The sequence below is a fragment of the Onychomys torridus genome, chromosome 23, assembly GCF_903995425.1.
Source record: "Onychomys torridus chromosome 23, mOncTor1.1, whole genome shotgun sequence".
NCBI lineage: Eukaryota > Metazoa > Chordata > Mammalia > Rodentia > Cricetidae > Onychomys > Onychomys torridus.
The window spans coordinates 67,327,135-67,399,223 of NC_050465.1; the positions used below are offsets into that span (position 1 = coordinate 67,327,135).

The following is a 72,089-nucleotide window of genomic DNA, read 5'->3' on the forward strand; positions in this document are numbered from 1 at the left end:
TTTCCTGGTTTGTTTGCATCAGTATAGGATGTAGGGGCTCCAGAAATTGGTGTTCCCTGAACAATATGAGGGAGGATCTAGTTAGTAGTACTGATAAAGAGAAAATTTCAGCATTAAAAAATGGTACTACAATTTCTGATGGGTCCATTCCTGTCAATTGACAAAGTTTTAATTTTCTTTTTGAATCAACTCAAAACCCTTTTCCAAATATGTCTTTAACTTTTTACTTTGTGTGATTTAAAAACATCCATTCTAAGATACTATCTTCTTGCTGCATTAAAATACCTGTAGGGAAATGCATAGAGGGTAAAATAACCAGGATGCAATAAAGCTCCAGATCCAAAGGATCTATATGTGCATCCTGTAATTTCATTTCCACAAATACCAATTCTCTCTCAGCTTCAGCTGATAATTTTCTTGGAATATTTAAGTCTTTGTCATCTTATAAGGTTTCAAACAAATTACTCAGTTCTTGAGTTTTTACTCCAATAGTTAGCTGTAAAAAGGCAATGTCCCCATTTTTGAAAGTCATTAATAAGAGTTCTCAATTGATTTCTCCTGATTTGTACCTTTTTGGGTTGAATTTATTTGTAAACTTATTTTATATCCTATAATTAGTAGAATCTCTTCTTTGTATTTTTTCAGTAACAATGTTTGTAATCCCCAACAAGGCAACATTTTCTTTAGTTCTTCAAATATTTCTCTAAAGTATCTACATTTAAATCATCTATTAAGATGTTATCCATATAAAGCTAAACTATAGATTGAGGAAACTGTACATGAATTATTTCCAATGACTATTGAACAAAATATTGGCACAGGATAGGGCTGTTTAAAATCTCTTGTGGGAGAATGTTCCATTGATATCTCTTAACAGACTGGGAATCATTTTGAGTAGGCAAATTTTTCTCTGTCCTTTTTTTTGTAAATGTATAGTGAAGAAACAGTGTTTTAAATCAATAACTATAAAAAACCATTTTTTTTTTTTTTAGGTAACAGAGGAGTCAGGGGAATTCTAGGCTGTAAAGAGCCAATTGGCTGAATCACCTAATTAACAGCTCTTAGATCTATTACCATTCTCCATTTTCCAGATTTCTTTTCAATAATACAGAATTCCAAGGAATGTTCAATTCCTTAATATGTTGAGCATTTAGCTGTTCCAGTACCAGCTGTTCTAAGGCCTGTAATTTCTCTGATGTCAAAGGCCATTGTTCCACCCAAGCAGGTCTATCAACCAACTAAAAGTAGGGCTGTTGGTACATTTGAAAGATCAATGGCTGTTGTGCCCTGTTTTTGTACAACTTGGATGGTCAATGACTATTCTTTATAATACCTTCTAAAATTTTCCCCAGAAACCTATGTCAATTTATGATTTCCTTTCTGTCCTTGTGGCTCTATACATTTGAGTCACACTTTGTTTTACTGAAGATAAAGTTCCAATCCCTAAAAGCTGAATATTTACCTCCTGAAGAGGCGAATTTGGATGGCAAGATTCTGTGACAATTATTGCTACATCTGCCCCTATCCACACACGATCAACCACACTGTCATTTATTCATATTTTTAGCTTTGGGTTTTTTTGTTTGTTTTTGTTTTTTTGTTTGTTTGTTTTTTGAGACAGGATTTCTCTGTGTAGCTTTGCACCTTTCCTGGAACTCACTTGGTAGCCCAGGCTGGCCTCGAACTCACAGAGATCTGCCTGCCTCTGCCTCCCGAGTGCTGGGATTAAAGGCATGTGCCACCACCGCCTGGCTCATATTTTTAGCTTTGATCTTTGATCAATTATAGAAATCTGCCAAAAATACTTGCTTTATGGTTTCTCCTGAAATTTTTGTTTTATCTTCTAAAGTCGTTCTATAATCCAGGACAGTATGGACTTTTACAATAGGCATTACATCCTTTAATTGCTCTGGGGAGGAGTTTCCCCCATGGTGACCAGGAATGTGTGAAACAAATTTGACATGGGGACCTATGAGAGCCCCCCCCCCATCATTTTCTGACTGCAAAGGATTATCCTGTCTGTCCCCTAATGATCTGCATTTATTGGTCCAATGCCAGCCTTCGCCATACCTTCTGCATAATCCAGAAAGGAGGGGCCTTCTCTTTGTATTATTCCTAGAGAAAACACTGTTTCTAGGAATGCCCTGTCTACAATCCCTTATTAGGTGATCTTGTTTGCCACAGTTAACACATGACATTTTGATTTTTTTCAAGCTTCTGGAAATCACCTCTCCCATCCAAGCATCATCATGATTATGAGATATTGACTGTATCTCACATCCATTCCTCTATGGGTACTGATCTTGCCTTTAAAGACCTAATCACCCTTTTGTACTGTGAACTAGCATTTTCAAAACCCAAAGATTTCAGTTAGTATTTGTCTAGCTTCCTGATTTGGTATTATTCTATTTACAGCTGAGATCAAAAAAATCAGTGAAGGTTTCTTTAGGGCCCTGTATAACTTTAGCAAATGACTCCGTTCTCTAACTTCAATTCTGTCCCCAGCATTCAAAGCTGCTTCATGGCATAGAGATAGGGAGTGGTCATTATATATGTCTTTGTGTATCAACATAATTGCCCTCTCCACAAAGTTGGTGTTGGGAGATTTCAATACCTCTAGCCTTACTTCATGTTTAATGGTCCTAGCCTCATCTTTCCACCAGGTCCTCCACTGGAATTGAGGAGAAGGCTCCAATACTGCTGTAACCAGTCTTTCCAGTCATGTGGGACACTTCTGTGTTACTAGTGGACCATGAATTTAATGCCTGCTTTACAAAAGGGTAATTCATACCATGAGACTATTGCTTCCTTAAATCCAGTCAGCTCTTACACAGTATTGGGGATATATGTTATTTAGCAGTTGTTTCTGTAAGGTGACTGGATAAATTAAGGTTGATTGTTAACCTTGGGCTGATCCTCTCTAATTTTTTAATGTAATGGTGTGGTTAGATTCCCTTTAAATTCCTCTGACTGGGCCTGAATATATCTATGGTCTATTTTAATAAGCTTTTCTAATACCTATATCTTGGCATTCATTATCAACCAACTTTTTTAGGGATAAACCAAGAATTATCAAACTGATAATAAGAATTATCAAAATGATAATTAACATTATGTCTATCTCATTTGTTTATTATCCCTTCATTTAATTTTTTCATTTTTAAACCATCCATTGTGTAATCATACAGAGACCTAACTCTCTCCATTGTAACAGTGTTTCCCATTTTTTTAATGTGGGGAAAAATTTTTAAAAACTAATTTCCTCCTTTAAGAACTCCCAATTCTCTCACCAATTCTGCTGATGACAGTGAATATGATGGTGAAGTGTGAGGCTGACTGGTGCTGCATAGAACAGTAGAAGCCTGGCCAGGTGTCAAGGCAGCTACGTAGTGTGGCAGCAGCCTGAGGAGGGGACCCAAAGTAATGCCACAATCCACCAGGAGAGGGAGATGGCTGTCTGAAAAACACACACAGTGGATGGTGCAGTGGAAGCTGCCTGGAGCCAGAGCTGGCCAGTGGTAAGGGGCTAACTTCAGAGGGATTTGGAGCCCAAGCACCTATACAGTTCGCTGCAGACAGCCTGCAACAGAAAAATCCCAAACTTGCTCAGAGGGCTTGTGGGGGGAGGAAACCCTAGCCCATAAAGCAGTGACTCTGGTGGGAGCCCCCATGTGTCACTGTGGCTTGTGCCAGTGGCTACAAAGCCATGGGCAAGTGGCTTTTTCATGAATTCATGCCTCAAAAATTGGATGTCAGATAAAGTGATCCTAGTTAATCTTATCAATAAAAAACGGGAGTCAAATATTGGGGCAATAACCTGAAAGATCAGAGAAGCAAAGGAGCAGCCACTAGTGACTTCTTACCTATCCAGATCCTCAGACAGAATAGGGGCTGAGATCCTGTCTGTGCCCACCTTATACTCCTATCTCTACCTCCTGATTGCTGGGATTAAAGGTGTGAGCCTCGGGCTGGAGAGATGGCTCAGAGGTTAAGAGCACCGACTGCTCTTCCAGAGGTCCTGAGTTCAATTCCCAGCAACCACATGGTGGCTCACAAACATCTGTAATGAGATCTGGTGCCCTCTTCTGGTGTGCAGGAATATATGCAAGCAGAATACTGTAAACATAATAAATAAACAACATAATAATTTTTTTTAAAAAAAAGGTGTGAGCCTCCCAATTGCTAGGATTAAAGTGTGACACATCACAGACTGGCCTCTGTGGTTAACTTGTGGCTAGCTATGCCCTCTGATCTCCAGGCAAGCTTTGTTTGTTAGCACCAAAAAGAAGTCATACAACAATGCCCTGCTGAAGGAAAAATGTAACTGTGGGTATGCTTTCATAATTTACATCTGCATACTTTTTCCAGTTCCCACTCTCTGGTTCATGCTGCAGGTTGAGGATGTGAGATTTTAGTCTCCTGCTATAGATGACATGTCTGATACCTGTTGCCATGCCACTTTCATGGTGATCCTGTATCCTTCTGGAACCAAGAGTCAAACTCTTTCATAAGTTGAAGCAGGCATGTTTTTATCACAACAACAGAAAAGGCACAAATACACATTCATAAAGTTTTACTCCTGAATTATTTCATGTCACTGAAGAGATGTGTGAAATCTAAAAGGGTTACTTCATTATTTAAATGTGTAGGGCTTTGTCCATATGAGTTCACAGGTACAAACAAAATAGAGGCATTATAGTGCTTGGATAGATTGTTGCCATTGTCAGATTCTTTTCTCCAGAATACTCTTGTATAATGTAAATGTGTTGGCTAAAGACATCAAATCCTTTATAGCCAGATTTCCTTTGGTATAAGTTTTTCCACATCCTCAAAGACTCTTATGATATGTACAGGCTTTAACAGGATGATTGCATTTAAAGGAATGCTTTAGAGTAAAACTTTTTTACTCTTGTTTAAAGACTACCATGAACTTGCAAAACCCTACCACACTGACTTCATTCATAGGGTTTCTCTGCAGTTTGATTTTTTTCTCATGATTTCAAAGACTGCAGTGATATCCAAAGGCTTTAGCAGATTGATTACATTCACATGGTTCCCTCCAGTATAAGTTTTTTTGTGTATTTGGAGTCTACTGTTACATGTAAAGGCTTTCTGACATTGATTACAATCATAGGGTTTCTCTCCTGTATGTGTTCTTTTATGCCTTAGAAGATGACTGTGATGTGCAAAGGCTTTACCACATTGATTACATTCATAGGGTTTCTCTCCAGTATGTGTTCTTTTATGCATTAGAACTTGACTATAACGTGCAAAGGCTTTACCACACTGATTACACTCATAGGGTTTCTCTCCAGTATGTGTTCTTTTATGCATTAGGAGATGATTGTAACGTGCAAAGGCTTTACCACACTGATTACATTCATAGGGTTTCTCTCCAGTATGTGATCTTTTATGTACACGGAGACTACTGTCACATGCAAAGGCTTTACCACACTGATTACATTCATAGGGTTTCTCTCCAGTATGTGTTCTTTTATGCGTTAGAAGATGACCATGACATGCAAAGGCTTTACCACATTGATTACATTCATAGGGTTTCTCTCCAGTATGGGTTCTTTTGTGAATTTGGAGATGGCATTTTTGTGAAAAAGCTTTCCCACATTGATTACATTCATAGGGTTTCTCTCCAGTATGTGTGCTTTTATGTTTTTGCAGACTACTACTAAATGCAAAGGTTTTACCACATTGATTACATTCATAGGGTTTCTCTCCAGTATGTATTCTTTTATGGGTTAGAAGATTACTCTGTCGTGAAAAGGCTTTACCACATTGATTACATTCATAGGGTTTCTCTCCAGTATGTATTCTTTTATGTATTTGGAGATATCTGTGTTGTGAAAAGACTTTACCACATTGATTACATTCATGGGGTTTCTCTCCAGTATGTGTTCTTTTATGGGTTAGAAGATTACTCTGTCGTGAAAAGGCTTTACCACACTGGTTACATTCATAGGGCTTCTCTCCAGTATGTATTCTTGTATGTGTTAGAAGATGATTGTGACGTCCAAAACCTTTACCGCATTGATTACATTCATAGGGTTTCTCTCCAGTATGTGTTCTTTTATGTGTTTGGAGACTACTGTCCTGTAAAAAGACTTTACCATATTGATTACATGTACAGGGTTTCTCTCCGGTATGGATTCTTTCGTGTCTTTGAAGATAATTATGATCTGCATAGGCTTTAACACTTTGACTGTATTCAGAAGGATTCTTTCCAGTATGACTTCTTTCATGCCTGCAATGATAATTGGCACATGTAAAAGCTATATACCACATTCATTACTCTTTTGAATATACCTGTATGAATTAATTTTACAATTTGGTCTAACTGTAGAGGAATCACATCTTAAGATTTTATCACTTTGTTTACACTCATGTTTCCCTTCATTAAGAGTTGTTTTGCATCTCTTAATATACATGTGATGGTAAGATCCTTTATTACATGGTTCACATTTATAGCACTTTTTTCTATATGAGATTTTTCACATATTTGAAGAGAACTGGAAGACTCGGACCTTTACCACACATATTGCGTTCACAAATTTTCCTATAATGTGAGTCATATTACATTTGCAAATAGAACTATGACAAGCAGAAGTATTTACACATTCCTAGTACTCATAGGGCTTTTCTGCAGTGTGTGTTTGTTGATGTATTTCTAATGAAGCTGGAAAAGCAATTACTTGAAAACTTGAATCACATTCAACAAGTCTTTTCAAAGTGGGGTCTGCTACATACTCTTTAATTGTTCTGAGAGGGAGAGGAGTATGTGGCTTCTTTTGATATCCCTATGTTCTTATGGCTTGTATCCAGATTGACAAATGATATACTTATTTTTAAAGGGAGAATAACAAATAAAAGTTTTCTACATTGCATTCATACAGTTTGAATTTCTATTCCTCATAGACATATGGTATAGGGATTAAGGTTTCTCCAAAACAATCCCCCTTTGGCTCTTAACTCTAACTACCCCTCCTCTCATTAATTTAAGCAAAACTACAAAAATAAATGAGTAACACAAGCTTTACTATGGACTATTTGCTTACTAGAAGGTTTTGGACATATACTTATCACCTATTCAATGTGCAAATCCTTTGTAATATGAGTGGTATGAAACTAAAAGGAATGGCAATTCCACAGCATTGTTCTCATGAGATTATAATTCAAATGGTAATATCTGTTAAGGCATTGTTTCCTTGTCTTCTTAAAGTAAATCCTTGCAAACACAATTCACCTACTTTACATTGAGGTATATGATTTTGTGAAAAATTAATAATCATCAATGCACTTTAAGCTGTGTATATTTACATGGTTGCTTTCTTTAAAACTTTCAGATAAATTAAAATTTCTTCAGAGGCATATTTGTATTAGCTTGCACATGAAAATTACCTTCCATGTCTTCTAGAACTTTTACAATGTTCTTCAATATTATGATCTTCCCATTTGTACCCTAAAATATAGTACCAGAAAATGTATATTATTGGAAATTGTGCAAAATTTAACTTTTAATTTAATTTAATTTGCGCAAAAATTATCTTCTGTGAACCTTAGCACCATGCCTGATTTATTCACATCATCCTTCCTCAGCTTCAATCGTAATTACAGAAAAGCATCAATAACCAAGAAATAGTTGCCTATTTATTATAAAATGTGAAGGAAAATTCACAGTCTTACCTATAGCAGTGAGGTTCCAATATGTCTCCAGCATCACATCTTTGTAGAGACTCTTCTGGGAAAGATCCAGCAAAGCCCACTCTTCCTGACTGAAGTCAACATGCACATCATCATAGGTCACTGCATTCTATAATATCCCATACATGTGTACAAAAGAAAGTGATACTGACAACATTGTAAATGTATACTTATTTGAAAATACAGTCATATAATTCTCATGCTTCCCACACTATTCCATGACACAGAAGTTCTAATGTAATACCAAGTCACTTTAGAAGGAAACTCAATATGAGGGTCATCCCTGTTATTTCTGCACCTGAGAAATGCCTATTAACAGACATAGAGAGACAAGCAAACAGATCAACAGTACTGAGTACACATCAAAGAAATTCTATGAACAACTACTAACTCCAAAAAAAAAAAAAAAAAAAAAAAAAGATGGGCAAGCTAGGTGTACTTGCTAATGCCTCTAATCCCAGAACTCAGAAAGCAGAGGCAGGTATATCAGCCTCTGAGTTGAATGCTAGCCTCATTTATGCAATCAGTTCCACACAGCCAGAAATACATATTAAGAATCTGACTCCCCTGCAAAAATCAATCAAACAAAAAAAGATAGAAAGAACTCAGAAGATTTTTTTACTGAAATTCCTAACAAGAGTTATGCATTCACTTCAGTTCTATAATTCATCTTCCAGAAACCTGAAGTGCCTACCTAAAATGTAACATTAATAAGATCTTCCTAAAAGGTACTGCATGTTTAAACAGGTAAAAATGGACAGATGAAAACGTGAGTAAATACTGATCATAAATAATCAACAAAGGGCAGGAGAAATGGCTCAGTAGTAAAGAGCTCTTGCTGGTCTTGTATATAGGTGGTTTCAATTGCCAGTAATCACATTGAGGATTACAACTATCCATTATTCCAAGCTCAGGGATTCTGAGACCATCATTTGACTACTGTGAGATCAGGCACCCATGGGATACAAATCCATGCATACAGACAATGATGCATTTTCATTTTAAAAAATTCAAAACAAACATAATAGGCAAGAAGAAATGTCACACACCTGCAATCCAATGACTCAGAATGCTCAGGCAGTATTAGCATCATGAATACATGCCATCCTGGGAAAGAGAATGATATTCTCTACGAAATTTCAAAACTCACAATGTTGGTGAAGCTCAACACATCAGCACATACTCCACATATACAAGAACCTATATTTTAGGCTCATCACCCAATAATATAAGAACAAAACAAAACCCTGGAATGTTGGCTCACCTTTAATCCCAGCACTTGGGAACTAAAGTCAGGTGAAGTCTGAGTTTGAGGCCAGCCTGGTCTACACAGCTACTTTCAGTATAGCCAAGGCTACATAGACTAACAATGTCTTAAAAACAAACAAACAAAAATCCCAGCAGGCTAGCAAAATTATGCATTTGCTTCTACCATATCTTATGTGATTTAGGGATAGAGTCTATAATGGTGGTGAAGTTATGATAGCACAAGAAGGAAGCTGGCTGATCAGTTTCAACCACAACACAGTAAACACAAAGAACAGGAAATGGGTTGAAGCTGTAGCTACCCATCTCCCATCCCCAATGAGGAATTTCATCCAGAAAGGTTCCTCTTACAAAAGGTTCTACAATAACCCAAAAGAGACCCACCAAAGAGAGATACATGCTCAAATACATCATCTATTTGGGAGATTTTTCATTCAATCAAATAGATGTTGACCCAAGTCACTATAGGCTCATGGTCATCCATGAAAGAAATATGTTTAGTCACTTCAATGATCCTCAAAGTCTACAACAGCCCCTATGCTGTTCAAATATCCAAAGTCTCTTCTGACACTCAAGATAAGCTCTCGACTGACAGCTTGTAAAATCAGAAAACAAGTTATAGCTTTCCAATATACAATGGCACAAAATACCCATTCCCATTTCAAAAGAGAAGAATGGGTACATACTGAGGGATGATTGAGCTAAGGCAAGACTGAAATCCAGAAGGACAACCATCAAATCCTATAGCTCTGTCTCAGACACATGGGGATTCAGTTATAGAAGGCTTAGATAGCCCTATCCCTGCAACTTCTCACACATCTTTCTCTTTGTTTACTTCCACTCCATATACGCAGCTCTCTATGACAGATGTTTCATAGCATGTCTGTCTCAACAATTTTGGTCTCAAAATATAGCCCAGGCTCATCTTAACAGCATCATGAAATGAACTCTCACAATCTCCTCACTCTGCCAAACACAGATGCCTACAACAGTGCTGAACTGAAACAACAGACTAAGATCCATGACCTGAAATTTTGCATTTTTTTTTTTTTGTTTCCAGAATCAGTACAACACTGATGATTCCTCCAAATTTGGCTTCTAAGTTGTGATGGACCCTGTCATGCTTGGACCAGAGTTGCAGCAGGTTTTGTATGAAGTTGCTTCCTGGGACTAGGAAACACGTTGCCTAATCCTGCCATTAATTGCGGGCATAGAAGGATGGATTATTACACTTAAGCCACCTTGCTAGACTTCCAACATGGAGCAGGGTCATCTCTTTAATGGTGATAATCTCCCTGAAAATTCCAGCCTCTGTTTGAGCACTTGGCTGCCATCTGAAACTACCTAGTACTGTTTTTCCCTACAAGTTACAGATTTTAATTTATTTCTGCTTGTTGCTCCCCCCGCCTCTGTAGTCTTGAATGAGTCATCAGTAATAGCCATCTAAGAGATTCAATATTCCATATAAGAAATCAGCCCACTATTTTTTTTTCTTTTTGTTTTTCAAGACAGGGTTTTTCTGTGTAACAGCTCTGGCTGTCCTAGAACTTGCTTTGTAGACCAGGCTGGCCTCAAGCTCACAAAGATCCACCTGCTTTTGCCTCCTGAATGCTTGGATTAAAGTTGTACGCCACCCAGTTCAGTGCATTATTTTTTAATTCTGCCTTACTCAATTTCTCAGGCCATGGACATAAGAAAGGTTTGGGGCCAAAATATCACACAAATGACCTCTACCGTAATTTATCATGGAGTCTGTTTCCCACTGAAATTCTATGACCTGGAACTCCGCTGTCTGTCATTACTCTCAACACTCATCTTCCAGGTCCTACAAGAGCAGCTAATTAAGCTCTGCATATAGTATTATATGGTTTTTGCCATCCAATGCTTTGATATCTTCCACATTCCTCTAAAAGATAACATTCTCAGGTTCTTCCCAGCAACAAAATCAGTTTTTGTGCACTATTTTTGTTCAAACTTACTTCTCTGGTGCTATGATTAAATTCTCTAATCAAAAGCATATCAGATAATGAACGGGTTTATTTGGTTGACTCTGTCAGATCACAGCCCTTCATTGTGGGAGCTTAAGACAGAAACTCAAGCTAGCAACTAAAGGCAAAAAGAATAGGGAAACTTTGTTCCTGGATTTCTCTCTTACTTGGCCATTGTATCAAGCTGTGGTAGCCTTCTTATCCAGCCCAGGCCTACTTTCTTATGGATATTGCCACCCTCAGTGGAAGGGACTTCACATATCAATCATCAGTCAACACAACCTCTAAAAGACATAGCAATCAGCCATTCTGATGGGGGCACATCCTCAACTGATGGTCCATCAGATGACTACAGGGTATGACATGTTGACAGCTAGAGCTAACTAGGACACAGAGACAATAATATATAAGAAAGTTTTAAAAAACAAAACCTAATATACTAGCCATATCAATAATTTAAATAGCAAAAATATAAATATTGATGAAAGTAACAACTGGAAAATAAAGACACGCCAAGAAATGAAGAGAGTCAAGCCACTAAGATCAAGAAGAGAAAATTAAAATTGTTTCTCCCCAAACCAACAAAAACTGAAGGAACTGAAAACATAATACAGTAATTTTTCAGAATACAAAAATAGGTAAAGGCCTATCATTTTCCAGAGAAACAGCAATATAGCTAGATTACAACTAATAAAATTAGCAACACAGATGGCACCACTGATTAAAAAGTGACAAAAAGACAGACCTACAAATTTAACATGATCCCTTAAACAAGAACTACAAGATTCTAGCCAAATTCAAAATTAAAAAAAAAAAAAATCACTGACCACCAGTCAGTCACCCTGGGCACTCCAGTGCTCTCCTTTGCAATAGTAGAAAATGGGCTGGGTGAAGAGGGCTGTTCCACCAAAACTGGATAAATTCACTTGAAGCTTTCTGATGTTTCTACACTTAGAAAATAGTTTTGACTACTAAAAATATCTCATTCTCTTTTGATAAAGAAAAGAATGTCTGTTAGGATAACTTAGAAATCATTTTGTTTCCTATGACTGAAGATTGGGTATAAGTCTGCATCAGAGTGAGGAAATTAAAATGTTTTCAAACCAAATGCAAGGTAATAGATTTCTAAATAAACATTGTATGATTTGTATTATGCACCTAAAGCAACTTGGTTTTGCTCTAGTTGCTTTTTAAGTCACAAGCACTTTTGAAAACAAGTTTATCCCCATTTTATGTGTATGTTTGTGTGTGTGTGAAAGGATGTTTTCCACGTGTGTACAGGTGTCGTAACAAAGTCATATCCCCTGGATCTGGAATAACAGGTATTTAGGAGCCTCCCTACTTAGGTGTTGGTATATGAACTCAGGTCTACCCAAAGAAGTATACTAGCTGAGTGACATGCCCAGCCCACATAGTACTTTTTATCCAATAAACTATAAGTCTTTCACAGATTAACAACAAAAACTTAAATAAGTAAGTAGGTAAATAAATGTTCTCTGGGAATCTGATGAATCAGTGTTAAGATGTTGGGTAGGAGACCACGTCGGCTGCCCATGGACCTTTCCACTCTCTGTTATCCAAGACCCAATACTTTGGGTTGCCCCTAAGGCTGTAACAGAACACCAACTGCAGATCCCTCTCCCCCTGTCTATGTCTCCTATGGATTCTATAAACCATCCCCACATGCCCTTCCCTTGCCTCATCTCTGTATCCCAGCCCCCAACTCAGGCAGACAACCCCTGCTCAACTACTTACCACATCTGTGAGAAGACTAGGTAGGCTCTCCAGTCTACTACGTTATCTATTACCCCAAACATGATTTGCACAGTTGCCCTAGAGCTGGAATAGAGTATCAGAGTCAACTTACCTTTCCCCTCCCTCCTGTGGATCCCTAGAATAATCCCCCCTGGCCTCTCCTTCCCCTAGCCTCCAACACCAGTAAGCATTCTCCCTTGAGCACACCAGCCAAGGGGGCTGGTAAAAAAGGCAATACTTAGCCAACACACACTCTGAAACTCCAGACAGTAAACAGAAACACAGGAACAAAATTCCCATCCAACAAAGATGAAGCCAGAAATCAGCACCTAGACACCTAAATCAATCACCCAAACCCAGATGCCTAGACACCAGCAAATGAACATAATTCATAACAGACAAGGAAATATATCACAACCTGAGTCCAACTACACTATCACAGTAGTTACTGACTATGCCAACAGAGCTGAAACAGAAGAAAAAGACCTTAAAACCAACTACATGAAGATAACAGAGGTCCTTAAATAGAAAATGAATAAATCCCTTAAATTAATTCAGGAAAACATGAACAATTGGAGGAAATCAATGAATCCTTCAAAGAAAGCCAGGAAAACACAAACAGTTGGGGGACACCAATAAACTTCCAAATAAAGCCAAGAAAAAAAAAAAAAAACAGTTAAAGGAAACAAACTGCTCACAACCTGAAAATGGAAATAAAAGCAGTAAAGTAAACACGAACTGCAGGAACCCTGGAAATGAAACAAGCCTGGAAGGAGTTTCAGGACTGTCTTCCCAGCACTGGGCAGCAAGGTCAAGATTAGTTGTTCAAAGCAATTCTCAAATACATTCTCTGAGGCAAGCTTGAGGTACAGGAAACACTGCTCTAAGCTAGTCATTCTCAACCTTCCTAATGCTACAACCTTTTAATACAGTTTGTAATCCTGAGGTGACTAGCCACTATAAAATTATTTCTATTGCTATTTCATAACTGTAATTTCACCACTGTAATGAATTATAACATAAACATCCCTATTTTCTAATGGCCTTAGGCAACCTTTGTGTTGGGGTCTTTGACCCCAGGAGTTGTAAACCACAGGTTAACACTGCTCTAAACTGATATAGATAATAAAGAGAGAGAGAGAGAGAGAGAGAGAGAGAGAGAGAGAGAGAGAGAGAGAGAACAGCCACCATATTCTTTCATCGGCTTGAAACGGTACATATTCTTATCCTAATAGTGAAATGTTTCACTAAATCTTGCCCAGTGATTGGGCAAATCCAAAACTTATTATTATAAGCCACAGTCATTCTAGGGTCCCCTCTGCTAGGTAGCCTCCCGGGATGTGTGGGTTGCAGTCTGATTGTCCTTTGCTTTATATCTAGTATCCACTTATAAGTGAGTAAATACCATGTTTATCTTTCTGAGTCTGGATGATATTTTCTAGTTCCTTCCATTTATGAGTCAGGATGATATTTTCTAGTTCCATCCATTTGCTTGCAAATTTCACGAACTCATTGTTTTTCTCTGTTGACTCAGATTTTCTTAAAGCCTTGCTGTCTTACTGAGAACAGCTTGGTATAGCTTGATGGCCAAAGATGACAGGATTCTAAATTCTCACAGGTTGTAACAACTTTTGCCATGACATACGCAAATGATCCCAGATTCTCTTATCTCTAAGGGTTTACAACTTTCCACTCTTTTTATTTTATCTGTGTTTTAATTTTACACATCAGCCATAGGTTCCCCTGTCCTCCTGCCTCCTGCTCCCGCCCCCAAATTCCCCCCATGCCCTGCCTTCCATTCCCATCTCCTCCAGGGCCAATAATCCCATGGGGATTCAACTCAACCTGGTGGATTCAGTACAGGTAGGTCCAGTCCCCTCCTTCAAGGCTGAGCAAAGTGTCCGTGAATAAGCCCAAGGTTCCAAACAGCCAGCTCATGCACTAAAGACAGGTCCCAGTCCCATAACCTGGATGCCTCCCAAACAGTTCAAACTATTCAATTGTCTCACTTATCCAGAGGGCCTGTTCCAGCTGGAGGCTCCACAGCCTTTGGTTCATAATTCATGTGCTTCCATTCATTTGGCTATTTGTCCCTGTGCCTCTCCAATCTTGGTCTCAACAATTCATGCTCTTATAGTCCCTCCTTTTTCTTGACTATTGGACACCTGCATCCACTTCAATCAGTTACTAGATGAGAGTGCCAGCATGATTGTTAGGGTGTTTGGCCATCTGATCACCAGACTAGGTCAGATCAGGCTCTCTCTCGACCATTGCCAGCAGTCTACAGAGGATGTATCATTGTGGATTTCTGGGGACCTCTCCAGCAGTCTGCCTATTCCTGTTCTCATGTGGTCATCATTTATCATGGTCTGTTATTCCTTGTTCTGCCTTTCTTTTTATTATTATTATTATTATTATTATTATTATTATTATTATTATTATGTGTTTTAATTTTACACATCAGCCATGGGTTCCTGTGTCCTCCCCCCTCCCCCACCCAGCTTCATCTTCCCCCCAGCCCCTCCCATCCATTCCCATGTCCTCCAGGACCAAGACTCCCCTGGGGATTCATTTAAATCTAGTGGATTCAGTACAGGCAGGTCCTGTCACCTCCTTCCAGGCTGAGCAAAGTGTCCTTGTGTAAGCCCAAGGTTCCAAACAGCCAGCTCATGCACTAAGGACAGGTCCTGGTCCCACAGCCTGGATGCCTCCCAAACAGTTCAAGCTTTTCAATTGTCTCACTTATCCAGAGGGCCTGATCCAGCTGGGGGCTCCACAGCCGTTGGTTCATAATTCATGTGCTTCCATTCGATTGGCTATTTGTCCCTGGGCTTTTTGCAATCTTGGAGTCAACAATTCACACTCTTATAGTCCCTCCTCTTTCTCGCCAGTTGGACACCTGGAGCTCCACCTGGGGCCTGGCTGAGGATCTCTGCATCCACTTCCATCAGTTATTGGATGAGAGTTCCAGCACGACTGTTAGGGTGTTTGGCCATCTGATCACCAGACTAGGTCAGATCAGGCTTTCTCTTGACCATTGCCAGCAGTCTACAGAGGATGTATCATTGTGGATTTCTGGGGACCTCTCCAGCACTCTATTCCTGTTCTCATGTGGTCTTCCTTTATCATGGTCTGTTATTCCTTGTTCTCCTTTTCTGTTCTTGATCCAGCTGGGATATCCTGCTCCCCTAAGCTTTCTTTCCCTCAAACCTTGCCCTGCATTACTCCCACTGTCATCCAGGTTGTTCATGTAGATCTCATCCATTTCTCTGTCACTGGGTGATCCCTGGGCCTTTCCTTGGGTCCTGTTTTCTAGGTAGCCTCCCTGGAGTTGTGTAGGAGTCTAGTCATCTTTGTTTTACATCTAGTATCCTCCTATGAGTGAGTACATACCATGTTTGTCTTTCTGAGTCTGGGTTACCTCACTCAGGATGATATTTTTCTAGATCCATCCATTTGCCTGCAAACCTCATGATGTCATTGTTTTTCTCTGCTGAGTAGTACTCCATTGTGTATATGTACCATATTTTCTTTATCCATTCTTCAGCTGAAGGGCATCTAGGTTGTTTCCCGGTTCTGGCTATTACAAACAATGCCGGTATGAACATAGCTGAGCAAATGCCCTTGGGGTATGATTGAGCATTCCTTGGGTATATGCCCAAGAGTGCTACAGATGGGTCTTGGGGGAGATGGATTCCCAATATTCTAAGGAAGCGCCATAATGTTTTCCAAAGTGGCTGTACAAGCTTGCATTCCCACCAGCAGTGGAGGAGAGTTCCCCTTGCTCCACATCCTCTCCAGCATAAGCTGTCTTCTGTGTTTTTGATCTTAGCCATTCTGACAGGCGTAAGGTGGTATCTCAGAGTTGTTTTGATTTGCATTTCCAGGATAATTAGGGATGTTGAGCAATTCCTTAAATGTCTTTCAGCCATTTGAAATTCCTCTGTTGAGAATTCTCTGTTTAGTTCTATAGCCCATTTCTTAATTGGACTGTTGGGCATTTTGATGTCTAATTTCTTGAGTTCTTTATATATTCTGGATATCAGCCCTCTGCCAGATGTGGGGTTGGTGAAGACCTTTTCCCATTCTGAAGGCTGTCGCTTTGTCTTGTTGACTATGTCCTTCGCTCTACAAAAGCTCCTCAGTTTCAACAGGTCCCATTGATTGATTGTTTCTCTCAGTGTCTGTGCTACTGGTGTTATATTTAGAAAGCAATCTCCGGTGCCAATGTGTTCAAGAGTACTTCCTACTTTCTCTTCTATCAGGTTCAGAGTAAATGGATTTATGTTGAGGTCTTTGATCCACTTGGACTTAAGTTTTGTGCATGCTGACAGATATGGATCTGTTTGCAGCCTTCTACACATTGATGTCCACTTATGCCAGCACCATTTGTTGAAGATGCTTTCTTTTTTTCCATTGTACATTTTTGGCTTCTTTGTCAAAAATTATATGTTCATAGGTGTGCAGATTAATGCCAGGGTCTTCAATTCCATTCCATTAGTCCACATGTTGGTTTTTATGCCAGTACCAAGCTGTTTTTATTACAGTAGCTCTTTAGTAGAGCTTGAGGTTGGGGATCGTGATGCCTCCAGAGGTTGTTTTATAGTACAGGATTCTTTTGGGTATCCTGGGTTTTTTGTTTTTCCATATGAAGTTGAGTATTATTCTTTCCAGATCTGTGAAGAATTGTGTTGGTAATTTGATGGGACTGCGTTGAATCTGTACATTGCTTTTGGTAAGATCGCCATTTTTACTATGTTAATCCTGCCTATCCATGAGCACGGGAGATCTTTCCATTTTCTGACATCTTCTTCAATTTCTTTTTCAGGGACTTAAAGTTCTTGTTATATAGGTCCGTCACATGCTTAGTTAGAGTAACCCCAAGGTATTTTATATCATTTGTGGCTATTTAAAAGGGTGATGTATCTCTGATTTCCTTCTCAGCCTGTTTTTCTATTGTATATAGGAGGGCTACTGATTTTTTTAAGTTGATCTTGTATCCTGCTATGTTGCTGAAGGTTTTTATTAACTGTATCAGTTCCTTGGTTGAATTTTTGTGGTCACTCATGTATACTATCATGTCATCTGCAAATAGGGAAAGCTTGACTTCTTCCTTTCCAATTTCTATCCCCTTAATCTCCTTATGTTGTCTTATTGCTCTGGCTATAACTTCAAGTACAATATTGAATAAGTATGGGGAGAGGGGACAGCCTTGCCTTGTTCCTGATTTTAGTGGTATTGCTTTGAGTTTCTCTCCATTTAATTTGACGTTGGCTGTTGGCTTGCTGTAGATTGCCTTTATTATGTTTAGGTATGTTCCCTGTATTCCTGATTGCTCCAAGACCTTTATCATGAAGGGGTGTTGGGTTTTGTCAAATGCCTTTTCTGCATCTAGTGAGATGATCATGTGGTTTTTTTCCTTGAATTTGTTTATATGGTGTATTACATTGAAGGACTTTCATATGCTGTACCACCCTTGTATCCCTAGGATGAAGCCTACTTGATCGTGGTGGATAATTGTTTTGATGTGTTCTTGGAGTCTGTTTGCTAGAATTTTATTGAGTATTTTTGCATCAATGTTCATGAGGGTGATTGGTCTGTAGTTCTCTTTCTTTGTTGCATCTTTGGTTTAGGAATCAGGGTAATTGTAGCCTCATAGAAGGAGTTTGGTAATATACCTTCTGCTTCTATTGTGTGGAATAATTTAAAGAGTATTTGTATTAAGTCTTCTTTGAAGATCTGGTAGAATCCTGCAGTGAAGCCATCTGGTCCTGGGCTATATTTGGTTGGGAGACTTTTAATGACTGATTCTATTTCCTTAGGGGTTATTGGACTATTTAAATGGTTTATCTGGTCTTGATTTAACTTAGGTATGTGGTACCTATCCAGGAAATTATCCATTTCTTTTAGATTTTCCAGTTTTGTGGAGTAAAGGTTTTTGAAGTATGACCTGATGATTCTCTGGATTTCCTCATTGTCTGTTGTTATGTCCCCTTTTTCACTTCTGATTTTGTTAATTTGGATGCTCTCTCTCTCTGTCTTTTGTTTAGTTTGGATAAGGGCTTGTCTAGCTTGTTGATCTTCTCAAAGAACCAACTCTTTGTTTCATTAATCCTTTGTATTGTACTCTTTATTTCTATTTTATTGATTTCAGCTCTCAATTTGGTAATTTCCTGGTGTCTGTTCCTCCTGGGAGACTTTGCTTCTTCCTGATCAAGGGCTTTCAGGTGTGCTGTCAAGTCACTAGCATGAGATTTCTCCAGCTTCTTTATGTGAGCATTCAATGCTATGAACTTCCCTCTTAGCGCTGCTTTCATAGGGTCCCCTAAGTTTGGGTATGTGGTGTATTCATTTTCATTGATCTCTAGGAAGTCTTTAATTTCTTTCTTTATTTCTTCCTTAACCCATTGGTGATTCAGTTGAGTATTTTTCAGTTTCCATGAGATTGTAGGATTTCTGTAGTTTTCTTCTGTTGTTGAAATCTAACTTTAAACCATGGTGGTCCAATAGAACACAGGAGGTTATTCCAATTGTTTTGTATCTGTTGAGATTTGCTTTGTGGCTAAGTATGTGGTCGATTTTAGAGAAGATTCCATGGGGTGCTGAGAAGAAGGTATATTCTTTTTTGTTTGGGTGGAATGTTCTGTAGATATCGATTAAGTCCATTTGAGCCATAACATCAGTTAAGACCATTATGTCTCTGTTAAGTTTCAATTTGGCAGATCTGTCCAGAGGTGAAAGTGGGGTGTTGAAGTCTCCCACTATTAATGTGTGGGGTTTTCTATGTGATTTAAGTTTTAGTAATGTTTGTTTTACATATGTGGGTGCCCTTGTGTTTGGGGCATAAATGTTCAGAATTGAGACTTCATCTTAGTGGATCTTTCCTGTGATGAGTATGTAAAGTCTGTCCTTCATCATCTCTTTTGATTGATTTTAGTTTGAAGTCTATTTTGCTGGATATTAGTATGGCTACACCAGCTTGCTTCTTAAGACCATTTGATTGGAAAGTCTTTTCCCAGCCTTTTATTCTTAGGAAGTGTCTGTCTTTGAATTTGAGATGTGTTTCTTGTATGCAGAAGAAAGATGGGTCCTGTTTTCGTATCCATTCTGTTAGTCTGTGTCTTTTTATAGGTGTATTACTCCATTGATATTAAGGGATATTAATGACCAGTGATTGTTTGTTCTTATTATTTTTATTTTTTGGTGGTAGTGTGTGTGTACTTCTCTTCTTTGTGGTTTACTGCTATGGTGTTATCTATTGCCTGTGTTTTCATAGGTGTATCTGCCTTCCTTAGGTTGGAATTTTCCTTCTAGTGCTTTCTGTAGGGCTGGGTTTGTTGATAAGTATTGTTTAAATCTGGTTTTGTCTTGGAAGGTCTTGTTCACTCCATCTATGATGTTTGAAAGTTTTTGTGGGTAAATTAGTCTAGGCTGGCATCCATGGTCTCTTAGTGTCTGCATTATATCTGTCCAGGTCCTTCTGGCTTTCAAAGTCTCCATTGAGAAATCAGGTGTTATTCTGATGGGTTTGCCTTTATAAGTCACTTTGCCTTTTCCTTTGCTGCCCTTAATATTCTTTCTTTATTCTGTACGTTTAGTTGGTTAATTAATTATTTGGCGAGGGGACTTTTTTTTTGGGGGGGGGTGTCTAGTTTTTTGGTGTTCTATAGGCTTCTTGAATCTTCATAGGCATTTCATTCTTTAAGTTGGGAAAGTTTTCTACTATGATCTTGTTAAATGAATTTTCTGTGCCTTTGAGTTGGTATTCTTCTCCTTCCTTTATCCCTATTATTTGTAGGTTTGGTCTTTTTATGGTGTCCCAAATTTCTTGGATATTTTGGGTCATGACTTTGTTGGTTTTAGTGTTTTCTTTAACTGATGAATCTATTTCTTCTACCGTATCTTCAACACCAGAGATCCTCTCTTCCATCTCTTGCATTCTGTTGGTTATACTTGCCTCTGAAGTTCCTGTTTGTTTACTCAGATTTTCTATTTCCAGCATCCCTTCTGCTAGTGTCTTCTTCATTTTTTCTATTTCCCCCTTCAGGTGTTGGACTGTTTCCCTTGTCTGTTTCATTGGTTTTTGATGATTTTCTTTCAGGAACTTATTGTTTTCTTCTGCTTTAATTGTCCTTTCCTCTAGTTTTTATAGCGTTCTTCCCATTTTTTGCTTGTCTGTTCCTCCACTTTATTTTTGATTTCTTCTATATAAGGCTCTAGCCTCCTCTTCATGATGTTACTTATAAGGTTGTTTTCTTCTGCTTCTTCCATTCCATGATGTTCAGGTCTAGCTGTTGGAGAAGGACTAGGTTCTGGTGATGCTGTATTGCTCTTTATTTTGTTGTATGCACTTCTGCCTTGATGTCTGCCCATCTCCTCATGGATTCGTTCTTGGTCTTATCAGTGTACTTGGTCCAGATGTAAGCTCTGGGCCTGATGGGAGTCTGGTCCAGATGAGAGTGCTGGCCAGATAGGAGATGGGGGCTGGACTCTGAGTTTCAGGAAGTCCCTGGGGTCTCCTTATCTTGTCCAGATGGGAGCTCCTCTTGTCCAGATGGTAGTTCCGGGGCAGGATGGAGTGGTGGATGCTGGTCTGTAAGTCTCTGGAAATGGCTGTCGTCTCCGGCAGTTGGGTGTGGGGCCAAGGCGTTGAGGTTGTAGTGTCCATTAGAGTGTCTCTCTGGTCCAGATGGGAGTTCCGGGGTGGATGGGAGCTGGGGCCTGGTCTCTGCGTCTCAGGAAGTGGCTGGGGTATTGGGCAAATGGGTGTGGGGGCAGGGTGTGTATACTGCAGGGTCTGCCTACAGTCTTGGAAAAGGGGAGCCTTCCTGCAGGGCCCGCCGAATCAACTTTCCACTCTTAAGTCTTTTATCTCTATGATTTCTCTGTGCTCTGATCTCAAGAAATCTTTTTTTTTTTTCTTTTTTGGTGTTTTGAGACAGGATTTCTCTGTGTAGCTTTGGAACCTGTCCTGGAACTCACTCTGTAGTACTATCAGTTTTATTACCAACAATTCTACTCCTCTACAGCACAATTTAGCAGTAGAGTGCTACTATACATGGGAGATACTGTTTACAAGATGAACAAAATTAACTCCAGAGAGATTCTAAACCTAAATGTTAGATGTCAAAAGTGCAGAACTTCTGGAAAATACTAAAGAGACCAAGACTCTCCAAGTTTGGCAAGTCTGCCTTCCATAGCTACAATATAAGCACTACAGGTGCCTCAATTTCACAAGTGAGCTCAAGAACAAGGACTATTTCTAAGAACAGTCCCTCCCAATGCTCTGCACAGATGCAAACCCAGGAATGAAGTTCTTCAGAGGGTGCCATCCTGGCCCAGGAAGCTGAAGGGCATGCAGAACCATATAGAACTCTGCCTCTGGCTGCTGGCTCCCACCCAGCCCCAGGGAGGACCAACCAAACCAGCTCCAGTGGCTCAGCCAGCTGCTCCTCCCTGTCTGGGGACAGTGGCCCCTTGCTCATCAGGGTATCTGCTGAGCACTTGCATTCCCCCTCTCAAACATTATAAATATAGTCCATGGTATGCAAAGATTGCAAATATATCCATATCTGTCACCATGCACAAAACTCAAATCCAAGTGGATCAAAGACCTCAACATAAATCCAGTTACACTGAACCTGATAGAAAAGAAAATAGGAAGTAGTTTTGAATGCATTGGCACAGAAGACCACTTCCTAAATATAACACTAGTAGCACAGACACTGAGAGCAACAATCAATGGGACCTATTGAAATTGAGAAGCTTTTGTAGGGCAAAGGACACTGTAAATAAGACAAAAAAAACAGCCTACAGAATGGGAAAAAAATCTTCACCAACCCCACATCTGACAGAGGGTCGATACCCAGAATATATAAAGAATTTAAGAAACCTGACATCAGAATACCTAACAATCCAATTTTAAAAAATGGGCTACAGAGCTAAACAGAGAATTCAACAGATGAATCTATGAATCTCAAATGGCTAAAAGACATTTAAGGAATTGCTCATCATCCTCAGTCATTAAGGAAATGAAAAATCAAAACAACTCTGAGATACCATGTTATACCTGTCAGAATGGCTAAGATCAAAAACACTGAAGACAGTTTATATTGGAGAGGATGTGGAGCAAGGGGAACACTCCTACACTGTTGGTGGGAATGCAAACTTGTACAGCCACTTTGGAAGTCAATATGGCAGTTTCTCAGAAAACTGGGAATCAATCTTCCTCAAGACACAGCTATACCAATCTCGGGCACATACCCAAGGAATGCTCAATCATACCACAAGGACACATGCTCAACTATGTTCATAGAAGCATTATTCATAATAGCCAGAACCTGGAAACAACCTAGATGCCTCTCAACCAAAGAATTGATAAAGAAAATGTGGTACATGTACCTAATGGAGTACTACTCAGCAGAGAAAAACAATGACATCATGAAATTTGCAGGCAAATGGATGTAACTGGAAAATATCCTGAGTGAGGTAACCCAGACCCAGAAGGACAAACATAGTATGTATTCACTTATAAGTGGATACTAGATGTAAAGCAAAGGATAACCAGACTGCAACCCACAGCTCTAGGGAGGCTAGCTAGCAGGGAGGACACTAGGAAGAACAAATGGATCACCTAGTGAAGGAGAAATAGATGATATCTATATGAGCAAACTGGGGATGAGGGAGTGAAACAGAGGACAAGGGATGGGAGATGAGATCATAGGGAGTTGGGAGGTTCGAGCTGGAATGGGGATAGAGTGGGAGAGCAAGGAAAGAGATACCATGATAAATGACATCATGGGAACAGGGAGAAACCATGTGCTGGGAAAGTTCCCAGGAATCCACAAGGATTACCCCACCTTAGACTACTTGCAATAGTCAAGAGGGTGCCTGAACTAGCCTACTCTGGGGATCAGATGCCTGAATACTCTGTCATCATAGAGCCCTCATTCAGTGACTTATGGAAGCAGATGCAGAGATCCACGGCTGGGCATCAGGCCAAGCTCCAGGAGTCCAAGAGAGAGGAGGAAGTCTATGAACAAGGGATATCGAGATCATGATGGGAAAATATACAGAGACAGCCAGCTAAACTATTGGAAACACATGAACTATGGATCAATAACTGTGGAGCCCCCATGGTACTGGACTAGGCCCTCTAGATAGGTGAGACAGTTACTTAGATTGAACTGTCTGGGGGGCCCCTAGACAGTGGGATCAGAATCCATCCCTGATCATGAGCCGGCTTTCTGGAGCCCAGTGCCTACAGTGGGACAGCTTTCACAGCCTTGGTGCAGGGAGAAGGGGCTTGGACTTGCCTCAACTGAATGTACCAGGCTCTGCTGACTCCCCATAGGAGACCTTGCCTTGGAGGAGGTGGAAAGGGGAGGTGGGTTAGGAGGAAAGGCGGGGGACGGGCAGGAGGAGGATGGAGAGGGGGATATGGGGTTGGCATGCTCAGTTAACAAATAAAAAAAATTATGAAACAAAGCATTAAATTGGACTTACAGTTCTACAGGGTTAGAGTCCATGATATTCCAGTAAACCAATGGTAGAAGGAAAAGCTGAGAACTCACATTATAAACCTCAAGCAAGAGGTAAAGAATACACTTGGCATTGTCAGAGGCTTTTGAAGCTTCAAAGTCTACCCACATGATAAACCTCCTTTGTAAAGCCCATATCTCTACCCCTTCCCAAACAGTATTCAAACATAAGAATTAATGAGTGTCATTCTCATTTGATCACTTCAAGTTTCTGTGGTGATATTGTGTACCCCAATATATTGTGCACCCAAGTAATTAAAAGGGAGGTTTATTTTGTGGGATAACTCACAAGTGAAGGGATAGGTAACAGGGTCTGGGAAAGATGTAGCGAAGTCTGGCAGTGTTCTGTGGAGAACTCTGCTTGGTCTACCTCCAGCATTCAGGGATCAGGAACCAAGAGCACCCGCATCCGGATCTCTCAGGCCTTCAGCATCCTCTCTCGGCCCGCCTTGTAGGTGTGACAGTTACCGAAGCCTCAATGGGGGTTGGAACTTCCAGATCAAAGCTAGAATGGCTACCCACTACATCTCCCTCTTTTGTCTAAATAAGAAGGTTCTAACCTAATACAAGACTATATGGGCTGGAGATATGGCTCAGAGGTTAAGAGCACTGACTGCTCTTCCAGAGGTCCTGAGTTCAAGTCCCAGCAACCACATGGTGGCACACAACCATCTGTAATGAGATCTGGTGCCCTCTTCTAGCCTGCAGGCAGAACAATGCATACATAATAAATAAATAACATTATTTTTAAAAAAGACTATATACAAAGGAATGGTTACCAAATATTGTCAAGGAATAATGAGGGATAATGACCTAGATAAGATGGAACTACAACCAATGTGAATATTAAGAAGAAAACACATACTAAAATCCAGAGAAGTCTAAAGCATAGGTAAATGGCATGTTACTGTGACGGCCGGTTTCCCGAAACTCCGTCCACCATCACAAGATGGCGCTGACTTCCTCCCAGGGCGGAGCCCTGGGTTGTTTACCACGTCGGCTCTCCCGTTCAACTCCGCCCAGTAACAGCAATGCACCAATCCCAATCCGCCTAGTGTATCAGGCCAGCAGAGCACGCCCACATCCTGCATAAAAGCCCGTCAACTGCCGTGGTCGGGGCCCCTCACCTCCAGCTCTCCCTCAACCAAGCAGCGCTTCAATAAACCATGATTGGAGAAGAATCCCTGTGTTGTGGCTTTCTTCCCCACTGGCCGGGGCTCGCCGCATGTTACAAAGGTCATTCCAAAAGGTACCCTATTCTAAAGAACCTGAATCTAATACTTAATATGTTCTAAGGTATTATATATATATATATATATATATATATATATATATATATATAAAGTTGTAACTATAACTGCTAGTCTTTTTAACTATCTGAGCTTTCTTACAGTCCCCAACAGAGATACCATCACCCCCTAAGCAGCTGGAAGCAATTCTAAGAAAACGACGCCCCCTTCTTCCTAAGGTTTCATATATCTCAAGGTTATGGATGATGGTTATAGGGTTGGGGTGGAAAAAACTATTAAACTCAATATGCTCCTTAAGAAAAAAAAAGTGTCTCAAAAAGGGGGGGGGGAAGAAGAAATGAAATGGATAGGTATAAGATATTATGGTAGATTATTGTATATACTAGTAAACAATTTAGTAAAATAGCAGCCTTAGATAATTTGCACTATAATTTGCACTGTTATGAATTCTTATATGTTGATACAAATGTAAACTATTTTTATATTCCTGTTTAAGATAATTTGTATATTGATACAATACAGAACTATATTTGTTATAATGTACACATATTTTTAACTCTTATTTGAAATATTTGTATATTGATACAAAGGTAAATTTATATCTGTCATATTGTATGTATGTTCTACTTCTGTTTAAGATATTCTGTATACTGATATATATATTTAAAATTATTGCATATTGCACTATACATTCCTACCTCTGTTATAAACATCTTGTGTATTGTCACAATTTTGAAGTCATCATCCTTTACCGTACATTTGCTTATAGACTGTTTACCTTGTTTACATGAAGTCTTAGTCCTTAGGTTATTTAGGTAGAAAAGACTTATAGATTTATAGTCACCTATGCTTGTTATCTCTATAGTTATGTTAGTTAGGTTATCCAGATTTACAGAAACATATGTCAGATGGACAGGTAATCTTCAAACACTTCATAGACCTGGAGAATATGGCATTTTAAATGTTTTAAAAATTTAGACTTTCTGTACAGTGAGACATATCTGGTCCTGGCAGCACCAGATTTACTTCAGAGAGGAGGATGAACATCAAAGACACTCCATATAGAGTTTATCTTCACCTTGGAAAAAATAGCCATTTGGGCAAGAAACTGTTCTTGCCTGGACTACTTGATCGACTAGACATACAGGACCCATAGGAAAGTGACCACTGAACTTTGCTTGGCAAAATGGTCCTTCAGGTTCCTGCTTTGAAGAGGAAACTTCTACAGGACACAGAGAGAAGTGACTGAGAGACTCTAGACCTGTGGGCTGAAGACAGATGCCCCAACTTTACAGAGGATCTTTGGATGACTGTCCAGGCTGCCAGCTGTCTCTGTCTACTCCTGCAAGACTCCCAAAAGTTGCTTGCATCCTTCTCTCATTTCTCAGGTAATATTATATCCTTCTGAGGTCTTTGATGTAGTTGAAGACTAGATAGTCATAATTTCCTTAGTTATGATAAAAGATAAGTTAGATATGAAACCTTAGACTCACAAATTTAAGATAGATAGGATATCTTCTTTAATTTTGCCAAATACAAATAGACTAGATTACTATAAATAGACTAGATATTGTAACTGTAATTCTTGCTTGATAATTGTTTTGTTATCTGTAATTTTACTATGTGAAAGTTAAAACCTTTCTTTTTGGAAAAAAGAAAAGGGGAAGTGCTGTGGGATTTTCTGTATGTTAAGTATGTTGTTTTGCAATAAATAAAACACTGATTGGCCAGTTACCAGACAGGAAGTATAGGTGGGACAAGGAGAGAGGAGAATTCTGGGACGTGGAAGGCTGAGTCAGAGAGATGGTGCCAGCTGACGCCATGAAAAGCCAGATGTAAGATACTGGTAAGCCACGAGCCACATGGCAACTTATAGATTAATAGAAATAGGTTGATTTAAGATATAAAAACAGTTAGCAAGAAGCCTGTCATGGCCATATAGTTTATAAGTAATATAAGTCTCTGTGTGTTTACTTGATTGGGTTTGAGCAGCTGCAGGACTGGTGGGTGAGAAGGATCTGTTCTCACCATGGCCCAGGCAGGACTGGAGAAAACTCTAGAACTCTAGCTACAATTTTCTAGTTCTATCCCCTAACTGCTATGATTCAGTGTAACTCAGATGTTGTTGAGTAAGCTGTAGCAAGCTCTTGCAATCCTGACAAGCAGCCAAATTTGATTACCATTACTCCACTGTAGCCAGTTTCTCCAGTCCTACTGAGCCCCATGGTCCTGTAGCCACTTATAAAATAATCACTCAGAGGCTTATATTAATTATAAACTGTATGGCCAATGACTTAAGTTTCTTGCTAGCTAGCTCTGTCATCTTAAATTAAGCCATTTCTATTAATCTATGTTTTGCCACATGGCTGTGGCGTTACCAGTCTGCTGGCATGTTGCTTCTTGGGTGGCAGGCTGGCGTCTCTCCCACCTCTGACTTTCTTCTTCCTGTCTCTCTCTTGGATTTCCCACCTAGCTATAACCTGACTTGCCATAGGCCAGGGCAGCTTCTTTATTAACCAATCATAGCAACACATATTCACAGCATACAGAAAGACCATCCCACAACACTCAACACTTGTTGAGTTTTTGTTTTTAAATCCTTCATGTCAACCCCTTCCCCGCCCCCCCCCTGACAAATGTGTGAATGGCACAATAGATGTAAACAAATGCCCTCAGTCTCTGCGGTCTCTGTTATATAACACTCATTGGCTGAACCACTTTCCTTTCTAACTCTATAAGAAGCAGTAAACCCAGCTCTTTGGATCTGACACTTTCAACTATTCAGAGTACTCAGAAGCTGGAAAGAAAACTGCCATGAATCAATGGCCAGCCTGGGCTAGATAACAAAACAACAATAACAAAATTACATTCAGGATTGTAAGAGCAGGCCTAAGAATTTCAAGTCACTGAAAAATTCTTTAATCTCAGAATGGCATGAGCTGCACAACACTTTAAGTAGATCACTCTGGTTCCTGTATGGGAAATAACTATGTAGCAAAAGGAAAAAAAAAATTAACCAAGGGGCTCTCTTACAGAATCACTATAGGAGGTAGCCGTGAGGATGAAAACCATCTATTCTAGGTACTAAGTAAGCATTTGACCTGAAGTATAATCCAAGGGCAGAAATGAAGTTTTATGTACAGGGAAGATTCTAGTTTGATATTTTCAATAATAGTGAACTAAAGACTTTGAATGATTTTACCAGTAGACCAGGACAAGCAATAAAATGATTTCAAAGTTGGCTATATGAGCAGATAAGAGTGAAAAGGGACTTTGCAAATATCAGTTGTAACAGAAACCCTTAAAGGAGACTGGATGTATAAACTTGAAATACTAGGCCTGTAATGTTTGAGAATTAGTGTCACACCACTTGTGGTAGTTTCTCAAAGGTACCAGCTGAGTGTCATCCTCACTCTAGCATCAGTCAACTGATACTCTACCCAAAAATCACACTGCATACACACTCGAGAGGAGTTATGTTTTCAGCAAATACAACAATTATAACTTTGCTGTAACCTATAGAGCAGAAGCCGTTAAGTACATTACACTAATATTTTTTAATCTAGTTAAATAGAAATTAGCTTCAGACTGTCTTAAACAGTCAAAGTAGACCATCCAAATGTTTGTATTACAAAGTAGAAATTCAATAAAATTACACTCAATAGCAATTTCTCTAAAAATAAAGCAGAATTGTGAAAATAATGACTTGACAGAACCTATAAGAAAAATGACTTGTTATAATTGTTCAAATATCAAAACTGACAAGCACACATGTTTAGACCATGTGTGTGCCTATGCGTTTTCTAAAATTAAGAAAAAGTACCAGAGTTGAAACATTAAGGCACTAAGAATGCAGATTGTGGATATGGTTCCTATACTTCAAAGCAATAGGCAAGAGGATCAAGGACAGCATGGGCCACTGTTTCAAAAAGATGAAAAAATAAAAACATTACTGAGCAGTTGGGGAGAAAGCTCAGAAGGTAGAGGTGCTTGCTGCCAAGCCTGTCCTGAGTTTGATTCCCAGGCACCACATGACAGGAGGGAGAGATAACTTTTGACCTCTACACATGCCCCCTCCACATAAATATGAAACAGCAATTGTTAAAAAAGGAAAGAAGTAGGGACACTGAGGCAGGAGGATACTCAGTAAAGCTACTACAATAAAAATCTGTGTCAACAGAAACCAAAAAAAAAAAAAAATCAGACTACTTGGGGCTGGAGAGATGGTTCAGTGGTTAAGAGCACCTACTGCTCTTCCAAATGTCCTGAGTTCAAGTCCCAACAACCACATAGTGGCTCACAACCACCTGTAATGAGATCTGGTGCTCTCTTCTGGCCTGCAGGGATACATGCAGACAAAATACTGTATGTATAATAAATAAATCTTTTTTTAAAAAATCAGACTACTTATATTTCAGCCTCACTCTGTTGATAACAAAATATTTACTGTGATTTTTTTAACTCAAATGAGAAGATTTAATGAATGTAACTCTCTGTGTTGTTTTAAAGCATGATTTTTTTAAAGAAAGAAAAATATTTCCGTTTTCACTAGACCAAAAATACTTATTAGTCAATCAAATTATTGAAATACAATTATTAGTATATTAAATTCTGTACCAAATTTTCAACAACTTTTGTTAAAACGTAATAAAGAAGCTTTATCATAAGATGGGAAAGGGTTGAAACATCTCTTTAAATAGCAAACACTAGCATGTAACAACTTGGCCTAAAACTATGCATGTATACCATACTATAATGTCCACTGTCCTAAATTTGACATTACAAATTAGGTAAAAACTAACCACTGAGGAAAGTTTAATGAAGGTTTTATGAGGATCAAAGCCAAGTTTTAAACTAATTTATCCCATAGTAAACACTACCAAACAAGTTTTCAGTTTGTCTCACTTCTGAGTTTAGAACTTACAATAGTGAGAATTTTCAGACTCTCCTATCAATAGTTTTCCATTTTATTTCCTTCTTTGTAAAATTGTAACAATAAATATAGCACTTATGCTACTTTCCAATGTCAACATGAGGGTCAATTGTATCTCAGCAGTTTCTATTGTTAATCAAAACACTCTTTAAATGTACCTTAATGAGCATAATACCACACTGTATATCATCTATTAAAAAAGACTCAGACATTATTAAATTATATCTAGAAAACTTAAATTATTTCCAATGATCAGTAATGAATAATTGTCCAATATGCTATTGTATTACACAAAAGTTTTCAGTACCTTTTGATGTTTGGGGTGTCTCTTTAGACTTCACCAGCTAAGTTTGTATCATCCATAAGGCTTTTCAACATTTTGACAGGATTTCAGATTTTCTGATGAGGCATGCTCAACATACCCATTGAATATATTAGAATATGAGAAAACATTTCCAGAGTGGATGGGATAAAAAAAATCAGTATTTCTAGAAACTTGAAAATACTTATTTACACTTATTCCAGGAGGATGAGAATCAATATTCTAAGACTGAAGTTCTGTGAACAGATTCATGGGATTCCTACAAAGACACCACAGCTTTCTTTCTTATGCTATTTGTATCATTCTTAAGTTTCTTGTTTAAGTTTTCTAAAAGTGTAAGGATCCTCTCAAGACCTTCTTTTCTTTTTCTTTTTCTTTTTTTTTTTTTTGAACACAATGAAAATGAAAATGGATACAGAAACTGTGGATCATTCCTCTACTTCCATAACTCAGTAGACTGAGACAGTAGGGTAACCACCTAGTAAAGCTCTGTCCCAAAGACAAAGTAGACATTACATTTACATGTATAATGAACTTCAAAGATATACTGAGTTCTAGAATAAGGAGTGATTTTATGAGAAACAGATGGGTCTTTGTGGGTTTGGGCCAGCCTGGTCTACAATATCAAGATCCATTCCAGCCAGCTCTATACTAAGAACCAATTTCTGAATTTAAAAAAAAAAAAAAAAAAAGATTGTTTTATGGTATGTTTCACTCCTGTTGTAAAGAATTATGAAATAATGGAGTTTTGGTATCTGTTATATTCCAAGAGAAGACAGATACATGGTGGAAGTGAGGTGTAATTTAGCAAATGACTAAGTTTGAAAAATGACTAACAAACTGCTTGAAAACAGAAGTAATCAACAAGGGTACACATGAAAAGGAAACAAAAACCAACAAGCACTTATGAGTTCACTTAAGAAGAAAAATAAAAATTTTTAAAAATTACAAAAATATAAGCAACTAAACCACCACTGGCCCAAGTGTACTGCTCCTTTCTCAGGACGGGTAAACATGTCCAAGGTCTCCAGTCTAACCCTTGAACTGAGTGATTTTGACTCAGGTACTGTACATAATAATGAACTTGAAGATGACTTGCTATAAATGGCTAGGAAGCCATTAAGGACATTTCCACTGTTCTTTCTTTTAAGATGCCACAATTACAATCAACGGATTATGAGATTACTAGGGATATTGAGACCCTGGGAGGACATATAGAGAGAATTCAACATTCATCAGCTGTACTCAAAGCAGACACCATTGGCTATACCATAAAGTTACCAAGTTTAAAAAGTGTTCTTTATTTGATGTGACTTGTAGGATATTTAGATTTGACTATCCTTGCTTCCCCACATGGAATTTATTCCACTGGATAAGAGAGCACTTGGCTATTTGTAAACATCATGTTGGCCATTTTGGCATATAATTCCTCTTAGAAGGAACAATGACAACAGGCTCCAGAGACTATCACACCAGAAGGGACAAACCAACTATGCATGATTCCGGCAGACACATCCGTGCAAACTGACTGAAGAAACTTCTTCAGGAATTGTCTCATCTCCATGATGACACCTCAGGCCAGGAATACTGTATTCTAGATTCTTAGTTCAGCCCCATAACGTCATTGCCATTTCTGCCAAAACACAGGGTCTATATACAGTCATACATGAGAGATGGGTGGATCTAGAGACTCAACAGACTTCCTGATGCTTTATATTGATCACTTGTTTTTTTCAAAATGTTAACATACAAAAACCTGAGAAACAACATTGGAAGCTAATTATGAAGATTACTGGACTCTTAGTTGCTTTTTTCATCAATAAAAGAAGAAACACCTCTCCCACGGCCATGAAGCACATTCTTCTACTTGATACTGATCAGGTTAGGGTGATGCTATACAATGATTGGCTTAGCTCAAAGTCCAACAGCTCCAACCCTACAATGACCCCATTTACAACATTTTGTTTGAAAGTGATTGCATTTCCTTTTATTTCTGAATGTGTTTTCAACTTGGTGCATACCAAATCTGGAGAAAATATAAATTTGGGAAGATATGTATATGCCAGAGGGATCACAACAATTTCCTGTGATTTATACTGTTTCAACCATTTTGCTTAATAATTGTATATTCCAGTGCCTAAGGTTTATTTTCCTGCATTTATTTGTCTATGAATAATTTGAGTATATGATGTATATTTCTCCCTTTCCTTTTGTGGCCTGAATTTGAAAATTGCTGTGAAATTGTGTAATTCCTATATGTGGTCCCGAACACTGTGTATGCCTCAAAGGACTACGTGATGGAATGTAATAAGCAGTGGGGGAACCTTTTTGTTTTGCTTTTTATTTTATTAAAAGATTTTATTTATTTTACATACTGACCACAGTTTCCCCTCTCTCTTCTCCTCCTGTTCTCTCCTCCCACCTCCCATCTATCCTCCATCCACTCTTCCTCCATCTCCATTCACAAAGAGGCAGGCCTCCCATGGGAGTCAACAAAGTATGGTACATCAAGTTAAGGCAAGACCAAGCTCCTCCCCTGCATCAAGGCTCAACAAGGCAACCTAGAGTGGGGAATAGGTTCCAAAAAGCCCAGCTCAAGTGCCAGGGAAATGTACTGATCTCACTGCTGGGAGCCCTACAAATACACCAAGCTTTACAGCTATCACACAAGTGCAGAGAGAGTGCCTAGATCAGCCATATGCAGGCTCCCTAGCAGTAAGTCCAGCGTCTGTGAGCTCCTATGAGCCCAGGTCAGCTGTCTCTGTGGGTTCCCTTATTATGACCTTGATCCCCCTGGCTCCTCCTCCCTGTCTTCAACAATATTCCCAGAGCTCCACCCAGTGCTTGGCCATGGATCTCTGCATCTGGTTCCATCAGTTACTGGATGAATGCTCTATGATGACAATTAGGGTAGTCACTAATCTGATTATAGGAAAAGGCCAGTTTAGGCACCCTCTCCACTATTGCTAGGAGCCTTAGCTGGGGTGATCCTTGTGGATTCCTATGAGTTTTCCTGGCACCAGGTTCCTCCTTAGTCCCAAAATGGCCCTCACATCAAGAAATCTCTTTCTATCCACCCCCAACTTGCTCAACATGATCCCTCATTTTCCCACTCCCCCATTACCCTCAGCACCCCCAGTTTATGCAGGACATCTCTTCTACTATACCCAGCAAAACTTGCAATCACCATAGATGGAGAAAACAAGATATTTTATGACAAAACAAGATTTAAACAATACCTATCAACAAATCCAGCCCTACAGAAAGTATTAGAAAGAAAACTCCAACCCAAGAAAGTTAGTTGCACCCATGAAAACATGAGCAATAGATAATCTCAAACGAGAAAACTCAAAGAAAGGAAACACACACACACACACACACACACACACACACACACAACTACTACTACTACTACTACTACTACTACTGCTGCTACTATCATCAAAACCAAAAATCAACAAGAATTAACAATCACTGGGTATTGATATTTCTTAATATCAACAGACTCAATTTGCCAATAAAAAGACACAGATGAACAGAACAGATACGAAAACAGGATCCATCCTTTTGCTGCATGTAAGAAACACACCTCAACATCAAAGACAGACATTACCTCAGAGTAAAGAGTTGGGAAAAGATTTTCAATCAAATGGACCTAAGAAGCAAGCCAGTGTAGCTATCCTAATATCTAACAAAATAGATTTCAAACTAAAATTAATCAAAAGAGATATAGGAGGATATTTCATATTCATCAATGAAAAGGAAAAATCCATCTAGATGAAGTGTAAATTCTCAACATCTATGCCCAAATACAAGGGTACCCAACATTTCTAAAAGAAACATTACTAAAACTTAATCACATATCAAACCCCACACATTAACCATGGGAGACTTCAACACCCTACACTTGCAACAGGACAAATCTGCCAGACAGAAACTTTAACACAGAAACAAAGAACTAACAGATTTTATGACTCAAATGGACTTAATACACATCTACAGAACATTTCATTCAAACACCAAAGAATATACCTTCTTCTTAGCACCTCATGAAACCTTCTCTAAAATTGGCCACATACGCAGTCACAAAGCAAATCTCAACAGATACAAAAGAATTAGAATAAACCCCTGTATGTTATCAGATCATCGTGGGTAAAAGTTAAATTCAACAACAACACAAACTACAAAAAGCCTAAAAACTCATAGAAACTGAACAACTCTCAAATGAATTACCACAAGGTCAAGGAAAAAAAATAAAGACAGAAATTAAAGATTTCTAGAATTCAATGAAAATGAATCCATAACATCCAAACTTAAGAGACACTATGAAAGGAGTGCTAAGTTCAGAGCACTGCCTACATAAAGAATTTGGAGAAATCTCACACTTATGAATTAACAGAATACCTGAAAGGACTAGAACAAAAAGAAGAAAATTCATCCAGGAGGAGTAGATGACAGAAAATAATCAAACTCTGGGCTAAAATCAATAAAATAGAAACAAAAAGAACAATAGTAAGAATCAATGAAACAAAGAGTTGGTTCTTCGAAAAAATAAACTAGATAAACAAACCCTTATCCAAACTAACCAAGAGGCAGGGAGGAAATATCCAAATTAACAAAGTCAGAAATGAAAGGGGGGGCACATAACAACACACACTGAGGAAATCCAATCTTTGGGTCATACTTCAAAAACCTGCACTCCAGAAAATTGGAAAATCAAAAAGAAAAAGACAATTTTCTTGATAGGTACCACATACTAAAATTAAATCAAGACCAGATAAACAATTCAAATAGACCTATAACCCTTAAGGAAATAGAAAAAGTCATTAAAAGTTTCTCCCTCCCCCCAAAAAGTCCAGGGCCAGATGGTTTCAGTGCAGAATTCTACCAGAATTTCAAAGAAGAGCTCATACCAATAATCCTTAAATTATTCCACACAATAGAAACAGAAAGAACATTGCCAAATTCTTTTTATAAGGCTACAGTTACCCTAATACTCAAACCATACAAATGCAACAAAGATAAAAAATTACAGACCAATCTCCCTCATGAACATTGATGCAAAAATACTCAATAAAATACTGGCAAACCAAATCCAAGAACACATGAAAAATCAACCATCATGATCAAGTAGGCTTCATCCCAGAGATGCAGGGATGGTTCAACATATGAAAATCTGTCAATGTAATCCACCACTGAAACAAATTGAAAGAAAAAAAAAAACCCACATGATCATCTCATTAGATGCTCAAAAAAAAAAAAAAAAAAAAGCCTTTCAGACATGTAAAACATCTTAATCATGAACCACACTATACCCAATGCTGTACCTGAAAACCAGAATTCAGTGGTATCACTCACTCCAGATAACCAAACACAGTCCTAGAACCACATGATGCCCACCAGACAGTATATAAACAAAGACCAAGAGCAATGCTTTACTCTGCACAGGTGGAGAGCTATCACTTTGATCAGCCCTGGGGCTAGAGCATCTCCACCAGGATCCTGACCCTTGAATCAGAGATTTCAGTTAGATACTGGACCTTCCAGCTAAGATATAGGTGAGCAGCATTGATGAAATAGGCTAGGATCACAGTTGGGAATTCAGAATGTGAACCATGTACGATAACCATCAGCATAATAAAATATAAATTTGTTATACTACTATGCATATCTACCTCCTTGCTCACAAAAGTTAGGATCACTTTCCTATGCTTGATGATTAGATGTAAGTCTGCATCAGAGTGGGGAAAGGAAAATTATACCTAGAGCAACTTGTTTTGCTCTAATTCATTCATTCATTCTCTTTCCTCTCTCCCTCCCTCTCTCTCTCTCTCTCTCTCTCTCTCTCTCTCTCTCTCTCTCTCTCCCCCTTTCCCCCCCCTCTCTCGGGTTTTTTTGTTTGTTTGTTTTGGTGCCTGTCCAGGCTGGTCTTGAACTCACAGAGATCCACCTAGTTCTGCCTCCCTAGTGCCAGGATTAAAGGTATGCGACACCACCCAGCTCAAATTCTGGTCCAATGATGGTCCAATCACAATGATGGAGAATAATTTAATGTCTGCTTCCTGCCACATGGATTATGTCACAAGATGTGGCATCTGCCCTATTCACCTGCCTAACACCATTTAAACCTGAGATACCACTACAGCTCAGAAATTCCTTTTGTCCCCAGAACTGAATTTCATTGAATCACACCATGGTGGCTGGTGGTAGCAGAAAGTAGAAAACATTCTAATCATGTATTCTGAAGGATGATGCCCATCATCTCCTCTCCACCAGTTTCTAAACTATCTGTAACATTTGTAAGACAAACCAGAAAGTGGAATGTAACACTCAGAACTTCTAGAAACCAGTCCTTCAGTTTTCTTTCTTCCTACTTCACAACAGAAGAAATGCATGTGTGCACAGTGGACAGTGATATTACAAGCTCATAGTCTCCCATGCCAGGATGGCAGAACCTCCCCTTCTCCCAGGGAATCCATATTCAACAAAGCTCAGAGGTCAAGGGCCACTGCCCAGGTCACCACAGGGACCAACAGAACCTCAGTCTGGCTCATGGTCCATCCCAGTCCAAGCAACTGTGACAGCTCAGCCAACATGCTCTTCTTGGTCTGGGGGCAGTGGTCCCCACACCCACCATGGGCATGGCTTGTGGTCTTCCTTACAGCTCCCTACAGTAGAACAAGTGAAGACTCCTGGAGAGAACCTATAAGCTATCTCCCATTGATGCTCCTGATGGCTAAGCCTTCCCAAAGTCCTTCATTAGCTTGGACCACCCAGATGGGCTTCAGGACATTAGCAGTTACCCTATTAGGTAAGCAGGGATGAAATGACTCAAACCACACAAGCCCTCCCAGCTCTGCCCTTTCACTATGGTCAGATAGGGCTCTAATCTGGGAAATTTGTAGTTTAATAAAATCCTCCAATCTCCCAGAGCACTTCCTGTTCCTCTTCCAAGGAACAGGGTCCTATGTGTGCACATTGCATTACACACTCAATGTCGAGTGAAGCTAATCCTTTGCCTCACAGCTGGGAGGTACTACAACCAAACATAGGTCACATTCAAAGAGTAAATATTGTTGTTAAACAAAAAGAGGCCATGGATTAGAACACAATGAAGGGTCTATGGGAGGGCTTGGAGGCAAGAAAGTGTGAAAATTATGAAATTATAATCCCCAAAAATTATGTTAAAAAGTTGAAACAGGCTTTATGGCATGTCCTCCAGAGACTAGGGATTTGTATTAGAGCACACCAAGTATTGCCCATGCCATTCTCTCCCATCTTAAACCTGGAAAACACCGTCATATTAGGCAGGGAGACAACATGTTAGCAAGTTCTTCTATTTAGGTTGAACTGGTGTAACTACAGTAATTTGGTTTCGTGGCAAGTTCAGTTCTTTATCCAGATTCATGATTGCCTGGTCTGTGGACCCAAGCAATGGCCAGTGAGGATATTTATGGAACATCTAAAATGGATTCCCTCACTACTCATTGCTAATGTCAACCACTGTCAAAGCACAAAAGCTCCCACCCTCCTTCTTGCCCATCCCTTTCTATGCTGTGGCTACACCTGTTTTACAGTTGGTCAGTTACACAGGTCCCATTGCATTTGTAAATTCACAATAAAATCTAGAGAAGTTAGAGGATACTCATTCACTGGTCTATTTTTCCTTCCCACAGAACAGTCAAGGCCCAGCCTGGAAGGAGTTGCAGAACTGTCTTTCCATTACTGGGCAGCAGAGGCAGGATTAGGTGTTCAAAACAATTCTCAGTTACATAGTGTGAAACAAGCCTGAGCTACAGGACACATTGATCTAAACCAGTGGTTCTCATCCTTCCTAATGCTGTGACTCTTTAATACAGTTCCTCATGATGTGGTGATGCCCCCAACCATGAAATTATTTTCATTGCTATGTCACAACTATAATTTTGCTGTTATGAATTGTAATAGAAATATCTGTGGTTTCCTATGGTCTTAGGATAGTCCTGTGATAGGGTCATTTGATCCCCCAAAGGGAGCTGTGATGCCCAAGTTGAGAACCTCTGCTCTAAACTGATATAAATAAATAAATAGCACAAGAAAAAAATGGAATAAAATTCTTAAACTGGGAAACACTGGAAAGTAGAAACAAATAGAGACTAGGCCAGTAATGCATTTAAAGAAAATGAAATTTAAACAATGATACCAGTAACTGACTTTTTAAAATGATAAAAATAATTGGAAGAACATGTAGTTAGAGTTTTCCTGCCTGGCCCAGTCAGGACAAATCTCTATTACCCGCCAGTCCCACAGTCGCTCAGACCCAACCAAGAAAGCACACAGAAACTTACATTGTTTAGAAACTGTATGGCCGTGGCAGGCTTCTTGTTATCTACTTCTTCTATCTTAAATTAACCCATTTCTGTTAGTCTATACTTTGCCACATGGCTTGTGGCTTACCAGCGTCTTTACATGTTGCTTTTCATGGCGGCAGCTGGCGGTGTCTCTCCCATCCTTCTACTTCCCAGAATTCTCTTCTCTCTTATGCCGCCTATACTTCCTGCCTGGCCACTGGCCAATCAGAACTTTATTTACACAGAGCGATATCCACAGCAAGAACACTTAGCTATATTATATAGACTTTGAAACAGAGTGGCACTTCTTTGCTAGACAGAATGCCATTAATAAGAGACTGGATGATTTTGTCCCATGTAAAACATTAGCCACTAAGTGCTGTAAGCTAACATGTGGAGCAACGGCCTGTGTCTCAAACTTCTCTGCTGACTTAACTATGTCCACCAGGATTGCACATATCTGCATAGGAGAGTTTGCTAATTGGAAACTGAATACTTAGTAGTTCAAGCTATCCTCCCTATACTATATACCCACCACTTCTGTCTGTCTTCAATCACATGGAAGGAATTAATGCATGATGGAAAAGTACACAGAAAGTCACTCACAGTGCCCCCATCAGGTCCTCCTTTGTAATGGAGAATGCTGCAACTCATTGCCTTAAATTTCAGTTGGTGATCTAGCTATTGTCTAATCTGTTTCCCCTGCCGTGTACCCAGTACACTCTTCCTCCTCTTATGGTCTGAAAAGAGAAGCCATGCTCTACACACAAATCCTTTTCCTGTTACTTCAAAATACAGCCCACTATGTGATGCAAACTGGTACTTTTGGAACTCTGTAGTGCTACAGACCTGTAATCTAAGAATTTAGGATGGCTAGTCAGAAGAATAGCAAGGGCAACACCCTGTGGGGCTCCAGACAGTGTTGAAGTCCACCTCAATCAACATCAGAGATTTTGACTCAGAAGTATTTTGCAAAAAGGCTGGAGACGCAGCTGTTCTAGAACTAATATGCCTTCATGGCAGACTGCTGTTCAAATCTTAAATGGTCTTTTAATTTAAAAAAAAAAAAGAGCCAGATATCAGAGTGAAAGCTGAAAGATCAGAGAAGCAAAACACTCGTTCTTACCTCTACGAAATTCTCAGCCTAAAGAGAGTGAGGTTTTGTTTTCTCACTTATTTTATACCTTTTTTCTGCCCTGCCTTATTACTGGGATTAAAGGCATGTGTGCTTCCCAAGCAAAGGCATGAGATCTCAAGTGCTGGGATTAAAGGTGTGCGCCACCACACCTGACTCTGTTTCTCTCTGATACTGGATCAATCTCATGTAGCCCAGTGTAGCCTTGAACTCACAGAAATCCAGACAGATCTCTGCCTCCTGAGTGCTAGGATTAAAGGTGTGTGCCACCATTGCCTGGCCTCTTTGTCGCATCTAGTGGCTGGCTCTGTCCCCTGAGCCTCAGGCAAGTTTATTAGGGTACACATATATCACCACAGTAGGCTAGGACTTAATAATGGTTGTGACCCTGTAATTGCCCCTTGAGCAGCATGTTAGAGGCCTTTGATGAGGAGGTGGGCCTTTTGGCTGGTTGTAATCAAGGTTGTCTCATTTGTTATGGCTTAATAGCTTAATGGCTGATTAATCCTGGTGAACAAACATTTACATCTTATCATACCAATCTCTAACAGGCATGATTAGCATACTACTTATTTATCTTTGGAGTATTTGGGATGCAGCCCTCTGTGGTGGTATTGTGTGCCCCAAAACATATTGTGCACCCTAATAAACTTATCTGGGGTCAGAGTACAGAACAGCCACAATATTAAACAGAGGATAGGCAGTGGTAGCACACACTTTTAATCCTAGCATTCCAGAGGCAGAAATCCCTCTGGATCTCTGTGAGTTCAAGGCCACATTGGAAACAGTCAGGCATGGTGACACATGCCTTTAATCTCAAGAAGTGAGCCTTTAATCCCAGGAAGTGATGGCAGAAAGCAAAAAGGTATATAAGGCGTGAGGACCAGAAACTAGAAGAATTTGGCTGGTTAAACTTTTAGGCTTTGGAGCAGCACAGATCAGCTGAGATTCATTCTGGATGAGGACACAGAGGCTTCCAGTCTGAGGAAACAGAATCAGCTGAGGAACTGGCTTGTTCTGCTTCTCTGATCTTCCAGCATTCACCCCAATAACTGGCCTCAGGTTTGTTTTTATTAGTAAGACCTTTTAAGATTCCTGCTACAGCCCTCTCTTACCTAAATTCTACACTGTGTGACTTAATGTCTCATAAGAATTGGTAAATCCTTATAGCATCAATTCTACCCTTCTATATCACAGTTTAGCAGTGGAGTGCTACTTCACACAGGAAATACTGTTTACAACCTCCACAGAATTAACTCCAGATGGGTCCTAAACCTAAACGTTAAATGTTCAAAGTGCAGAACTTCTGGAAGATACTAGAGAGACCAGTACTCTCCAAGTTTGGCAAATTTGGTGATGTTTCTCCACATGTGACAGTTTAAGCACTAGACACCAGCATTTCACAGTGATGTCAACAACAAGGATATTTCTAAGCACAGTTCTGCTGCCAATGCTCTGCACAGACACAGTTCAGAGTTCAGTTCAGAGGCTGCCAGCCTGACCGAGGGAGTTGCAGGGATCACAGAGGACCATGCTGGACTGGGCAGGACTGGGCTGCAACGCTGAGCTCTGTCTGCCACTGGCTCCCACCCACACCTACCGGCTTTGGAGCCTCAGCCGGTCGCTCCACCTAGTCTGCGGATTGCGGCCCCTGGCTCAGCAAGACCAGTCACTCCTCCCCCAATGAGGACAGCAGCCCCTTGCTCACCATAGCTGGCCACTCCTCCCTGTCTGTGGAAAGCAACGCCTGGCTCACCATGGTGCAGCTGCTGAGCTGATCCGTGTTCTCCCCAGAACCCAAAGCACAGCACAGGCAACAACTTCCGACTTCCTTTGAATAGCTAAGACAGGAGCCTGGATCCCGGAAGAACCCTCCCATCTGACTGGCGGGTCTGCTGGAGGCTCTGATTGGCTAGTGAAGTCTGAATGACAGACGAGGTGAGCAGAAGGGACACAGCATAGTGGATCCCAACCCTGGCTTCCAATCTAAGGACAAACCTATCCCACTTTGGCTGGACGTTTGTGCCAAATTCAACAGCAAGTCTCTTGTTAATGTAAATGTAATGTTAATGTAAAGTAGTTAGAGATTAGAATGTTAGGATGTAAATGTTTATTCGCCTTTTATGTTTACTGGTATTGACCACATTCCTGTAGTAAAAAACAGCTAATGGGATGCTCATCCATGCAGAGGACAAAGAGACCTTCTGTGTAAAAATCTCATTATAGTAAGCTGAGGAATCATAGTTTTAAGAGAGATTTCTTAGTTGTGTTGTACTGGATACTGTAAACATCAATTTCATGATGTTTTGTTATGGACTTGCTGTTTTTGGTATTGACCACACACATTAAAATCCAAAAGTATGGTTAGAGTGGTGATGCTATGTATTTATTATATGAAGACTGTTTTGTGTTTAGTTTAACAGATTGTACCTAGGAAATATTAAATTATCACATTATCTTTTTTTTATGTGGAGCTGAGGATCAAACCCAGGGTCTTGCGCTCTACCACTGAGCTAAATCCCCAACCCCCATTTTTTTTTGAGCTGAGGATCGAACCCCCAGCCTTGTGCTTGCTAGGCAAGCGCTCTACCACTGAACTAAGTCCCCCAACCCCTTACATTATCTTATACACAGTTTTTATTCAACTTTCTTTTATTTAATGATTGTTGCTTAGCATGATCTTAAGGTAAACAATGGTACTGTCCTATGATCAGCTGTGCCTGCTTACAAAGGATATCACCACCATGTTTGCTGACTGTTGATATTCCATAATATAAGAAGGTATCTGTTGTTTGAATCTTTGATGATCTTTTAATTAAAAAAAAAACAAACCACAGAGCCAGATATCAGGGTGAAAGCTGAAAGATCAGGGATGCAGAACAGCCACAGCCAACCTCACCTCACCAACTCCACAAATCCTCTCACTGAAAGCCTCTGAGTCCTTACCTGAAAGGATCTCATCTGAACTGCTTTAGTTCCTGTTTCCTTGCACCTTGTATATCTTTATTCACTTAGCCATGTCACTACCTGGGATTAAAGGCCTGTGTGCTTCCCAGTACTGGGATTAGAGGTGTGTGCCACCACTGCCTGGCTCTGTTTCCAGTGTGACCCTGAACTCATAGAGATCCAAACAGGATCTCTGCCTCCCCAGTGATAGGATTAAGGGTGTGTCTGGCCTCTATTTGTCTAATCTAGTGTCTGGCTCTGTCTTCCAATCGCCAGGCAAGTTTATTAGCGTACACAATATATCACTACAGGTATCTCCTTCTAAGTATACAGCCTCTTTCCCAGGCAACTGTATGCAATTCAGCCCTAATGACATATGCCCTTGTGGTTTAGAGGAGGAATTAGAATACATAGCCTGAGAAAGACTTGGGATAGGGTGGATTCTGCCTATACACCTATGAAAAAGCCATCTTTTAATGTAGTAATTTACCTTAAGTGACATCAAGCTTACTTTCTATGTTCACTGAGAAATGTAATGTGATGGAGAGTATATGGACAGTGGAAGAGCAGAGAAAAGGTGAGCTCCACAAATGCAGCTATGGGAGAGCCATTGTACATAATAGGGAGAGACATTCTTGTGTGGCTGCTTTTGGGTATGTTAGAGTTTCTATTGCTGTGAAGAGACACCATGACTACCGCAACACTTACAAAGGAAAACATTTCATTGGAGCTGGCTTACAGTTCAGAGGTGTAATCCATTATCACCACAGTGGGAAGCATGGTGGCCTGAAGGCATACATGGTGCTGGAGAAGGAGCTGAGAGTTCACCAGGCAGCAGAAAGCAACTGTGATATACTTCTTTCAACAAGGCCACAGCTCCTTTAATGCGACTCCCTAGGGGATTTGGGGTGGGGAGCATTTTGATTCAAACCACACAGTATCAAAACCCTTGCAAGTATGTTTTCAACCATGCTCAGCAAGTAAGCTCAATAAACTCATTGATTCAACAGGGTAGACTTTGGTGAAATTGTACTTTGTAATGTCATTGGGACTTAATGGGGATAGAATACACATTCCTTCCTCTCCCTTCATCAGGGAGAAAATTCTCACAACAGATCATAAACGTATTTGTTAATGTTCCTGTGTCTCATGATATTAGAAAAAGGAAGCAATATGTAAAAGAACATGTTTCTAATATATTCTTCTAAGAATATAAAAGTGGAAATGAACTTAGAAAAGAAAGACTTAGATATATGAAAGTAATAATGACTAGATGGCTCCAGAATAAAGAAGACTGGAAAGGTTTTTCAAGTTATGAAAGTTTGAGTAAGTGGTTTAAGGTACATAAAGAATGAGATTTAGAGATCATATATTTATTAAAGTTGGCCCAGGTGGGTGGCCCTCCCCAATAAGGGACTCTGGGAAAGTTTAGTAATCAGGAATACTAGTGGGAAATAGCCTGCAGCTTCTTTCTGGGATTTTTCTCTGCTTCTGCTGTAGGGAGTTGTAAGGAAGACCACAAGCCATGCCATGGTGAGTGTGGGGTGTTCAGAGCAGATCTTCTGAGCTGCTATTTCTGCTGAGACTTGGAGGGACCATGAGCCAGATTGTGGTTATGTTGGTCCATGTGGTAACCTGGGAAGTGGTCTTGTGTAATTTCCTGGGGAGGAGGAAGTTCTTCAGCCCTAGCATGGGAGGACATGGTGCTTGCAATATTGTACAGTGTGTATACACAGGCTTTGCTCTTTCTGTGAAGTAGGAACACAGATCAGAAACTGTAGGTTTGGTTTCTAGAAGTTTGAACATTGCACTCTACTTTTAGATTTGTCTTATAAATGTAGCAAATAGTTTAGAAACTGGCAGAAAGGTAGTGATGTGGATCATCCTTCAGCAATACATGATTAGAATGCTTTTAACTTTCTTCCACTACAAGCCTCAATGGAGTGATTAAGTGGAGTTCAGTTCCAGGAGACAAAAAGTGTGGGAGCCCGTTTTCAGGTTCCTTGTGGCTTTACCCAACAGGTCCGAATAGAGAGGATGATTAGGACCACAGACCTGAGTGCAAGTGTCTGAGATAGACTGCACTTGGCTGTGCGGGGGGATGTCTTTTGCTCCACCCCTTGGCATCTCTATAAGTACCCTAAGGCAGAAACAGTCAGGGCTCGTTGGAATAGGTTCCTGGCCCTCTCGAGGCTATCTTTTATTTTCTGTTTATCTCCACAATCTAAATCCTTCATCAAATATTTCTTGCTGCTCACACTCAAGAAAACTCTGGGAAACTGTGGGGTTGGTGGGTAAAGGACCCCCACAAAAGGAGTTTCTGATCTGCAGAGGATTCTCAGGTGTTCAGGGTATTGGGCAGATAGATAGGGCATATTCCACATCTTATGCCAAAATCCATGTGGCAGGAAGCAGGTTTTAAATTATTCTTCTATGTTGTTTTGGGATTGGGCATCAACAGGACTGGGTTTACCAGAAACCACAAGGAGGCATGAGGGAGCCATAGCAGATCTCCTCCATTTGCAGAGCAAATTCTTGAGTATGGGGCTTCTCTTTGGCAGAAATATCAGTAGCTGAAGGGTCAGAAACACACCAGTTTAAGGGTCATTTTGAGTTAATTTTGTGGAAGTTGTGAATCTGTGTTTATTTAATTTCTATACACATAGAATCACAGACAGTTAGATAACATTGGTCAAGACCATACTTTCCTTGACTGAGGTTCTTTCAGTCTTTTGATTAAAAGTTGACTATTTTTCTGGCTTTGCCTTAGGCTTTTTCTCTCCATCCCCATTATTCCTTCACAAATATTGTACACATTCTTGATTATTATCATTTTCTAGTAAGTATAGAAGTCATATTGTGTCAATCTGTGTACTATTTTTTCATGATCCCATTGAACATTCTGAGTGTTTCCATTGTGAATATAGCTTTGTAATCAGCTTTCCTGTTATAAATTGTTGGGCATTGGAATTGGATTATATTCAATTTATGGTACAAATTTACTACACACAACATCTTAATACTGATGCATCATGTTCCCAAGGATCATTTATTTGCATTTTTATTATTTAAGTTTTGTTGCTGTTTTTATCTGTGAAATACTTCTAGTTTATTGGTTAAAAACTACTATGGGTCTTGGCAGGTGGCTCAGCTCCTATTCTTCTTGGGGATGACCTGAGTTCAGATACCAACATTGTAGCTGAGAGGCTCAAAACCACCTATTCCTCCAGATCCAGGGTATCTGAGACTCTTTTTCTGTGTATGTCACCTGTACACATATAGAAGACATTCTTTATTGTGCACAAACACACACACAATAAACTTGTTTTCAAAAGTGCTTGTGACTTATAAAGAAAGCAATTAGAGCAAAACAAATTGCTTTAGGTATACAGAGTTTTTTTTAAATATCTGTCATCTTGAAGTTTGTTCCAAAAGTATTTATTTCCTCACTCTGATGCAGACTTACAGGCAATTGTCATTCATAGACAACAAATGGTGTCTAAGTGATCCTAACAGACATCCTTTTCTTTATAAGAGAATGAGAACTCTTTTCTACAAAATTAAAACATCGAAAGTCTTCAAGCGAATTTCTTCAATTTTGGTGGAATATCATCTTCTCAATACCAATTTTCTATTATTAGCAAAGGAGAGAACTAGCATGCACAGGGTGAGTGCTGGTGAGTGATTTCTTGGAGTTTGATTTTTATTAGAATCTTGTAGTTCTTGTTAAAGGGACCACAATATGTATTTATAGGTCAATCTTTGTGTCTTGTTATGCAAGTGGTGCCATCTATGTTGTTGATTTCATTATCATCTAATTATATTGTTCATTTTCTGGAAAATGATGTACCTTCACCAATTTTTATATTCAGAAATTTTATTATATGGTGATTTCTTTGAGTTTTTGTTGGCTTGAGAAGTTTCCATGGAGAGACAGTTTTAATTTTCTCTTCTTGAAAACTTCATGTAACCTTGTTTTTGTAAGGCCATCATCTCTCCTATTGTCTCTGGTCATCCTCAGAGATTTTGTTCCTAGCCCACGATACCAAGCAATAGTATCACAATGTGGATTTATTTGAGTAGAATAAAAGTAGATTTTGTGTGGTTTTGGTTACTGTTTAGTTTTGATGTGAACTGTCATTTTAAGGGATGTAGTCCACATTAGTTCGTTCATTGTAATTGTTGGCAGAAGTCAGTCTACAAATATACTGTTGTGTGTCCATCTACTCTGTCATTCATGGAAGTCAGTGTTACTGTCACTGTTAGGGCTCTTCCAACAATGATGCTGTGCATGTCATTGCTCATGCCTTGCTGCTCAGTGGTGTGTACATGGAGAGTATTTGTGAAAAGATCACCTGCTCTCACCTAGGTAATTATGTAATGCACAGGAATTTTTTTGAAGAACAACATTGGGATTTTTTTCTATATTTCATCTTTCTTTTTTTTCCTTCTTTTTTATTATTAAGAAAATTTCTATTCATTTTACATGCCAACCAAAGAGGCCTTCGTCTCCCTCCTCCCACCCCCAGCATTCCTCCAGCCCACCTTCTCCAGGGCAAAGCCTTCCATGGGGAGTCAGCATAGCCTGATATACTTAGTTGAGGCAGGTCCAAGCCTCTCCCCCTGCACCAAGGCTGTGTAAGGTGCATCACAGGCAGTGAGCTCCAAAAAGCCTGCCTGTGCCCTAGGCATCAATCTTGATCCCACCGCCAGGGGGCCCCTTAAGCCAATCAAGCTGTGTAACTGTCTCGCCTATTCAGAGGCTCCACAGCTATTGGTTCACAGTTCATAAGTTCTCACTAATTTGGTTTGGTTGTCTCTGTATGCTTCCCACATTCTTCTGTCTTAGATTTTACAGCATTTTTCTGACTCTTCTGATTTCAGTAATTTCTGACTATTTTTTCCTGCTAATAAGCATGCTCATAGAGTGAGTGATCTGGACATGAATTTGAAGCCATTCAAAGTTATGATCCCCATTTTTATTCTATCCTTCCTGAGCTGCAATTCAGTTCCCATTTTAGGATATTTTATTCTTCCTCCAATTGTAAGTATATGACTTTTCAAAGAAATATAGAGTCAATATAAGATTTTTTAAAAAATTTCTCTTGCATTTCCTGGCATATCTGTTTTGCTATCTTCTTGTTTGGGTTTTTGTTGCTTAAGTGATTGATACGGTTAATACATTAACTTTGCATCTTTAAAACCTACTCATATGTTATTGTCTCTTTTTCCCAATTAGCCTCAGCTGTCCACATGACACGGCCTAGAGTCATTTGAGAGAGCATCAATTGAGGGCATGTCTAGATCAGAATATCTGATTGCTGTGTCTGAGAGAGATTGGGTTGATTGACGGTTGATGTGGGAAGGCTTTTCCACTGAGTTGTCAATATCCCTAAGCAAGTGGACCTAGGCTGGACAAGAGAACTAGTTGAGCACAGGACAGTGACAAAGCAAGAGAGAAGCCAGGAATCAATGATTCCCCGTGGTTTGTCTTCAGTTATTAGCTTGAGTTTCTGTCCTAAGCTCCCACAACAATGGATTGTGACCTAGGGGCTTCAACCAAATAAACCTGTTCATTATCTGAGTTGCTTTTGCTGAGAGAATTTAATCACAGCAACAGGCAAAAAATTCTAGAACAAAAAGTGGTACCTCAAAAGTGATTTTGTTGCTACAAAGAACCTGGGAATGTTGACTTTTGGAGGAATGTTGAAGATATCAGAACTTTAGGTGGCAAAAGCCATAAAAAGCTGACATAAAGTGTAATTGGCTGTTTTTGTAGGACCTAGAAGATGGGAATGTTGAGAGTAATGAAAGGCACTGGAGGTCAAGGTCATAGGATTTTAGTGGGAAATAGTCTCTGCAGGGAACCTTGGAGTTGCCTGGACTACCTCCCTCGACAGACATGTGTCATAGATTTTTCAGGTTAGAGTCCATGGCTCCTGGGAAACAATGTGTCTTCCAGTTTCTGAGAGATTGATGCACTCCCTCAGGCAGTGAAGTATTCAGACTACTTTTGTGTTTCTTTAATGTTCCCTTAGAAATCAAGGAAACATGGAAGCTTAACAGGACAATTGATCTTAGTTTCTTCATGTTGGGGTTATATGCCAGGTACTCCTCTGAATAGTTAAGTTAGTGTCAGATCTGGAGTTGGATTTGCTGCTTCTTGTAGAGTTAGAAAGGAAAGTTGTTGAGCCAATGAGAGCTATATAGCAATAGCAGAGGGTTCAGAGACTGAGGGAATTTTTTTTTCACATCCTTTGTGCCATTCACACATTTGTGGAGGTTGATTTAAAAACAAAACTCAACAAGTGTGAAGTAATGGTAACCAAATTTGGCTGCTTGTCAGGATTGCAAGAAGAGCTTACTCCAGCTTACTCAACTCAGAGTTACTGAGTCACTCTGAATCAGAGCAGTTAGGAGATGAAACCTAGAAAGTGGAATTTTAAATCAAATTGGTTTAATGTAGGCATTTGTAATCTGTAACTCTGGAGTTTCATATAAGGAGGAACTCTCAACTTGGCATCATATAGAATCTTCACACTAAAGAGATTATTTGCTAGTACATGTATTCTGTATTTTTAAAGTTTAATGACTTTCCTGTCACTTGCCTATACTAATGGATAGTATTATAATTTGTATGCATCTTAAATTGCCAACTTTATCCAGTGGAAAAGGCATCTAGCTAATGTCTAGCACTACAGAAGTTTCAAATTGGTATTAACAACTGCATAGACAAGTGGGTATAGTGAATTTGAATAATTGTAGCCATTGTTGCTTTAGATAAAATTGTTTTAAGCACTAAAATCTTCCCACTCATGAAGTTGAGCTAAGATGGTTCAGTAATGAACTTGAATTAGTTCAAGGCTACTTCCTACTTTCTCTTCTATCAGGTTCAATGTAACTGGCTTTATATTGAGATCTTTGATCTAGTTGTATTTGAGTGTTATGCAGGACACTAGCTATGCATCTATTTGCATTCTTCTATATGTCAATATCCAGTTATGCCAGCACCATTTGTTGAAGACACGTTCTTTTTCCCAATGTGTAATTTTGGCTTCGTTGTAAAAAATCAGGTGTTCATATATATGTGGGTTTATGTCAGGATCTTCCATTCAATTCATTGATCCACATATTTATGCCAATACCAAGCTGTTTTTATTACTATAGCTCTATAGTAGAGCTTGAAGTCAGGGATGGTACTACCTCCCGAAGTTCCTTTATTGTACATGATTGTTTTAGATATCCTAGATGTTTTGTTTTTCCATATGAAGTTGAGTATTGTTTCTTTGAAGACTGTGAAGAATGTGTTGTCATTTTGATGGGGATTGCATTTAGTGTGTAGATTGCTTTTTATAAGATTGCAGTTTTTATTATGTGAAACCTACCTATCCATGAACATGGCAGATCTTTCCATTTTCTGACATTTTCTTCAATTTCTTTCTTTAGACTTAAAGTTTTTGTCATATAGACCTTTCACTTGTTTGGTTAGACTTACTCCAAGACATTTTACATTATTTGTGGCTACTATAAAGGGTGTTGCTTTTCTGATTTTTTCTCAGCTATTTTATCACTTGTATACAGGAGAGATACTGATTTATAAAATAAAAGGAAGTCAGGTGTAGCGGTGCACACCTTTAATCCCATCACTTGGCAGGCAGAGGCTGATGCAATTCTGTGAGCTGGAGGTAGGTCTGGTCTAGGTAATGATTTCCAGGGCTGTGCACAAAGACCCACTATTACCCCTATCTCAATTAAATAAATGAATAGAAAAAGAAGCCTGGCAGTGGTGGTGGTGGTGGTGGTGGTGGTGGTGGTGGTGGTGGTGGTGCATGCCTTTGATCCCAGCACTCATAAGGCAGAGCCAACCTTATAGAGTGAGTTGCAGGATGGCCAAGGCTATACAGAGAAATTCTGTCTCTAAAAACAAGAAAAAAAGGAGGAAAAAGAAGAGAAGGAGGAGGAGGAAGAAGAATATGAATTAGATATAATTAACTTGGAATAAAACAAAGAAACAAGGGAAGACAGTGCTGGAGGGGTCTGACTTATAGGGGAGGGATTTGATGAGATAAAAATGAAAGGCTCATCCTCTTATGACTTTACCTGCTCTGCCTTCACAGGCTCCTCCTGACTCCTCCTGCCCAGACAACCCCCTTCCTTTAGTCTCCCAAAGATTCAGACACAGTGCTAGGAACTACATAATCCCTATTATGCAGTAGGGATTCAGCTGTCATTGATAAAGGTCAGCCCATCACAGCCAAGGTTCCTGGTAGAGGATTAAGCCAAGACATAAGGCATATTGGAGTTATTGCCTCTTTGAATGAATTGAAGGTTTCTTGCTGTATATTATATTGCTGCAGAAGCCATAGCTTTTCCTATCTGTTACAAATTTGGAAAATATTTCCCACAGTTTAGTGGTGTTCTGATCACTTAGTGGGCACAATTTTCCCTATACATTTAGGGTATTTGGATGACATCTCTCAGCTATGTGTGAAAACGGTCAAACTGTGAACACCTGTGTCCCACAATCAGGTCCGTTGTTCCTTTCTCTATTGTAAGCATAGTGATATAATTATCTTTCATTGTAATTATCTTTATTGACAGATATTTGGTCAGTGTTACTGTCCAGGCAAAAGTATTTCATTTGAGACATTTTCAGACACACCAAGGACATGTCTGAAATTATTGATTCATAGACCGATAGAAAGTAAGCATGATCTGATTTTACTTTGCCTGAAAATAAGAGAAATGATGACCTAAACTAACCATGTACTAAAAGATTCTTAAATCCTTGTACTTACTTACTTTCAGTTGAATAACACAAGATTTTAGTTTAGAGATTTATTACTTGTGTTTACCCTGAGAAAATAATGCGGAAGATAATCAGCCATTTACTCATTCCCAGAAGAAAGTAAACTTTTCCACAGACTTGCTGAAGACCTGTGCCACCAGAGGCCAGAGTAGCTGGAAGATGCCAGGTTCTTTATTTTTGGTACAAATTAAGCTTAAGTCCTCTCTTTGCTTTACAGCCTTAAGCAATAGGTGGAATCCTTAGATCTAAAAAGTTCCTTTCAAGCAAGAGCAGACCAAAAGCTGCATGTATTCCTCTATTGCTTATGAAGGTTGCCTAGTAACTATGGACTCTTACCCCACCCATTGGAAATGTGATACTCGAGCCACTTGGAATTGGCACAGGAAGAAAAAGACAATTTTTACCTTATTTATGACTTTTACTGATTATGGGCTTTCAGCTTATTACCTAGACACACTTAGGAATGTAGTTTAAGCACACAAATTCCCCTCTTAGATTGCATTGTTAATTTAATCTCTAGTTGACCTCATCAGGGAGCCTCCACTAATCATTCTCATTTTGTGCTGTAAATGAAAGCGGACAGTTGTTGCTCTGAGTGTAAATCTTATCTGCCTTGGTGACCCTGAGAAATTCAAGCCTCACATTGTATTGCCAAAAGAATTACTGTTGTAAATGTATATAAGCTGGTGCCCTTGCTGCAGAGAGGACTTTGTAGAACAATAAAGAGACATGGATAGAACGAATGTGATATGAGGGGATTCATTTACTTTGCCCTCAGATAGATTTTTTCTTCATTTATTGTAGCATCTCCTTTGGACCCTGAGAGGAGGTCTTTAAGGCTGGCCCTTAAACAACTTTGTTAATACATTGAGCTAGAAAATTGGGCACCTGCTGGTGAGTCTCACCTGAGGCCTGGCCCCTTGTTGAAAAGCAGAGAGGTAGAGGGCACAGAGGAGCTGGAATGTCCACAGTGGTGATAGTACATCCTATTGCCCTTGCAGACTGTTTGTTCCTGGCTTGGGGAGTGCCAGGTCAGTCAACCTGATGTCCATGTGCAGGAGAGCAACAAGAGAAGGGGAGATCCTGAACCATCTCTGAGAGCCTAGAAGACGTGGGCAAGGGAGCTTAGAGCCTGTGAGACAGTGTACAAGTGTTATGGGGAGGGTTCCGGTTTCCTCTGCTCAATACACAGCAGAGATTTGGGTTCTTGTGCTCTTTAGTCCCACCCCACTGTAATGTCATTGGCCTATCATAAAGAATGAGGGCACTATATGCACACATGCTTGTTACCACACACATACCATGTCTGCATGCCTGCTAGCCTGCCTACCCACCTATCTGTAAAATATGCAAGTGCCTGGTGCCTTTGGAAATCAGAAGGAGGGGGTGGGTCTGCTGAAATTAGAGTTGTGGATGACTATCAGCTGCTTGTTGGATGTCAGGTGGGTGGTGGGACATGAACCCACAGAAAGACAGAGATATGACAGACAGGAGGGAAGAGAAACAGGCTATTACATTTTAAGTGTTTTAAGTTATGTGTGAGGAGCCTCCTAGTTACATGAAACAAAAGCAAATCCTTTCAAATGTCCATGTCCTCTGAGGGAAATCAAATGATTGGAAATAAAGGAACAGTTTTTTTAGGAGTTCCTAAATCCTCAAGGATACCCAGGCCAAATTAACCCTTAAATGGGGTGTGGAGAACAGCAAGGGTTCACTGAGCACCTGTCTCCTGCTGAATTGCTTCAAGTTTTTTTCAATTTAGGATTATGTTGGCTATAAGACTCTCATCTTTTATGATGATTTAAGATTCTAGCTTTTATTTAAGAGACACATGTAGTGGGTAGCTGTTCTAGCTATGGCCTTGAAGCACTGCTGCTAGTGAGGCAGCAGGTAACTGCTACACCTGCCTATGACCCATTACTCTGAGAATGGCTACAGATTCTATCGCTAGTCCTATTGAGACCTAACTACCTGAGATTTCTTACAGAACCCCATAAGATACCATTGCCCCCTAAACAGCAGGAAACAATTCTAAAAAAATGATGCCCCCTCTCCCAAAGGAATCAAATTTTCTCAGGGTTATGGATAAATGGTTATAGGATTGGGGGTGGAAAATAATAAGTTAGTATCAATACTCTCCTTTAAAAAAAAAAGAAAAAAGGGAATGAATAGGTATAGCATAGTAAGATAGATTATTATATCTACTAGTAAACTAATCTAGCAAATTTTCAGCCTTGGATAATTTGCACTGATATGGATTCTTGTATATTGATACAAATGTAAACTATTTTTACATTCCTATTTAAGATAAATTGTATATTGATACAAATATAAAACTCTCTTTGTCCTATTTCTCATATTGTACACATATTTCTACTGTTTGAAATATTTTGTATATTGATACAAATATAAAATTATATTTGTCATACTGTACATATGTTCTACCTCTGTTTAGGATATTTTGTATATTGATACATATCAAGGATTGTTGTCATTGCATATTTCACTATACATTTGTACCTCTGTTTTAGATATTTTATGTATTGTCACAATTTTGAGGTCATTGTCCTTTTACTGTGCATCTATTCACAGACTGTTTACCCTGTTTATATGAAGCCTTATTCCTCAGGTTATTTAGGTAGATAAGACTTACAAAATTAGTCACCTATGTTTGTCATCTCTATAATTATGTTAGTTACATTGTCCATATTTACAGATACATAGGTCAGATGGACAGGTAATCTTCAAACACTTCATAGACCTAGAGAATATGGCATTTTGTTTTGATAACTTAGAATTTCTTGATGTGAGACACAATCTCTCCTGGCGGCACCAATCTAATCCCTAGAGGATGTTGGGCTTCTAAGGCACTCCATTGGGAAGTTTATCTTTTTCTTGGCACAAAATGGCCTGCTGGGCAAAGAACTGCCCTTGCCTTGAAATGCCCCCCCCCCCCCCGTCCCAATAACTTAGCCTAAGAAACGCCATTCTGCAAGACAAGTACCAGAAAAACAGGAGTTCATCACCACCCGGCCTTGGGAGAGAAACCGTTGAGTCAAAACAGGATATCTGTGGTTGGCCACCTGGCCTTGGGGAATAAACAGTTGGGCTAGGAAAACACCCACTGTGCCCTGGACAAGGCCAGGTCAGCCACACACATCAAATTTCCGAGATGTCCCCAAGTTCACCCTGGCCTTATTTGAATCAACCAATGGGAACCCTGTAACTATGCTTCTCGCTTCTGTAACCGCGTCTCTGCCCCTGGGATCCTATAAAAAGTCCCCCTTTCCCTAGGAAGGCGCGCAAGTCCTCCGAGAGACTTTGTCGCCCCAGGTACCTGTGCATTTAAATAAACCCTCTTGCTGTTTGCATCTGATCCGTGGTTTCGGCATGTTCCTTGGGTTCGGGGTCTCTCCTGAGGGAAGATCTCCCTTGGGGGTCTTTCAGCCTCTACTGCTGACATTATGAACATGTCCTGTCTGGATGAGCAAGACACAAGGAAGAGCAAGACACAAGGAAAAGTGACTACTCACCCTGCCAAGACAGGGTAACAGTCTTTCAAAATTCCTGCTTCTGAAAATGATCTGTCAAATATTCTAGGCCTGTAGCCAAATAGGATGCCCTAACAGTGCTAAGAAACTTTAGGTGGCTCTCCAGGCTGCCAGCTATCTCTGTCTATTCTCACAAGATTTCCAAAAGTCGCTTGCATGCTTTTCCCATTTTCTCAGTTATTATATTCCTTCTCAGGACTTTGATGGGGTTGAAGACTAATAGTTACAATTATAATGTTATATCTTAGCTAAAACATATTAAATAATAGATTTAGATTCTTCAGGATAGGCCAACTTTTGGAATAATCTCTGTAATGTGCCATTTACCTATGTTCTGGGTATCTCTGAATTTTAGTATGTGTCTCTTGTTTGATGTTGTTCTTGTTGGTTGCAGTTCCATTTTGTTTGGGTCATTACCATTTATTTCTCCTGGATAATCATTCCTATTGTATATAGTTTTATGTTAGGTTAGAATTTCCTTATACAGAAAAAAAAGGGGAGATATAGTGGGTAGCTGTTCTAGCTATGGCTTCAAAGCACCATCCCTAGTGAGGCAGCACGTAACTGTCTATGACCTTGTAGTTCCTGCCTCTGGTGTGTGGCTACTGGGAACCCTTAAGACCTGGAATGCATGTACACAGGTCTCTCTCTTCACTCCCTTGTGGTTTTAGATGCTGAGATCTTGGATGAGGCAGATCAGTGTGGGACTTGGCTGTGCTTTCCCCAACCCTATGATAAATCTTCTGTGGTTGTGAGTTAACCCCTAATACATTTCTTTGCTCATTAAATAGACTCCATGGATTTCTTGCATTAGACACCTGGTCCCTCTAATCTCATTGGCTGTACAACTTTGATCACGAAGGTATGTCGGATTTCATCAAAGAATTTCTCTGCATTTTATATTTCAATTTTGATTGTTATTACTACTGTATTCCTGATTGATTTGTTTGTATTTTTCCTAATTCTTGAACATGGTAACAAAGGCATTTCTTTCTAGTGGGTTTGTGTTTGATTTATTTTTATTTTTCATTGTTTTGTGTGCTGAAGTCAATTATTTGAGCTATTAGATTTTTTTTAAGATGGGCAATTAGAGCTATAAATTTACTCATAAGACTGATTTTACTATGTACCAGGGATGTGTAGTGTTGTGTTTTCATTTCCTTGAGAGAATATCTCTCTGTCTCTGTCTCTGTCTCTGTCTGTCTCTGTCTGTCTCTCTCTCTCTCTCTCTCTCTCTCTCTCTCTCTCTCTCTCTCTCTCTCTTTCATTCTAGGTTTCTGTTTTGTCCTATTTCTCATGAAGTAATGAATGAGTTGTTAGATCTCCAGTCCCATGGGCCCTGATGTCCACATCTGCCCTCTGGGGGCATCTGGTATGAGTGTGATACACAGACTTATAGGCAAGAAAATTTCAAGACCACCATCCCTTTCTAATCCCCTGACCTTGTGCCAAAAACTATAGGGAAGAAACAGTAAAGGGTAAGGACTACTTAGATATACATATCTATTACCTTCCAGTTAAACATTAACTTCTTGAAGATGGGGAAGCCTTCATTGATGATTTGAATTCAGTCATTTTCAGGTTTCTGAGAAAAACTCATATTTGGTTTATTTCACATTTTAACTTTTATTTTTGAGACAGGGCCTGTCTTTTTATTTGGACTCTAGACAAATTATCTCACTGCATGGTCCAAGACTTCTTTCTGAGCACTGCCATGAAGATAGTGAGCTACTCCAAATTATTTTATATGTACTGTTGCTGCTGCTCTTATTATCTAGCACAAAGAGGGAGACATGCATAAAAATCCTGCCTTGTCAAAGAGCAAAGGGGACTTCTTTGGCCAGGAGGCTTTATCTAGATTGGTGCTGAGTCTCTTGTGTGTATAAATTTGGACTGATTGTGCATTTTTAAACTATAGAAGGTTATGAGTTGCTGGGAATTGAGCTTAAGACCTCTGATAAAGCAGCCAGTGTTCTTAACCACTGAGCCATCTCTGTAGCTCTTTATTGTGCATTTTTAAAACTGTTATTACTACTGTGGTGGTGCTGGAGTGGCTTATTCCAGAGATCTGAACCCCAGTCTCTGGGTGTGTGTGATGACTGATGCTGTGTCTGCTCTTAGCCCTCTTCTCTCTCTCTAGCTTGGGACTGAATTTTTATTGCTGTTAACAAAGGTTTAAAAGGAAGTACTTTTTCATTTTGAATTTGGTTGTTGTATGTGTGTCTGTTTATTTTACTATATTTTCATTTATTTACTTGAAACAGGGTCCCTCTGCATAGCCCTGGTATTCAGAAAAATGAAACGTTAACCCATAAATTTACCCTTTTCTTCTTCTTTCTGTCCTCCCTCACTCTGTGTGTCCATGCCCCAGTGCCTACACTATTTCTGTGTTACAGGAGTTAAAAAAAGTAAAAGGAAGCCTGGTGTGGTGGTGCACACCTTTAATCCCAGCACTTGGGAACCAGATGCAGCTGGATTGTTGAATTCAAATTTGGCCTGGCACACAGAAAGAATTCTGATACAGTAAGTTCTACACATTGAGTAGCACTGTCACAAAACAAATAAAAATGAAATAAAATGTAAAAGAAACCTGAACGCATGGAGCTGTTTGGAGCCCAGGGCTTACCCCTTCCCTCATAAATCATATCCCCAGCACTGTTGTACATGGTTTCTTTGTTTGATTCCATGTGATTTATATTTGTGTTCATCTATTTACTTAATTTTACATTTTTGCTGTTGTTTTGTTTCTTGGTTTTTTTTGAGAGACAGGGTCTATCCATGTCATCCTGGCTGTCCTGGAACTAGCTCTATAGGCCAGGCTGGCCTCCAACTCACAGATCAGACTGCCTTTGCCTCCTGAATACTGGGATAAAAAGCATACACCACAGCCTGGCTAATTTTATTTTTCCTGTGGGTGTGTGTGGGTGTGTGTGGGGGGTGGGTGGGTGGGTGGTTGTGGGTGTGGGTGTGTGTGTGTATGTCTGGCTTGGGTACAGGTATATGACTTCCTAAATTGAGTTCAGTCATCATGAAAGACAGAGATAACTGGGCGGTGGTGGCGCATGCTTTTCTGTAATCCCAGCACTCAAGAGGCATAGGCAGGTGGATCTCTGTGAGTTCCTAGCCAGCCTGGTCTACAGAGTGAGTTCTAGGAAAGACACAAAACTGCACAGAGAAACCCTGTCTCACAAAACCAAAAATAAATAAATAAATGAATGAATGAATGAATAAATGAGTGCATGAATAAATAAATAAGTAAATGAGTAAAGAAGTAAATAAATAAATAAAGATAAACAAACAAACGAATGAATAAATAAATGACAGAGATATGACACCAAGGGCACATCTAATAAGCAAAGAATAATATTTAACCAAAATTTGCAAGAGCGTTTCATTAGCCAGCATGCTGCTGGGAAAAATATCATGAAAAATTCCAGCCCACAGGAGTAGGAATGGAATTGATTTCCCTCTTTCTAGCTGCTGAGTGCTGGGATTACAGAAAGGGGCCAGCACACCCAGTTTATGTAGCACTGAGAGGATGGTACCCAGGGCTTCCCCCCCTTGTACAAGTCAGATCCTCAGTACTGCTGTCCCTTGCTTTTTGTTTCTTTCCAAGTTAATTATATTTAGTTTTAAAAATCCTACTTTTATTCTTCCTTTACTTTCTTTCATTCTTTCTTTCTCTATTATGCCTGCTCATTCCAGTAAATCCAATGTCTCTAGCCTCTCTGGGCATCTGTACTCATGTAAGCAAAGCTACACACATATACACTTGCACAAATAAAAATTAAAATAATCAGTTAATATGACATTTAAGAAAGTAAATAAAAGCAAAAGGGGGGCAGTGTCCTGAGCACTATCCTCGGTGGTGTATAAACTGTGGTTTGCCACAGCACGCAGAACAAAGCCATTACAGTACTTGCCGGTACTGATTGCAAGTCTCCCTTTCTTTCTTTCTTTCTTTCTTTCTTTCTTTCTTTCTTTCTTTCTTTCTTTCTTTCTTTCTTTCCTTCCTTCCTTCCTTTCTTCCTTCCTTCTTTCCTTCCTTCCTTCTTCCTTCCTTCCTTCTCTCTCTCTCTCTCTCTCTCTCTCTCTCTCTCTCTCTCTCTCTCTCTTCTTTTTTCAGGGTTTCTCTGTACAGTCAGGGCTACACAGAGAAACTCTGAAAAAAGAAGACTGTCCTGGAACTCATTCTGTAGCCCAGGTGGGCCTCCAACTCTCTGCCTCAGCCTCCAGAATGCTGAGAACACTGATCATCAGTGTCTAAAACTTGGGGGTTTGTTGTTTTTGTTTATTTTTCAGTACATAGTACCTAAATCAAATAGTAGCATAAGCAAACTCAGGAATCAGTGGGTGCTCTGCCTTAGGGTCTCTGTGGTCTTCTGTTTTTCTGGGGCTTTTTGGGGGGGCATGGTCTGTCTGTAAATCCACATTTCTTTTCTTTTTCTCCCTTCACCCCAGACAGGAAGCTAAACTTTTAAGGTGCTTTTCTTTTAATGTAGAGTGTACTGTCTCATTCAGGAGAGCTTCCTCACAACTTTGCACAAGCAAATTGGTTTTAAGTTCTGCCCCTCTAGGGGTTAGGAAACACAGAGAACAAAAAGGATCTTGAAAAGTATGTCAAATGGTTGTTTCCATCTTGTTGAGGTCACCAGCCAAGATGGCTGCCATCCACTTGAATGCATCCATCTTGCTGAGGTCAACAAACATGCTGTAGGCTAACTGTAGTTACTGAAAAATTTTACACTGTGACCTACTACACACACACACACACACACACACACACACACGCACACACACACACACACACAGGAACACCCAGAAACTTGAAATTAAACTAAATGTACAATAAAATAACAGAACAAGAAATTTAAAACGGACAGAAAAACCTTCCTGGAGTTAAAGAAATAAAAGGGACCCCAGTGTGGTGGTGCTTGCTTTTAATCCCATTATTCATGGGACAGAGGTAGGTGGAACTCTATGAACTGGAGTCTGATCTAGGTAGTGACTTCCCAGACTATGTAGAGATGCTCTTTTTGCAGCTAATTCATTGAATACAAAATATATAAAGTTTGGAATCAAAGAAACAAACAAAGAAAGGCAGTGATGGGGGCCTGATTTATGGAGGAGGAGGGAGCCTTGGCCTAGTGCCCAAAGCCCTGGGCTCCAGCCTCTGAATTGCAGAAACTCAGTATGTCTGTAACCACAGCACTCAGTCACTAGAAATAAGCATATGGGGTGAGGAGAAGCTTTCTTCCAAAGCCAGCCCTTTTAAGCTTTCTGAGGGAACTCCGTCCTCATGTATCTTTTTAGCTTATTTGATTTTACTTCAGTTTTTAATTTGATTTCATTTTATCTGGTAGCCAACAAGCCCTACTGATTGCTCACCAGGGGACCTGACACCCTCACACAGACATACATGCAGGCAAAAGAGCAATGCACATAAAAGTAAATAATTCTACAAAGTAAAAAGTAAACCTGAATACAATTGACTTGGAATTGTTATAAAAACAAATGAGGGACAACAGTCCTGTAGATCTGGCTTATGGCCTAGGGTGTCTAGAGCCCTGGATTATATCCTCTCAGTACTAATTAAAGTGGGTGTGCTGGCTCATGCATGTAATTCCAGTACTCAGGAGCTAGGAAGTGGAAAAACAGCCCCCTACTCCACCCTGTACCCTTGTGAGTTGGAAGATGATTGCTAAAGAATAATCCTCTTGTCCACTGTAAAGATTTGTCACTCAAAATGGTTTAATAAAATTCTGATTGGCTGGTACCCAGTCAGGAAGTATAGGTGGAATGACCAAAATAAGGATGATGGGAAGTAGAAGGGCGAAGTCAGTCACCAGCAAACACAGAGAAGCAAGATGAGAAAAGGTACCAAGCCATACAGCTAAACACAGATAAGAATTATGGGTAAATTTAAATGTAAGAGTTAGCTAATAACAAGTCTGAGCTATTGGTTGAGCATTTATAATTCCTATTTTGCCTCTGAGTCAGTTATTTGGGACCAGGAGGTGGGGACAGAAAACTGCAAACATTTGGCAAGAATTTCCACATAAAATCCGAGAAAGCTTTAAAAAAAAAAAAAAAAAAAAAAAAAGATTCCAAACACACAAACAAACAGAGTTGGCATAGCTTCTTGGTAGCAACATTTTCTTGGGTAGGCTCTGTTTGCTGGTGGTGAGCAGAAGTGAACCTTTTTTAAGACGCAGCTTCCTGGTCCATGCTGGTGGCACAGTTGGCTCTTTTGGGAGGTCGTGCTGCCAAACACTTAAATTGATTCTATGAGCATCAGGAGGCAGCATGGATCCAGAAACTCCCCAGAGTTGAGTTGGTTAACATGGCTCCCAGGAGAACCTTTGCCATGAAGCTAAGCTCTTACAGACCCAGTAGCTTGGCAGAAGCTGCCTTTTTGGTCTTACCCACTCTGCTTAGCAGTTTAAAGACTGATATGGTCAGAAAAAGAGAGATGTGCTATAAAGACAGATTCAGATGAAAAATATAAACATTTTACAGTGTGTTTAAAAATATCCATAGGCTTGGGAGAGTAAAGAGAAGATATAGACAGTCAGGAAAAAGAAATACATAATTTTAAAATAATAAAGTACTTAAAAGGGGAGTAAAGTAATATTTTTAAAAAGCCATGTACAGATTGAAAATACAGAGTCTAGATTCTGTATGTTATTGTTTTGCCTTTGAATTGTCTGACAGTTGAGGAAGGAACAACAGCTGCTAAGAGACATTTGATTATAAATGTTGCTGGATTAATCCAACCTATACATTTTGAAAATGCCTTGACTTCAGAATTTAAGTCAAAAGGTATATTACTTTGGAGAAGAGGTTATGCTTTTGTTTCCACAGGAAATGAAAGTCTGTGGATTCCTTCTGGGTTAAGGAAAATCAGGCTTGACTGAGGAAGATCCTCCCCACCCCCGCACAAAAAAATCTGACTACAAGCATAAAGAAATAAACCTAAAAGAACTACAAGACATGTAATGTATATTTTACCTTCTCAAACATAAAACAAAAAATCTTTGGCTGACTTGTGTACAATGCACAGTCCATACTTGTATTAATGCAGATATGTATGTTACCTTTAAAAGTTCCTCTGTTTTCAGAACAAGGGACCAAACACCAATGAAAATGTATGGTCCAGGCGATCCAGTATTTCAAAATGCCTTTGTTACAGTTTCCTCAAAATTCTGCATCCAGAAGAGTTTCAAAGCTGCCGCCTGAGATGATCCATCTTCACAGAATACTCCAGTCAGGACTTGACCATAATCCTAAATTTTCTCAGGGTCCTCCAAAGATTATCAGTGCTCCTAATCAGCAGTAAGTAGTCTAGAGAACTTCACTCATATTCCCCCAAATAAATTATGGATGTTTGCCATTGTTGGTGGGGTTGGTTACAAATTGTTATTGATAATGGTCAGGAAAAGAGCTAAACAAAGGAGATTAGATTCAGGGATCTTGTTCTGAAAAGAAAAAAGGAGCATATAGAGATGATAGGATGTTGTTGGAGTTTTCCTGCCTGGCCCAGTCAGGACAAATCTCTCTTACTGGCCAGTCCCACAGTCGCTTAGACCCAACCAAGTAAACACACGGAAATTTATATTGCTTACAAGCTGTATGGCCGTGGCAGGCTTCTTGTTATCTACTTCTTCTATCTTAAATTAACCCATTTCTGTTAGTCTATACTTTGCCACATGGCTTGTGGCTTACCAGTGTCTTTACATGTTGCATTTCATGGCGGCGGCTGGCAGTGTCTCCCCCTCACCTTCTATTTCCAGAATTCTCTTTTCTCTTGTGCCGCCTATACTTCCTGCCTGGCCACTGGCCAATCAGAACTTTATTTACATAGAGCGATATCCACAGCACTTCCCCTTTTCTTTTTTTTTAGGAAGGTTTTAACTTTTGTATAGTACAATTACATATAACAAAACAATTATCAAGCAAGAATTACAGTTGCAATATTAAAGAAGATATCCTATCTATCTTATATTTGTGAGTCTAAGGTTTTATATCTAACTTATCTTTTATCATAACTGAGGAAATTATAACTATCTAGTCTTCAACCACATCAAAAACCTCAGAAGGATATAATATTACCTGAGAACCGGGAGAAGGATGTAAGCATTTTTCAGGAGTCTTGCAAGAGTAGACAGAGACAGCTGGCAGCCTGGACAGTCACCTAATGTTCCTTTGTAAAGTTGGGCCATTTGTCTTCAGCCCACAGGGCTAGAGTCTCTTGGTCACTTCTCTCAGTGTCCTGTAGAATGTCTGGCAGTTTCCTCTGGGAAGCAGGAACATGAAGGACCGTTTTGTCAAGCAAAGTGTAGTGGTCACCTTTCTATGGGTCCTGCACGTTCAGTTGATCGAGCAGTCCAGGCAAGAACAGTTTCTTGCCCAAATGGCTATTTTTGCCAAGGGGAAGATAAACTACATATGAAGTGTCTTCAATGTCCATCCTCCTCCTCCCTGAAGTAAATCGGTGCTGCCAGGAACAGACATGTCTCACTTTCCAGAAAGTCTAAATTTTAAAAATATTTTAAATGCCATATTCTGTAGACCTTTGAAGTGTTTGAAGGTTACCTGTCTATCTGAAATATCTCTGTGTATACCTAGAAGACTTAACTAACATGGCTATGAATATGATTATCATAGAAGATCAATTATTAATCTATTTTTAATTATCCATTACAATTTTAAATGAGCTGTACAAACATAATACCGTAAACAAGAGTAGAAATATACACACAGTATAACAAAATTAACTTTAAGTTTGTATCAATAGATTAAAATCTATACCAATGTAAAACATTTTAAATGAGTTGTTGCTCTTTAGAAGTAAGTTCATTAATCTACCCTTTCATCCTATCATATCTATATCATATCCCCTTTTCTTCTTTAGAAAGAGATCTCATTTATAATCATCCTGCTTTAAATAAAAATATTGTTTTTTTTCTGTCCCACACCAGAGGGCTCTTCTGATCTGGGACACAAGAATCTCTTAACCTTTTCTTTTAACAATGTGCTTGGGTTTAGAGAAGGAGTGAGCCAATTCCATCTCCAAAGCCAGCTGGGAATTTGGGCGTAGTTTTTCTTACTACTTCCTGCTGGAGGGGGGCACTGTATCTTATGGGGACACAAAGAAAATTTTAGGATTATGGAGTAGTCCGTTAGGGTAAACCTCTGAGCCAGTTGCCTTGAAACCATTCTGGATGTTGGATCATCTGGGCCATGGTGTCATTGGAGATCTTTCAGGTGGTCTTGGCTGATCAAACGTGATGTATCTTAATCTGGAACAAATCCACGGCCTCTGGCTTTCTGTGGAAACAAAAGCAGAGACTCTTTTCCAAAGCAACATATCCTTATATCCAAATTTTGAAGTCAAGGTACCTTTAAAATTTACATATTTGTTTAACTCAACAGCTTTTACGATCAAATCTTTTTCTGTGTAATATCCATCTTTGTAAGACTGAAATGCCACTGTGGCTGCTGGCTCCACCCACCTCAGCTTCCCAACATGGTGGTACAGTTTACCGCCAGCTCTGGGTCTGGAGCCATGTGTACCATCAACTATCAGAAGCAGTCCTATCAAAGCAGTGCATAGCCCAGAAACTCTTTTTTTTTTTTAACTCCAAAAGGCTAAATCCACCATGCAGCAGAGTAAAGTGCCGCTTGTAGACTCCTCATTCCTGACACATGGCAGGTCAGACGCACAAGCCCGGAACCCGCCATAGTAGCTTAAACCGGCTGCCGCTAACTTGAGAGAGACAACTAGGAAGCTGTTTTTAGCTCCGTTTTATAATCTTTTTTCTCAGGTTTTAGGTGGAAACTCTTGCCAACACGTTGGGCACCATACTCAGATTAACATCCCTCCAACCTCAGAAATAAATCATAAACTAGCACATGTTTCTGAGAGAAATATTAGAAGGTATTATTCTAATGAGTGGTCACAAGCCATCCATATTATACAAGAACAGGGCACAAAAACTGATGATCTTCCAAAGACACCAACAGCTCTACCTTTAAAATGGTTAACAGACAAGCCTGTATGGGTTCATCAATGGCCTTTAACAACAGAGAAACTCCAGGCTTTAGAAGAGCTGGTAGAAGAACAGTTAAATGCTCAGCATATTGAAGAATCTACTAGCCCATGGAATTCTCCTGTATTTGTTATTAAAAAGAAATCTGGTAAATGGAGAATGGTAACAGACCTTAGAGCAATTAACAAAGTAATTCAGCCAATGGGCTCTCTACAAACTGGAATTCCTTTGCCTACTCTGTTACCTAAAGGATGACCTCTCATAGGTATCGATTTAAAAGACTGTTTCTTTTTAATACCCCTACAAGAAAAAGACAGAGAAAGATTTGCTTTCACGGTGCCTACTTACAATAATTCTCAACCGGTTAGAAGATTTCAATGGAGAGTCCTCCCACAGGGAATGTTGAATAGTCCAACCCTGTGCCAATATTTTGTACAACAGCCCTTGGAAGTGATACATAAAAAATTTCCTAAATCTATAATTTATCATTATATGGATGATATTTTACTAGCTGACTCAAATGCAGATACTTTAGAAAGAATGTTTGAAGAAGTAAAGAAAATATTGCCTTGCTGGGGATTACAAATTGCTCCTGAAAAGATACAAAGAGGAGATTCTATTAATTATTTAGGATATAAAATAGAGCTACAAAAAATTAGACCTCAAAAGGTACAAATTAGGAGAGATCGCTTACAGACTCTTAATGACTTTCAAAGATTATTTGGGGACATTTCTCATCTACGAACTATTGTTGGGGTAAAAAATGATGAACTGAATAATTTGTTCAAAACCTTAGAAGGTGACAAGGACTTAAATAGTCCAAGAGAATTATCACCTGAAGCTGAGAAAGAATTGGCCTTGGTAGAAAAAAAAAAGTACATGAAGGACATGTAGATTGTATTGATCCAAAGCTGGATTGCATTTTGGTTATTTTACCTTCTAGGCATTCTCCTATAGGAATATTAATGCAGAGAGAAGATATTATATTGGAATGGATTTTTACCAAATAAACCAAATAAAAAATTAAAAACTTATGTGGAAAAAATCTCTGACTTAATTTTGAAAGGAAAATTGAGGCTTCGTCAATTAGCAGGAATAGACCCAGCAGAAATTGTTGTACCTTTAACTAAAGAGGACATTGAAAAATTATGGACATAAAGTGAACCTTGGCAAAGAGCTTGCAGTAATTTTTTGGGAGAAATTAACAGCAAATATCCTAAAAGCAATAGAATTGATCTTATAAAGAGAGCTGATTGGATCTTGCCTCGAATTGTACATGAAAAACCCATATCTGGAGTTCGAAGATTTTATACATATGCCAACAAACAAGGAAAGGCAGGTTACAAATCAGAAAATTTAAGTAAAGTGGTTCAAAGTCCTTACAATTCAGTTCAAAAATCGGAATTGTATGCTATTCTGTTGGTATTAATGGATTTTTCAGAACCTCTCAATATAGTTACTGACTCTCAGTATTCTGAAAGAGTGATATTACATATTGAGACTGCAGAATTTATCCCTGATGCTTCAGAATTAACTTCACTATTTATTCAATTACAACATGCAATCAGGGAAAGGAGTCATCCTTTATAGATAACTCACATCCAATCCCATACTGGTCTGCCAGGCCCTCTAGCACAAGGTAATGATGAGACTGATAAATTATTGATAGGAAATGTGCTGGAGGCCTCAGAATTTCATAAGAAACATCATGTCAATAGTAAAGGTTTAAAAAAGAATTTTTCCAAAACCTGGCAACAAGCCAAGGAAATTGTAAAGAAATGTCCTACTTGTTCCTTCTACAATCAGACACCATTACCAGGAGGATGTAACCGAAAGAGTACTCAGAGGAATGAAATCTGGCAGATGGATGTGTTTCACTTTGTAGAATTTGGAAAATTGAAATATGTACACCATACTATCGATACTTATTCAGGATTTCAATGGGCAACTGCTTTGAGTTCTGAAAAAGCTGATTCTGTAATCACTCATTTGCTAGAAGTTATGGCCATCATGGGTATACCTGCGCAAATTAAAACTGACAATGCTCCAGCATATGTCTCTATTAAAATGAAACAGTTTTTTGCTTATTATAATATAAAGCATATTACAGGTATACCACATAATCCTACAGGCCAAGCAGTTATAGAAAGATCCAAAAGAACTCTAAAGGACATGATAAATAAACAGAAAGGGGTAACAAAAACCTCCAGAAATAGACTGCACAATGCTCTATTAACTTTGAATTTTCTCAATGCTAATGAGAAAGGAACAACAGCTGCAGAGAGACATTGGTTAATAGAAAAAACAACAGAATTAAATCAGCCTATATACTTCAAGGATGTGTTGACCTCAGAATGGAAACCAGGGTATGTGTTACGTTGGGGACGAGGTTTTGCTTTTGTTTCTGCAGGAGAAGATAAGCTGTGGGTACCATCAAAACTGATAAAGGTTCGATTTGAACAAGAGAGACCTCTTAATTAGAAGAGGTGATAGTTCATCAACCAACATGACCATCCAGTTTAAACTCACTTATACCATTAATACATGCCTTTTCATTTAATCAGATGTAACTTGCCAAAAAGGGACTTCCCCAAAATTAGTCTTGGGGAAGGGTTTTTGTTTTTGTCTTTTAGGAGAATGAAGGCTAAGGAATCTGAAGAACACTGGACAAATGAGACAACTGAAGAAAAAGGACAAATCATCTGTCCCAGGAAAAAGAGTAAAATGGCCTATTGGTATATCATCTACAAAATTTCATAAATCTTCCTAAATGTTTGTTTCTGCTCTTCTATAAAAAATTAATACTCTTAGTCTTCTTGTAGTCCCAGTTCAATTAAAGCTTCAAGCTGATTTTGGAGTTGGATAATGGCTCCCTCCTCCTTTAAACTCAAGCATGTTGTTAAAAAGAAAATGAAAACTCCCTGTATCATACCAGAAGAAAGAGCCATATTCTGACATGGGACAGGAGAAAAACCAAATTAATTAAGGGACTATTCTATTACTAATCTCAATTCTTTGATTCTATTCTGATTCTTTAAACTTTTCTTAAAGCATGAATTTTATATCAAAATTTACAAGATATATATATATATAAAACTTTGTTAAGATAATAATGGTCATATAGAGTACTAATTAATTCTAGAGAAAAGGCTTCAATTAGCTGCCTATACATGTCTTTGTGTTCAAGTCTCTTTTCAGTTTTCTGCAGGAAATCACAGCCAGGTCTAACTTCAACTGAAATCTCCAGGAAGAAGATGGGGTCCCAGAACAACAATTCCACATGGAAAATAATATCACTAAGCTGACAAACATCATCTACAGATCAGCTTTGGACTACAAAGTGCTTAGAGCAATTCTGAGATGGCTAGCTGAGATGATCCAGTTTCAAAGACTACTTGAATAAGGACTTGAGATAAACCCTGAACTTTGACATTATGGATAACAAAGAATATAGTTACCTTTCCTAGAATTTGTCAATTGACCCAAAATTTTTCTTTTCAGAATAAAGATAACTTCGCCACACCCAGCAGGAAGCAATTTTAAGAATTCGACGCCCACATTCCCAAAGGGGTGGTGTGGGGTGGGTGGTTTTTTGGTCTTTTTATGGGTATTGGGTCTGGGATAGTTTTCATTGTTTAGGAGGGTTGGTTACAAGTTGTTGTTAAAGGTTAGGAAAAGGGCTAGGCAAAAGGTGCTTGTTTAAAAAAAAAGAAAAGAAAAAGACAATTACTAGTTTTTAATACTTTACATTCAATTGGATTATTTTATATTGTATACAAATTATTATTGAGATTGAGATTGTTAGAATATACCATACACGTATTTCTAATCTTGCTCAAGATATTGTATTTATACCATTCATTTAACAATGTAATGCAATTTGCTAATCCTTGAATGTTAGTATTACAGACTATTAGGATATATAGAAATGAAAATTAGTGGTTAGACATTACAGTTGAACTTGTAGTCATATTAGGTGTGTTTTCAATATCAAACATATATTTTAGATAGACAGGTCATCTTCAAACCCTTCAGAGATCTACAGAACATGGCATTTAAAATGTTTTAATAACTTAGGAATTTTTCTTTTTTGCTATGACTATGAGACATGTCGGCTCCTGGCAGTACCAATCTACTTCAGAGAAAATATGGGCATTGAAGAAACTGCATATGGAGTTAACTTTCACTGTGGCAAAAGTTAGCCACTGGACAACAAAGTATCCTCAAATCAACTTCTGACAAACAGGACAGACAGGACATTAAACCAAGGACTACCAATTCTTGCCAAAACAAGTGTGGTTGTGGCTTTAACAAAAGGCATCTTCTGAAGCAAGGACAATATGGCGCCATCCCTGAAGTGAGTGACCTTCGAATCTGTAAAAGGTACCGTGCCCTTTCCTTCGAAGGCAGCTATACAGGGAGTGGGCCAATGGCTTCTGATGTGCAATGGAACAGCAGATGAAACAGTTATTCTTGAAGAATAACTAAGCTCACTCCTCTCAATAGTAGACTGGCGTTTAATAGAGGGATGTGGAGAAGAACAGGATGCCAAGATGAAGCCACATATACACAGCCAAGAAAAATGGACAGCTGAATTGAAAAGACATCAATAATTTCCAGAATTTAAAATCCTGAATCATGACATGGCACTAATGGAATTCAGATGTTTCTGGTACATGGACTGCTCTCACCAAATGTGAGGGCAAACTGTTGACCTTATATACATCCTAGTTCACAAAAGAGTCTGTCAGATACGCTAAGCCTATAGCTTAGCCTATAGGCTGAAGATGATGCCCCAACACTGTGGAGAAACCTCAGGTGACTGTCCAGGCAGCTGGCTGTTTCTGTCAACTCACATTTTTTTTTTTTTTTTGGAAGCTGCTTGCATGCACTTCTTGTTTTTATTTTTTATTAGGTAGTATTATTTCCTTCTTGGGTCTCTGAGGGAGTTGAAGATCAGTTAGTTATAGTTATAATTATCTTTGTTAAGGATTTCAGAAAAACTCACTAAGAGCTGTAAGTGTATAAATTTGAAAGACGTTATAAGACAGTTCCGTTAGCAATATAAGTTAGGATAAAAGGTGAATCAGGTAGATTCTGGACTTACCAAAATAGGATAGATAATGGAATTATTTTCTCTGAATTTGTCAAATACAAATGGACTAGACATTATTTAGGTATTTATTGTTTGTATATATGGTATATATAGTTATTATACTGTTGTATATAGTTTTTCTTATATTAGTTATAACTTTTTCCTTTTCTTTCTTTTTATTAAAATAGAAAAGGGGAAATATAGTGATATTTTATTTGTATTGAAATATGATTTTATTTGTATGTCAATAAAGTTGCTTTGAGGTCAGAGCAAGCCAGAGCAGAAGCTGAGCAGTAGTGGGGCACGCCTTTAATCCCAGCACTTGGGAGGCAGAGCTAGGAGGATCTCTGTGTGTTCAAGGACACAGCCAGCATGGCAGACACATGCCTTTAATCTCAATACCAACCATAGAAGACCTGGAGGTCTGTACAAACAGGCAGTGATGAGGAGGTCATGTGACTGGGTTTACAACCAATGAGAAAACAGAACAGAAAGTCTTTAAATAGACAGGACACACAGAAGTAGGTCTCTGGTGGAGAGGAAGAACAGCAGAAGCAGTGAAGGGTAAGGTTTTCTGCTCTTGCTCTGACCTGGTGGTTTTTAACTCTGCAATCGGTTCTGTGTTTCTTATTTAACAAGCTGGTTACATCTACAATAGGATAAAAGGGTAAATTATTGAATCTACTTTAATCCAAAAAACAATTAACCTTACGTATTTTACATTCATATGGATTTTAGTTTATTGATACAAATTTAGTTAATTTTGTTACACGTATATTTCTATTCTTGTTTAAGATATGTTTATGCAACTTATTTTAAAATGTAATGTACAATTAGGAAATACAGATTAATAGTCATCTATAATAGTCAAAATTATAGTCATATTAGTTAGGTTTTCTAGATATACAGAGATATATATTCCAGATAGTTAAGTAATATTTAAACACTTCAAAGATGTACAGAATAAGGCGTTGAAAATGTTTTAATAACTTAGACTTTTCATGACAGTGAGACATGTCCACTCCTGGCAGCACCAATGGTCCTCCAGAAAAATAATGGGCATTGACAAAACTCCATATGGAGTTTGTTTTTTTATGGCAAAACTAGCCATATGGACAAAGAAATAGCCCTTGCCTCAATTGCTGACAGTTACTGTCCAAACTGGACCAGCAGGACACAAAAAAGGTGAATGCCAAACTTTTCCAAGACAGGAAAGTCTGTCAGATATGCTAGACCTGCAGGCCAAAGATGAATGCCCCAACATTGCAGAACTTTGGATTACTGTCCAGGCAGCCTGATGTCCCTGTTATTAGGTAACATTTCACCCTTCTGGAATCTTTGATGCAGTTGAAGGCTAGATAGGTATAATTATAGTTTTCTTTAGTTATGATAAAAGATAAATTA

At 39.1% G+C, this 72,089-nt stretch overlaps 1 protein-coding gene across 2 annotated transcripts; it reads right to left on the reverse strand.

Annotated features, from left to right (window-relative positions):
* Positions 1–4,508: 4,508 nt before the first annotated feature.
* Positions 4,509–42,072, reverse strand: LOC118572998 (zinc finger protein 431-like). Of its 2 annotated transcripts, none has more exons than XM_036172979.1 (4): positions 41,941–42,072; positions 7,696–7,822; positions 7,411–7,471; positions 4,509–6,256 (listed from the first exon to the last, which is right to left on the reverse strand). In XM_036172979.1, exons 1-4 carry the CDS (start codon positions 41,989–41,991, stop codon positions 4,960–4,962), a joined length of 1,536 nt encoding a protein of 511 aa, XP_036028872.1. In that variant the 5' UTR covers positions 41,992–42,072; the 3' UTR covers positions 4,509–4,959. The 2 variants fall into 2 exon arrangements, with proteins under 2 accessions (XP_036028872.1, XP_036028874.1); XM_036172981.1 differs by having other exon boundaries at positions 41,989–42,018.
* Between the last annotated feature and the right edge of the window lie 30,017 nt (positions 42,073–72,089).

Coding starts and splice junctions, on each gene's coding strand:
- LOC118572998 (XM_036172979.1), bottom strand. CDS start 41,991: ATGGTGAGCCAGGCGTTGCTTTCCACAGACAGGGAGGAGTGGCCAGCT. Junction 7,472..7,695: donor TTGGAACCTCACTGCTATAG/GTAAGACTGTGA, acceptor ACTATATTTTAG/GGTACAAATGGGAAGATCAT. Junction 6,257..7,410: donor AGTTCTAGAAGACATGGAAG/GTAATTTTCATG, acceptor TTATCATTGCAG/GCATGAAAGAAGTCATACTG.